The following is a 72,089-nucleotide window of genomic DNA, read 5'->3' on the forward strand; positions in this document are numbered from 1 at the left end:
TATTTTCTGCCCCAGGGCAGGGAACAGTGCAGGAAAATATTATGAAGCAAGCAGTAGAAATTTGATTTCAAGTCCTAGTAATATCACAGACCAGTAGCGATATAATCCGGAGCCTTTACATTGGTGTGTCTCTTTGTTAACGGAGACCATCAACCCATAATCTTGGCACTGTATCTTTTCTCATTTTTGCTTTATATAACTTGATTGTGTTGAAATGGAGGGAAGTCAAACTCACAGATTAGAAATGGAATTAACCTTCAAACGAGGAATGAATATCATACTTGTGTTACAGTAAAAAAAGCACCATCTTTATTTACACAAATAGTCCTTGGTTCTTAGAAGTTACACAATGGTGGAGATTGGCCTAGAAATTGAATGACACCATACCCATTTTTTGGGTGCGATGCCTCCAATATGGTAGACAAGAAGTGCACGCTTATTACGAGCTGGAGGTGCGCCATAGTTGCACAGTCAAATAAGAAGCCGAATGCCTGTTGAGACCCACTCTGCAATATTGGGTCGCCCTGAATGCAGCCAGCGCTGGAAAACCAGGTCTACACAGTCCTTAAAGGGACTGCTGCAGGCCACAACCAACAAGGCATGTGTTTAAAACCTACTTACCTGAATGTGGAGTAGGGAGTAGCAGGAGTGCTCCTCCCAGCTTCATATTCAAACTACGTGAGCCACTGCCGGCCGCTGCTCTCCCCAATCACCACCACCACTCTCCCCGATCACAACCACCACTCTCCCCGATCACTGTCATCACTCTCCCCGATCACCACCACCACTCTCCCCGATCACAACCACCACTCTCCCCGATCACTGTCATCACTCTCCCCGATCACCACCACCACTCTCCCCGATCACAACCACCATTCTCCCCGATCACTGTCATCACTCTCCCCGATCACCACCACCACTCTCCACGATCACCACCACCACTCTCCCCGATCACAACCACCACTCTCCCCGATCACAATCACCACTCTCCACGATCACCACCACCACTCTCCCCGATCACAACCACCACTCTCCCCGATCACAATCACCACTCTCCCCGAGCACAACCACCACTCTCCCCGATCACAATCACCACTCTCCCCGATCACAATCACCACTCTCCCCGATCACAATCACCACTCTCCCCGATCACAATCACCACTCTCCCCGATCACAATCACCACTCTCCCCGAGCACAACCACCACTCTCCCCGATCACAATCACCACTCTCCCCGATCACAATCACCACTCTCCCCGATCACAACCACCACTCTCCCCGATCACAATCACCACTCTCCCCGATCACAACCACCACTCTCCCCGATCACAACCACCACTCTCCCCGATCACAATCACCAATCTCCCCGATCACAACCACCACTCCCCTCCCACCCCCCCCCACCCCCCGATCACCACCACCACTCCCCCCCACCCCCCCAATCACCACCACCACTCCCTCCCCACCCCCCCTGATCACCACCACCACTCCCACCCCACCCCCCCAATCACCACCACCACTCCCTCCCCACCCCCCCCGATCACCACCACCACTCCCACCCCACCCCCCCAATCACCACCACCACTCCCTCCCCACCCCCCCCGATCACCACCACCACTCCCACCCCACCCCCCCAATCACCACCACCACTCCCTCCCCACCCCCCCCGATCACCACCACCACTCCCACCCCACCCCCCCGATCACCACCACCACCCCCCCACCCCGATCACCGCCACTACTCTCCCCAATCACCGCCACCACTCTCCCCGATCACCACCACCACTCCCCCCCCATCCCCCAATCACCACCACCACTCCCCCCCAGCCCCCCGATCACCACCACCACTACCCCCCCACCCCCCCCGATTACCACCACCACTCCCCCCCCCACTCCCCCGATCACCGCCACCACTCTCCCCAATCACCGCCATCACTGTCCCCGATCACCACCACCACTCTCCCCGATCACCGCCACCACTCTCCCCGATCACCACCACCACTCTCCCCGATCACCACCACCACTCCCCCCCACCCCCCCCGATTACCACCAGCACTCCCCCCCCAACCCCCTGATCACCGCCATCACTGTCCCCGATCACCACCACCACTCTCCCCGATCACCGCCACCACTCTCCCCAATCACCACCACCACTCTCCCCTATCACCACCACCACTCTCCCCGATCACCACCACCACTCTCCCCGATCACCAACACCACTCTCCCCAATCACCACCACCACTCCCCCGATCACTGCCATCACTCTCCCCGATCACCACCACCACTCTCCCCGATCACTGTCATCACTCTCCCCGATCACCACCACCACTCTCCCCGATCACAACCACCATTCTCCCCGATCACTGTCATCACTCTCCCCGATCACCACCACCACTCTCCACGATCACCACCACCACTCTCCCCGATCACAACCACCACTCTCCCCGATCACAATCACCACTCTCCACGATCACCACCACCACTCTCCCCGATCACAACCACCACTCTCCCCGATCACAATCACCACTCTCCCCGAGCACAACCACCACTCTCCCCGATCACAATCACCACTCTCCCCGATCACAATCACCACTCTCCCCGATCACAATCACCACTCTCCCCGATCACAATCACCACTCTCCCCGATCACAATCACCACTCTCCCCGAGCACAACCACCACTCTCCCCGATCACAATCACCACTCTCCCCGATCACAATCACCACTCTCCCCGATCACAACCACCACTCTCCCCGATCACAATCACCACTCTCCCCGATCACAACCACCACTCTCCCCGATCACAACCACCACTCTCCCCGATCACAATCACCAATCTCCCCGATCACAACCACCACTCCCCTCCCACCCCCCCCCACCCCCCGATCACCACCACCACTCCCCCCCACCCCCCCAATCACCACCACCACTCCCTCCCCACCCCCCCTGATCACCACCACCACTCCCACCCCACCCCCCCAATCACCACCACCACTCCCTCCCCACCCCCCCCGATCACCACCACCACTCCCACCCCACCCCCCCAATCACCACCACCACTCCCTCCCCACCCCCCCCGATCACCACCACCACTCCCACCCCACCCCCCCAATCACCACCACCACTCCCTCCCCACCCCCCCCGATCACCACCACCACTCCCACCCCACCCCCCCGATCACCACCACCACCCCCCCACCCCGATCACCGCCACTACTCTCCCCAATCACCGCCACCACTCTCCCCGATCACCACCACCACTCCCCCCCCATCCCCCAATCACCACCACCACTCCCCCCCAGCCCCCCGATCACCACCACCACTACCCCCCCACCCCCCCCGATTACCACCACCACTCCCCCCCCCACTCCCCCGATCACCGCCACCACTCTCCCCAATCACCGCCATCACTGTCCCCGATCACCACCACCACTCTCCCCGATCACCGCCACCACTCTCCCCGATCACCACCACCACTCTCCCCGATCACCACCACCACTCCCCCCCACCCCCCCCGATTACCACCAGCACTCCCCCCCCAACCCCCTGATCACCGCCATCACTGTCCCCGATCACCACCACCACTCTCCCCGATCACCGCCACCACTCTCCCCAATCACCACCACCACTCTCCCCTATCACCACCACCACTCTCCCCGATCACCACCACCACTCTCCCCGATCACCAACACCACTCTCCCCAATCACCACCACCACTCCCCCGATCACTGCCATCACTCTCCCCGATCACCACCACCACTCTCCCCGATCACCACCACCACTCTCCCCGATCACCACCACCACTCTCCCCAATCACCACCACCACTCTCCCCAATCACCGCCATCACTGTCCCCGATCACCGCTACCACTCCCCCGATCACCACCACCACTCTCCCCAATCACCACCACCACTCTCCCCAATCACCGCCATCACTGTCCCCGATCACCGCCACCACTCCCCCGATCACCACCACCACTCTCCCCAATCACCGCCATCACTGTCCCCGATCACCACCACCACTCTCCCCAATCACCACCACCACTCTCCCCCATCACCACCACCACTCTCCCCGATCACCGCCACCACTCTCCCCAATCACTGCCATCACTCTCCCCGATCACTGCCACCACTCTCCCCGATCACTGCCATCACTCTCCCCGATCACCACCACCACTCTCCCCGATCACCACCACCACTCTCCCCGATCACCACCACCACTCTCCCCGATCACCACCACCACTCTCCCCGATCACCACCACCACCACTCTCCCCGATCACCACCACCACTCTCCCCTATCACCACCACCACTCTCCCCGATCACCACCACCACTCTCCCCGATCACCACCACCACTCTCCCCCATCACCACCACCACTCCCCCCCAGACCCCCGATCACCACCACCACTCCCCCCCACCCCCCCCGATTACCACCAGCACTCCCCCCCCAACCCCCTGATCACTGCCACCACTCTCCCCGATCACCACCACCACTCTCCCCGATCACCACCACCACTCTCCCCAATCACCACCACCACTCCCCCGATCACTGCCATCACTCTCCCCGATCACCACCACCACTCTCCCCGATCACCACCACCACTCTTCCCGATCACCGCCACCACTCTCCCCAATCACCGCCATCACTGTCCCCGATCACCACCACCACTCTCCCCTATCACCACCACCACTCTCCCCGATCACCGCCACCACTCTCCCCGATCACCACCACCACTCTCCCCAATCACCGCCATCACTGTCCCCGATCACCGCTACCACTCCCCCCCATCACCACCACCACTCTCCCCGATCACCGCCACCACTCTCCCCGATCACCACCACCACTCTCCCCGATCACCACCACCACTCTCCCCCATCACCGCCACCACTCTCCCCGATCACCACCACCACTCTCCCCCATCACCACCACCACTCTCCCCGATCACCGCCACCACTCTCCCCGATCACCACCACCACTCTCCCCGATCACCACCACCACTCCCCCCCACCCCCCCCGATTACCACCAGCACTCCCCCACCAACCCCCTGATCACTGACACCACTCTCCCCGATCACCACCATCACTCTCCCCGATCACCGCCATCACTGTCCCCGATCACCGCCACCACTCTCCCCGATCACCACCACCACTCTCCCCGATCACCACCACCACTCTCCCCAATCACCGCCATCACTGTCCCCGATCACCGCCACCACTCTCCCCGATCACCACCACCACTCTCCCCGATCACCAACACCACTCTCCCCAATCACCACCACCACTCCCCCGATCACTGCCATCACTCTCCCCGATCACCACCACCAATCTCCCCGATCACCACCACCACTCTTCCCGATCACCGCCACCACTCTCCCCAATCACCGCCATCACTGTCCCCGATCACCACCACCATTCTCCCCTATCACCACCACCACTCTCCCCCATCACCACCACCACTCTCCCCGATCACCAACACCACTCTCCCCAATCACCACCACCACTCCCCCGATCACTGCCATCACTCTCCCCGATCACCACCACCACTCTCCCCGATCACCACCACCACTCTCCCCGATCACCGCCACCACTCTCCCCGATCACCACCACCACTCTCCCCAATCACCGCCATCACTGTCCCCGATCACCGCTACCACTCCCCCGATCACCGCCACCACTCTCCCCAATCACCGCCATCACTGTCCCCGATCACCACCACCACTCTCCCCGATCACCACCATCACTCTCCCCGATCACCACCACCACTCTCCCCCATCACCACCACCACTCTCCCCGATCACCGCCACCACTCTCCCCGATCACCACCACCACTCTCCCCGATCACCACCACCACTCTCCCCAATCACTGCCATCACTCTCCCCGATCACCACCATCACTCTCCCCGATCACCGCCACCACTCCCCCGATCACTGCCATCACTCTCCCCGATCACCACCATCACTCTCCCCGATCACCGCCACCACTCTCCCCGATCACCACCATCACTCTCCCCAATCACTGCCATCACTCTCCCCGATCACCACCATCACTCTCCCCAATCACTGCCATCACTCTCCCCGATCACCACCATCACTCTCCCCGATCACCGCCACCACTCTCCCCGATCACCACCACCACTCTCCCCGATCACCGCCACCACTCTCCCCGATCACCACCACCACTCTCCCCGATCACCACCACCACTCTCCCCGATCACCACCACCACTCTCCCCGATCACCACCACCACTCTCCCCGATCACCACCACCACTCCACCCCGATCACCACCACCACTCTCCCCGATCACCACCACCACTCTCCCCGATCACCACCACCACTCTCCCCGATCACCACCACCACTCTCCCCGATCACCACCACCACTCTCCCCGATCACCACCACCACTCTCCCCGATCACCGCCACCACTCTCCCCGATCACCACCACCACTCTCCCCGATCACCACCACCACTCTCCCCGATCACCACCACCACTCTCCCCGATCACCGCCATCACTCTCCCCCATCACCACCACCACTCTCCCCGATCACCACCACCACTCTCCCCGATCACCACCACCACTCTCCCCGATCACCACCACCACTCCACCCCGATCACCACCACCACTCTCCCCGATCACCACCACCACTCTCCCCGATCACCACCACCACTCTCCCCGATCACCACCACCACTCTCCCCGATCACCACCACCACTCTCCCCGATCACCACCACCACTCTCCCCGATCACCGCCACCACTCTCCCCGATCACCACCACCACTCTCCCCGATCACCACCACCACTCTCCCCGATCACCACCACCACTCTCCCCGATCACCGCCATCACTCTCCCCCATCACCACCACCACTCTCCCCGATCACCACCACCACTCTCCCCGATCACCACCACCACTCCACCCCGATCACCGCCACCACTCTCCCCGATCACTGCCATCAGCTCGTAGGATTTTATAGCACGGTAGGTCATTTTGCCTACCGCACCTGTGCCAACTCTCTCAAAGAACCATTCCCCTGTCCTGCGCCAATAACTTTAAAAAATTTTATTTTCCATATATTTACCCACTTCCCTTTTAAAAGCTATTGTGGCTTTTGCTTCCATCATTGTTTTTATGTCCTAATAACCATCTGCAAAAAACAATTTTTCCCTAACCACACCCTTCATTCTTTTGATGATAATCTTAATTTATGCCTTCTATTTATTGACTCACTGACCAATGGAAATATTGTTTTCTCTATTTATCTTATCTAAACCTGCATAATTTTGAATGCCTCAATCAGATCTCCTGTTAACTTTCTCTGCTCTAATGAAAAGAATCCCAGTATCTCCAGCCTCTCCTCATGATTAAAGCCTTTCTTCCCTGATATCACTCTCGTGAAAGGATTAGATCATGAAGAAAGAGCACAATGCTAAGTTGAAAATCATGCAGTATGTTGTTTGAAAAGGCCATCCTCCATGAGTTGGTGACCATGTCCTAGTGAGAACGAGAGAACAATGAGAATGAATAGCCCGATAAAAACCCACCTATCTACACCGAGATTCGCAAACACTGCTCAGAGCGGTTCTCATTAAATGACCATATCTCTTCAAGAAAGTAAAGGTATCACCACAATCGCAGCTCAACACAATGTTGATTCAAGTGGTTCTGAACCAGATGAAACTGCTGTCAATTACAGGCCCTGTCTTCACAATCTCTCCTTTCCTTTCATACCTGAAGGACTACTTTATTTAAAAGCTGGTACGCTGGCATCATGTAACTTGTAAGAGCCAAGGACTACATACACTGATGTCACACAGTCTCCTCTTGCTGCTCTTTTTCATGCTTAAAGCCTATGATTGGAGACAAGACAACTTTAGCATGGAACTTCTGCCATGTGACATGAAGTTCTACCCACTCACATAATGAATAGGGATTGTAGATTATGAGTAGCTTCCCCATTCAAAATGTCAGTTGGTCGGAATTCATGGGGCCGGCGGGAAGAGTCCGGGGTGGGGGGTGATTTACAGGTGCCAAACCTGAAAGGGAAGTAGGCGGTTGCGATTGCCACCCCTAATGAGGTCAATTATAGCCTCTTCCAGGTTTCGCGCCCGGCAGCCGGCCTGATTGACAGGCTAGCAACACACAGGAGCTGCACATCCGAGGGGGGTGGGGGGGGGTGGAGAAAGAGAGAGAGAGAGACCTCATCGGCTGTTGGGAGAGAGATTGGGGGGGAGACAAAGATCAGAGGGGGTCGGCGCAAGTGACATCAGACATCGGGGGGGGGTTGCAGGTGACATCATTTGTAAGGTATGTTTTTTTTTTACAATGTGAAATGTAATTTTAATTAATTTATTTAGTCTATTTTTCATCGATCTGGCCCTTCACACCTGGTTTCACCAGACATGAATTGGAAGCTGTGGGAAAGCCGCCCAGGCAAGGTCAAAATCTTTTTAATTGACCAAAAGGCAAAAAATAAACTACCTTAGGTACCTCAGGTACATTTGCTGCTTTAAATATCGTCCCGCTGACTTTAATTTGTTTGGCCCCCCACCACCAACGCACTCGGACTTCGGATTTAAAATTGAGCCCATGATACCAAAAGAGGAGACTGCCTACACAAAGAGCCTGTTACCAGGAGCAACAAGAAGTGACTGAGAGAAACCAATGTCAGCCTTGGCTCTGTGGGAGCACAATCATCTCTGAGTCAGAAGGTTGTGGGCTCAAGCTCCACTCCTGAGACTTGAGCACATAATCTAGGCTGGCACTTCTGTGCAGCACTGAGGGGGTGTTGCACGCATGGTGGTGCCGTCTTTCAGAGGTTTTATCCCTTAAGTAACAACTAAAACAGATGAGCTGATCATTTATTTCATTGCTTTTTGTGGGACCTTTCTTCTATTTGTCTTTTAAAGCACTTAAAAATTTAGAATTATGGCACAATTCAGTAAAACATATTTTTACTTACTTTTTACATCATTTTGATTATAAATTGGACATAAGGTCATTGCATGAAACTCCATGCCAGATTCTTGAACTGGTGTGGTTTCGAGCTGTTTATTGATTATGGAGAAGATTTTATGAATTAGCACTCCCTGTGCATAGCTTCGCATTAATTTGTGAAATCTACTCTAATATTTTGGTATGATGACAAGCACCAACATGGATTGTTAATCTCCCCCCAACCCTCCCCAGTTCAAAATTAATCCTCTCCCCTGAATTTAACAGTAGTTTGCCTTTTTTTGCCCCTTTAAAAAATTGTAGAAATGTTCTTTCTGGATCTTCACTTAACAGTCCTTTCTTACAAAAACAAAATCTAGAAATAACGAAAGATCTACAGGGAAAATAACAAACAGGAACATTTTGTACAATATGTGAGCTAGACTGTAGCTCTTTCACCCCCTGAGATTTTATACAAAATATGCCTTCAAGTTCAGGAGGTTTATCCATACTGCACGCATCATTGTAAAATGTTGGGTTCAGTAGGCTTAATTTCTGACAGGCCTAAAAAAATCATTTTTAACCCTTTATTACCAAATTGAAAACGTTACAGATTGCAATTTATTCCCCACCAGTTTGCTGCTGTGTCCCTGATGGTTTGGTCACATGGAAAAGACAAAGACTCCGAGATTCGGGCACACCCATCCTGGCACGAGCAGGGTGCATTCCTTGTCCCAGAATGGTGAGGCCCGAGGTTCCTCTGGTACTGGGCCTCGGCCTCATTATAATGGAGCCGATGAGCATCGAAGCAAAGAGTTGTGCATTACCGGGCCGCATCACAGCAGCCCTCAAGTAAATGTGTCTGGGATCAGGCTGAGCTGGGCCGGGGAAGGAGGCTGGGGAGCTGGTCAGGGGTCGGAGAGCAGGCTGGGGGGCTGGTCAGGGGTCGGAGAGCAGGCTGGGGGGCTGGTCAGGGATCGGAGAGCAGGCTGGGGGGCTGGTCAGGAGTCGGAGAGTAGGCTGGGGGGCTGGTCAGGGGTCAGAGAACAGGCTGGGGAATTGATCAGGAGTCGTAGAGCAGGCTGGGGGGCTGGTCAGGGGTCGAAGAGCAGGCTGGGGAATTGATCAGGAGTCGTAGAGCAGGCTGGGGGCCTGGTCAGGAGTCGGAGAGCAAGCTGGGGGGCTGGTCAGGGGTTGGAGAGCAGGCTGGGGGGCTGGTCAGGGGTTGGAGAGCAGGCTGGGGGGCTGGTCAGGAGTCGGAGAGTAGGCTGGGGGGCTGGTCAGGGGTCGGAGAACAGGCTGGGGCTGGTCAGGAGTCGGAGAGTAGGCTGGGGGGCTGGTCAGGGGTCGGAGAACAGGCTGGGGGGCTGGTCAGGGGTCGGAGAGCAGGCTGGGGGGCTGGTCAGGAGTCGGAGAGTAGGCTGGGGGGCTGGTCAGGGGTCGGAGAGCAGGCTGGGGGCCTGGTCAGGAGTCGGAGAGCAAGCTGGGGGGCTAGTCAGGGGTTGGAGAGCAGGCTGGGGGGCTGGTCAGGGGTTGGAGAGCAGGCTGGGGGGCTGGTCAGGAGTCGGAGAGTAGGCTGGGGGGCTGGTCAGGGGTCGGAGAACAGGCTGGGGGGCTGGTCAGGGGTCAGAGAGCAGGCTGGGGGGCTGGTCAGGAGTCGGAGAGTAGGCTGGGGGGCTGGTCAGGGGTCAGAGAACAGGCTGGGGAATTGATCAGGAGTCGTAGAGCAGGCTGGGGGGCTGGTCAGGGGTCGGAGAGCAGGCTGGGGGTGCTGGTCAGGAGTCGGAGAGTAGGCTGGGGGGCTGGTCAGGGGTCGGAGAGCAGGCTGGGGGGCTGGTCAGGAGTCGGAGAGCAGGCTGGGGGGGCTGGTCAGGAGTCGGAGAGTAGGCTGGGGGGCTGGTCAGGGGTCGGAGAGCAGGCTGGGGGGCTGGTCAGGGGCCGGGAGAGTTTTTTATTAATCTGTTCATGGGATGTGGGTGTCACTGGCAAGGCCAGCTTTTATTGCCCATCCCTAATTGCCCTTGAGAAGGTGGTGGTGAGCTGCCACCTTGAACCGCTGCAGTCCGTGTGGTGAAGGTTCTCCCACAGTGCTGTTAGGTAGGGAGTTCCAGGATTTTGACCCAGCGACGATGAAGGAACGGCGATATATTTCCAAGTCGGGATGGTGTGTGACTTGGAGGGGAACGTGCAGGTGGTGTTGTTCCCATGTGCCTGCTGCCCTTGTCCTTCTAGGTGGTAGAGGTCGCAGGTTTGGGAGGTGCTGTCGAAGAAGCCTTGGAGAGTTGCTGCAGTGCATCCTGTGGATGGTACACACTGCAGCCACAGTGCGTCAGTGGTGAAGGGAGTGAATGTTTAGGGTGGTGGATAGGGTGCCAATCAAGCGGGCTGCTTTGTCCTGGATGGTGTCGTGCTTCTTGAGTGTTGTTGGAGCTGCACTCATCCAGGCAAGTGGAGAGTATTCCATCACACTCCTGACTTGTGCCTTGTAGATGGTGGAAAGGCTTTGGGGAGTCAGGAGGTGAGTCACTCGCTGCAGAATACCCAGCCTCTGAACTGCTCTTGTAGCCACAGTATTTATGTGGCTGGTCCAGTTCAGTTTCTGGTCAATGGTGACCCCCAGAATGTTGATAGTGGGGGATTCGGCGATGGTAATGCCGTTGAATGTCAAGGGGAGGTGATTAGACTCTGTCTTCTTGGAGATGGTCATTGCCTGGCAGTTGTCTGGCGCGAATGTTACTTGCCACTTATGAGCCCAAGCCTGGATGTTGTCCAGGTCTTGCCGCATGCGGGCTCAGACTGCTTCATTATTTGAAGGGTTGCGAATGGAACTGAACACTGTGCAATCATCAGCGAACATCCCCATTTCTGACCTTATGATGGAGGGAATGTCATTGATGAAGCAGCTGAAGATGGTTGGGCCTCGGACACTGCCCTGAGGAACTTCTGCAGCAATGTCCTGGGGCTGAGATGATTGGCCTCCAACAACCACTACCATCTTCCTTTGTGCTCGGTATGACTGCAGCCAATGGAAAGTTTTCCCCCTGATTCCCATTGACTTTAATTTTACTAGGGCTCCTTGGTGCCACACTCGGTCAAATGCTGCCTTGATGTTAAGGGCAGTCACTCTCACCTCTGGAATTCAGCTCTTTTGTCCATGTTTGGATAAAGGCTGCAATGAGGTCTGGAGCAGAGTGGTCCTGGCGGAACCCAAACTGAGCATCAGTAAGCAGGTTATTGGTGAGTAAGTGCCGCTTGATAGCACTGTCGACGACACTTTCCATCACTTTGCTGATGATTGAGAGTAGACTGATGGGGCGGTAATTGGCCGGATTGGATTTGTCCTGCTTTTTGTGGACAGGACATACCTGGGCAATTTTCCACATTGTCGGGTGGATGCCAGTGTTGGAGCTGCACTGGAACAGTTTGGCTAGAGGCTAGAGGTGCAGCTAGTTCTGGAGCACAAGTCTTCAGCACTACAGCCGGGATGTTGTCGGGGCCCATAGCCTTTGCTGTATCCAGTGCACTCAGCCATTTCTTGATATCATGTGGAGTGAATCAAATTGGCTGAAGACTGGCTTCCGTGATGATGGGGATATCGGGAGGAGGCCGAGATGGATCATCCACTCGGCACTTCTGGCTATAGATGGTTGCAAACGCCTCAGCCTTATCTTTTGCACTCACATGCTGGACTCTGCCATCATTGAGGATGGGGATGTTCACAGAGCCTCCTCCTCCCGTTAGTTGTTTAATTGTGCACCACCATTCTCAACTGGATGTCGAGCTTTTATCTGATCCGTTGGTTGTGGAATCGCTTAGCTCTGTCTATAGCATGTTGCTTCCGCTGTTTAGCATGCACGTAGTCCTGTGTTGTAGCTTCACCAGGTTTGCACCTAATTTTTAGGTACGCCTGGTGCTGCTCCTGGCATGCTCTTCTACACTTCTCATTGAACCAGGGTTGATCCCCTGGCTTGTTGGTAATGGTAGAGTGGGGAATATGCCAGTCCATGAGGTTACAGATTGTGCTGGAATATAAATCTGCTGCTGCTGATGGCCCACAGCGCCTCATAAATGCCCAGTTTTGAGCTGCTAGGTCTGTTCCGAATCTATCCCATTTAGCACAGTGGTAGTGCCACACAACACATTGGATGGTGTCCTCAGTGCGAAGACGGGACTTCGTCTCCACAAGGACTATGCAGTGGTCACGTCTACCAATACTGTCATGGACATATGCATCTGTGACAGGTAGATTGGTGAGGACGAGCTGGCCTGGGGTCAGGAGAGCAGGCTGGGGGGGCTCGTCTGGGGTCGGGAGAGTAGGACGGTGGGGCTGATCAGGGGTCGGAAGAGTAGGCTGGGTGGGGGGGCTGATCAGGGGTTGGGAGAGTAGGCTGGGGGGGCTGATCAGGGGTTGGGAGAGTAGGACGGTGGGGCTGATCAGGGGTCGGAAGAGTAGGCTGGGTGGGGGGGCTGATCAGGGGTTGGGAGAGTAGGCTGGAGGGGGCTGGTCAGAGTTCAGGAGAGTAGGCTGGAGAAGCTGGTCAGGGTTCGGGGGAGTAGGCTGGAGAGGCTGGTCAGGGTTCGGGGGAGTAGGCTGGAGAGGCTGGTCAGGGTTCGGGGGAGTAGGCTGGAGGTGCTGATCAGGGGTTGGGAGAGTAGGCTGGGGGGGCTGGTCAGGGTTCGGGGGAGTAGGCTGGGGGAGCTGGTCAGGGTTCGGGGGAGTAGGCTGGAGGTGCTGATCAGGGGTTGGGAGAGTAGGCTGGAGGTGCTGATCAGGGGTTGGGAGAGTAGGCTGGAGGGGGCTGGTCAGGGTTCGGGGGAGTAGGCTTGGGGGGCTGGTCAGAGTTCAGGAGAGTAGGCTGGAGAGGCTGGTCAGGGTTCGGGGGAGTAGGCTGGGGGAGCTGGTCAGGGTTCGGGGGAGTAGGCTGGGGGGGCTGGTCAGGGTTCGGGGGAGTAGGCTGGGGGAGCTGGTCAGGGTTCGGGGGAGTAGGCTGGAGGGAGCTGGTCAGGGTTCGGGGGAGTAGGCTGGGGGAGCTGGTCAGGGTTCGGGGGAGTAGGCTGGAGGGGGCTGGTCAGGGTTCGGGGGAGTAGGCTGGAGGGGGCTGGTCAGGGTTCGGGGGAGTAGGCTGGGGGAGCTGGTCAGGGTTCAGGGGAGTAGGCTGGAGGGGGCTGGTCAGGGTTCAGGGGAGTAGGCTGGAGGGGGCTGGTCAGGGTTCGGGGGAGTAGGCTGGGGGGGCTGGTCAGGGTTCGGGGGAGTAGGCTGGAGGAGCTGGTCAGGGTTCGGGGGAGTAGGCTGGGGGAGCTGGTCAGGGTTCGGGGGAGTAGGCTGGAGGGGGCTGGTCAGGGTTCAGGGGAGTAGGCTGGAGGGGGCTGGTCAGGGTTCGGGGGAGTAGGCTTGGGGGGCTGGTCAGGGTTCAGGGGAGTAGGCTGGAGGGGGCTGGTCAGGGTTCGGGGGAGTAGGCTGGAGGTGCTGATCAGGGTTCGGGGGAGTAGGCTGGAGGGGGCTGGTCAGGGTTCGGGGGAGTAGGCTGGGGGAGCTGGTCAGGGTTCGGGGGAGTTGGCTGGGGGGGCTGGTCAGGGTTCGGGGGAGTAGGCTGGGGGAGCTGGTCAGGGTTCGGGGGAGTAGGCTGGGGGGGCTGGTCAGGGTTCGGGGGAGTAGGCTGGGGGAGCTGGTCAGGGTTCGGGGGAGTTGGCTGGGGGAGCTGGTCAGGGTTCGGGGGAGTAGGCTGTGGGAAAGGATTGGGGGTTAGGAGTGACGGCGACCGGGAGTGGAGTAATATGTGTGGTCGGGAGGAGCAGGAGTGCTTGCATTCAGGTAATTTACTTACCTTCTTTGTTGCAGGCGATCCTTAGGGCTGGTTTCCCTGAGTGCAGCCTGCGATATCGTAGACTACCTCAGGGCAAAGCAGTCTTGGAGAAGGGACCTCAAACAGGCGTTAGACCCCTTATTTGCATATGCAAAAGACCTAATGCCTGTTTAAGGCATGGGTAAAGGATGCTTGTTTGTCCTTACCCAATAGGGCAAGTAGTGGATTTTCAGCCAGAAATGTACATGTGTTTCCTGCCCTCCATATTTGGGCCTTAGTAGTCTGAGTAATGCCCTTAAAAATGGGTGCTGCACAGAACAATTTCTATGCCAATGTAATTAAGCTTTAAAGAAATGAAAAATATTTTGGCCCTGAAATTCCACATTGATTTCAACAGGTGTGCGTTGTTATACTGGGCCAAGAAGTTTTTGTTGCCAGCAAATTGGAGCCAAAGCTGTTTCTGAAGGTTTTCTACCCCAAAATTGACCCCTCTCAAATTTCCTTGCACAGTTTGGTCCTTCCTGCCAACTGTTCGCCAATGACCCCATGCCCCTAATTACTATACAATATAATGACAGTCAGTGGCATCGCAGCCCCAAGTTTTTTGTATTTACACTCGCAGCGCAGTTAGAATGAGATATATAGGGCTTGAAATTGCTGAGAATTTGTGCCACTGCAATGGTGCATCTTTGCCGTAAGTCATTATAACGATGCAGAAATTCCAGGAAATTATGGCCATTACAATAGGAGACACCTTAATTTATGGAAACTTTGGGCTGCTCCACAGGGACCCTCTCTGAAAAAGTTGAACAGCTAATTATCATAGCTCCACCCCCATTAAAATCAATGGCGAGATGGAGTTTGTTGAATTAAGGCCACTGTGATCGTCTCAGCCACTTAGACTGTTACAGAATAGCGCTGGAGGGCTCAGAATTCGTAAGGTATTGAATCCCTCAGCAGGTTGCCTGTGGGTAACATTTTTACTGACTTGTTCTCGGATCTTCATTGAAATCTTAAACCTCAGTTAAATAATAAAATAACTGTTTTGACAGCCAGGCATGTACTGATTTCCCACCAACTGATACTATTTTAATATTAATATTTATTGAGCTCACACACTGAGACCGGTAATGAAATATGGCTAGGGATTGCATGCAGTTCGTGAGACAACCCTATGTTTGTGTCCCTTCTTAACACTGATTTATATCTTTATACTGTTTCAGTACAAGCTTATCAATCCAATTAAACCCAACCTGGACATTCTGTCCGTACATATTGTGACCCATTCCCATGCTATCAGATCATGTCCCTGTTCAATAACCCGTTGTTCTGTGTTGGGCCCCGGTACCTAGGATGGCCGAACCTCTCCCGATCCACCGCTATGCTTGCTGTCGCGGATTTTAATTATTTTTCCAGCAAATTGTGGCGTGAATCCTCCACTGGAGTGCAACGGTGCAATTTATGACGTTCGCAAGAATTTCAACTGTCGCAGCTTCCAATTTTACAAGTGGTAAGCAAAGTTATTACTCTGACTGTAGAAATGTGAGAGAAAGGGCCTTTCTTCATGCAATCCAATCTGACTATTGGTGCATGCACCAAAAACACTGGGCTCCAAATTGGTCACTGTGTCTAGCAAACGTACCTGTAAAGGATGTTATGTGCCTGGATCCAATTTGGAGTCAGTTTTAAATGTCCAGCTCGTACTCTGTGCCCTTTCTGCTCTGCTCACTACAAAAATCGAAAGGAAAGAAAATGGTCGTGAGACAAACAAAAGTTACCTCCATGGAGTTGCCCTAACTGGAGAGATCATTACAAATGGTGCAGCTCCTCTCAATCAGCCGACCTTGATTCATTTGCTGAGCCTGGATTAAGGTGCTTTCTCTCACATTTTTATATTCCAGAATTAGTTTATTTCATAACACATGACATAATTGTAAATCAGCCAGTTACAACAAAGTAGCTGTCTGTGAGCTGTGGAAAGTTGCTGATTTATATGGATAGTTTGCCAGAGATATTGTCCTTGGCCACTCCAATTCTGGCACTCGTAATAAATGTAAACTTAACATTACTTTCCAAGTTGCAAATCTAGTTTAAAAAAAATCTTGTGTACTTTGACATAATTATCTTACATTATCTTAGGAATGCCAGAGTACTGAGGCAATCGATTGAGGTAAATGCAATAACATTTACAAACAGTGGGCAAATTGACCAAACATCACATGATCAAATGTCACGTGATCAAATCTCCTGGAATACATCCAACCAGAGTTGCTAATGTATTAATGATCCAAGCTTCAGGAGAGGATTTCTCTGCAAAGACTACCTGAGGTCTGTCCCACACTGCAGGAGGCAGGCAGATCATATGAGTTGCTGGCAGTGAGCTCAGTCAATTTTAGTTCTACAAATGAAATTGTGTATGTATTTATTCTACTCTATTGCAGAACTGAAATTGCTTCCCTATATCTGAGTCTCCAGTGGTTCTGTACACGTATTGTGTTGTGTTTTGGGTGAGCAGTATGATTTTTCAAATCAGATTCTTTTTGCCACAAATTATTTCTACCATTGTTTTCCTGTTCCTTAATTGGTATCTATAAGTCATGAAAATTTCCTAAATTTAAGCAATGTGGCATTTCTTATTTTCTAAACAATCTGATTTGTACTGTTATGATTGTAGGTAAGTCTAACATGGGTTCAAGACACACTCCAGAGACTTGAGCATCTTGACTGAAAATACAATGCAGCAATGAGGGAGTGCTGCAATTTCAGAGGTGTCACCTTTTGTATGAGATATTAAACTGAGGCCCCATCTGCCTGCCACAGGTGGACGCATTCCAAGACGTGCAGGGAAGTTCTCCCCGGTGTCCTGGCCAGCTTATATGCCTCAACCAACATCACTAAAATAAATTATTTAATCATTTATCTCATTGCTGTTTGTGGGAACTTGCTGTGTGCAATTGACTGTTGCCTTACCATATATTACAGCAGTGGCTACATTTCAAAAGTACTTTTTTAAAATTCATTCATGGGATGAGGGCGTTGCTGGCAAGGACAACATTTATTGCCCATCCCTGTTTGCCCTTGAGAAGGTGGTGATGAGCCGCCTTCTTGAACTGCTGCAGTCTGCGTGGTGAAGGTTCTCCCACAGTGCTGTTAGGTAGGGAGTTCCAGTGGCTGTAAAGCACTTTGGTATGTCCTGAGTTCATGAATGGCTCGATATATAGGTCTTTCATTCTTTCTTTCTGAATCAATTGATTTAAATAAACATGCTTAGAATGGAATAGGTATCACAAACTTGGAATTTGCTGTACATTTCAATTCCTGATGATATTCATAGTAGTTACAGCACAGGAGGAGGCCATTCGGCTCATCGTGCCTGTGCCAGCTCTTTGAAAGAGCTATCCAATTAGTCCCATTTCTCTGCTCTTTCCCCATAGCCCTGTAAATTTTTTCCCTTCAAGTATTTATCCAATTCTCTTTTGAAAGTTATTATTGAATCTGCTTCCACCAACCTTTCAGGCAGTGCATTCCAGATCATTACAACTCGCTGCATAAAAAAATGTTTCCTCATGTCGCCTCTGGCTCTTTTGCCGATCACCTCAAATCTGTGTCCTCTGGTTACTGACCCTTCTGCCACTGGAAACAGTTTCTCCTTATTTACTCTATCAAAACCGATCATGATTTTGAACACCTCTATCAAATCTCCACTTAACCTTTTCTGCTGTAAGGAGAACAACCCCAGCTTCTCCAGTCTCTCCACATAACTGAAGTCCCTCATCCCTGGTACCAGTCTAGTAACTCTTTTGCACTTTCTCTAAGGCCTTGACATCTTTCCTAAAGTGTGGCGTCCAGAATTGAACACAATACTCTGGCTGAGGCCTAACAGTATTTTATAAAGGTTCAGCATAACTTCTGTGCTTTTGTATTCTATGCCTCTATAATAAAGCCCAGGATCACATATTCTTTTTTAACAGCCTCCTCAATTTGTGCCACCTTCAAAGATTTGTGTACATACATCCCCAGGTCTCTCTGTTCCTACAGCCCCTTTAAAATTGTACCATTTAGTTTGTATTGCCTCTCCTCATTCTTCCTACCAAAGTTCATCATTTCACACTTCTCTGTGTTAAATTTCATCTGCCATGTGTCTGCCCATTTCACCAGTCTGTCTATGTCATCCTGAAGTCTGTTACTATCCTCCACATTATTTACTACATTTCTGAGTTTCGTGACATCTGCAAACTTTGAAATTATACCCTCTATGCCTAAGTCCAGGTCATTAATATATATCAAAAAGAACAGTGGTTGTATTACTGACCCCTGGAGAACACCACTTGATTACTTGGTAAGTTACATTGGAGGAGCTACTTAGCTTGGCAGGAGAGCTAAATTAACATCAGTAGCATTATATAGCCATTAGCTGAGGTTGCTTCATTGATTGTCTCTTGCAGTTAGGCTCAGGAGCTTTTACAGACTCATTTCCCTGATGATGTCTTCAGCAATCATGTTTAACAAAGATATTCAGAATATATACAGAAAAACATGTTAAATTAAATCTGAATTCTTTGCAACTTTGATTTTTAAAAAGGATTTGATGGTGAGACTTCCTCCTTAAGCCTTCATCCCTTGTCAAAGGGGAACTGTGTGCATCTGAACTGTCACAACATCCTAATGTCATAAATGTGGCTGTGTAGACTCCATGAAGTCAGGGAGACCCCTTTTTAAATTGATTGTCCTGAGTCAGAACATCGTTGCTGCAAGTCCCATTCCAGGACATGAGCACACAATCTAGGCCGACACTTTAGTGCAGCACTGAAAGAGTGCTGCATTGTTGGAGGTGCCGTCTTTCAGATGAGATGTTAAACTAAGGCCCAGTATGCCTACTCAATTGGATCCTGCAGTACTTCTCCTGGCTAACATTCCTCCTTCAACTAACACCACCAGAAATGGTTTAATTGGTCACCCATTTCATTGTGGGAACTGCCTTTGTCTGCACAACAACTTCAAAAAGTAATTCATTGGATGTGAAACACTTTGAGATGTCCTGAGAATGTGATAAGGCACTTTTTGAATGCAATTTCTTTCTTCATTCCTCTCCATCTGCTATGTTCTACAGTATCCTTCTCTCATGGCTTGTGTATCTTACCCCTAAGCACTAATACATTTGTGCAACAGAGATTTGTGAATCTATGTGTGGATCTCAGACCTATACCTTGACAAAGGTTTTTGAACTCGCTCTGCGTAGAAATGAATTGTGGCAGAGCTAGTTGGACCTCAAGGAGTAGTTTAAGGTTAAGCTGGATAAAGACATGATGAAGAAAGGAGCAGAATGATATGGAGGTAGGGTTAGATGAAGTCGGGTGTAAGGAGACTCGTGTGGAGCATAAACACTGGCATGGACCAGTTGGGCTGAATGGCCTGTTTCTGTGCTGTAAGCTCTACTTAATTCTATGTAGTTGGGATTCAGCTGACGATGAGTTCATAGTGAAAGAGAGCAGCATTAATTAAGCAGTTTTACTTTTAAACACCCGAGAACCAATATTTGGTGTCGTCGGAGCTTTGTGTTCTGTCTAACCTCCACTTATTCAGCGCAAACAATTGCTGGGTGTAATGGGGGAGGAGGTCCATGCCATCACTCAACTTAGTAAGCAGTCACACAGTAATAGTTCTGATTTGTGTCCAATCACAACAGATGATGTCAACGTGTGTGTATCATGCAGTGAAAATTTGTCATTTTTGAACAAGTCAGTGGACAACGATCTGTTTATAAAGAATGTGCTTCTGATTTTGTCACACAGAGCACACGGAGGATATCTGCCCTCAAAAATGTTCACAAAGTCATTGAAAGTGTTGAAAAACAGGCCAGCATTCCTGATGGTCTTTTATTGTTAGTATTGCTCTGCCTCTTGTAAGGCTTCATTAGGATTGCAGAAATGTTCTCGACCACAACAGGTTTCACCTTGACCGAGCCCATTGGGCTAGCGCAGAACAACAACTTAAGATGTTCTTTAATCATTTTGCCACTGCTCACCTTCTCTGTCCAGAATCTGCAGCGGGTTTGTCCCTCTCCACTTTTTTCACCACACAGCTTTTTGCAAACAAAGTTGTGCCTCACTTTTCAGCGCTACATGAATCCATTTGATGCATCAAAGATTTCCACACCGAGTTCTTTGGCAAACTTGTTAGCTTTAGCTTTAAAAAGGCAGCCATCAAGCTGGATTTTCTGAGCTGTTTTGTGATTAAACCACCTAAGCAGCACTTCATCAATATCGCCCTTCTTACTTTCACTCTTCCATTCCCAATCCCGTTTCTCATTTATTTCCCAGACCTTCAAGACGTCCACTTTTCTTTTCAGAATTCTCGAATCCTGAGATTCAGAAATGCCATGCTTCTGTGCAACTAGCTTTTGAAACCTGAATTCCTTCAAACTGTTCAAAACATCCACTTCATCGCATGGCAAGGAGGACCCCCATCTGGTGTTAATGGAAGAGTCCTTCTCACATTGTCATAGATGCATCAATGGATGTCTTAGCCATTTTACCAAGTCCTTGCCATACTTCACGATTATATTTTTGAGATGGATCTTGAATAGAATAATTTGGTAGTCATAACTTCTCTATGCACTCTGCAAAACAGAGACAATTGGTTTTTAACCTGAATCATGGCTTGCACTGATTTCTATCCATTATTTAAGTGACGCTTTGCGCCGAGAGAACTAAATCGTAAAATTTACCCCAACATTTGAAAAGCTTTCTCATAGCGTCCTTTCATGTAATATCTACTTGGTACAGTTATTGTCACACATCTGACATCAATGTAGCTATCTACCACTTTGGTCTTTTTATGCAACAAGAGAAGGAATCATTCGGCAGAGGACGTTTTATCTAGCTCAGTGCAACATGCCACACTAGATGGATTGATATTGCTGATATCATCAATTGATAACTTAGCGTGAGCTATCTAGCTGCTGACTAGACATTTACTGAATGCATTTATTCTCTTCATTTCTTATATATTGTCGCACTGGAAATGTTTACTTCACTTGGTCAACAAATAAACAGAGAAGTGTAATCGGTTAAGGGAAATTTCTGTATCCCTGGGCTGACCAGTTTTGGCTTGTTTACAGTTGACATACTTTGACACTGAAGATAGCATTCCTACAGTAATACATTCCAACAGCTGGAGCACTTTTCTCTGGAAAAGAGAAAGCTGAGAGGTGACCTGATAGATGTCATTAAAATTATGAAGGGGTTCGATAGGTTAGATGTAGAGAAGATGTTTTCACTTGTGGGGAATCCAAAACTAATATAGGATAGTCACCAATAAATCCAATAAGGAATTCAGGAGAAATTTATTTATTCAGAGTGCTTAGAATGTGGAACTTGCTACCGCATGGAATAATTGAGGCGAATAGATAGATGCATTTGAGGGGAAGCTAGATAAGTACACGAGGGCGAAAGGAATAGAAGGATACATTGGTCGGGTTAGAAAAAGTTGGTGGGAGGAGGCTCGAATGGAGCATAAACACCAGCATAGAACAGCTAGGCCGAATGGCCTGTTTCTGTGCTGTAAATACTATGTAATACTATGTAATACTGAAACATCTGGAATACCAATGTTAACCCTTTGGAACTAAATATATACATTTAAATATAATTTTAACAAAGTCATCACAAATTATATAATTCCATATTGTTAACCCTAATATTTTTTCATTCACTCTCATCCATTTTCTATTTTTATTTTTTTAACTTTACTTTTTTGACTATTTAGTCTATATTTCTAATTTTTTCCTTTTAAAAAAAATGAGGTTATAAAATTTTGACTTTATTTTCCTGCTGGCTCCTACAGTCCATGTTGGAGGTGAGAGTGAGCTTTTTAATGATGAATCATCATTTGCTGAAACTGGCCCTTAAGTTATGTTCAATCCAAAGACAGCCTTGGAAGATTGACATGATATATTGTAACAGTGACTAGATCAAACCTAGAAGAAGGTTCCTCAATGAATAAACATGTTGGCAGCCTCAGTAGCAGAACAGTGCCGAATAAGTGCATTCACAGAACACAATGGGTTAAATGAGTTATTTTTCTGAAAATAGGCTGCAATGCATCAGTTATAGATACTCGTGCTATTAGGGATATTGACTGAACACTGATGGTGTAGGCAGAGGTTAATCCTTAACATCTTCATTAAAAAGACGCTGGGTTTTTTAATTTAGAAAATCCAATTCTTATACTTTTTCATTGAATTAGCGACCCATTAACAATCAACCTTTGTGTTTGGTTCATCCTGTCAATCAATACATGTATTGCGAAACCAAGACCTTGTGACCTTTGTGTTCAATGACCTAGATGTAATTGCATTTCGATAAGACCCTTGAGCTGATTCTTGAATTTGTGACGTCAAAGCATTATTATTATTGTGGTTAAACTAATTTTCAGTGTGCACCTTCATATGAATGAAAAAGAATTTTCACTAGTTCTGTATCACAACTTGGGTGCCTTGGAAGCACTGAGTCTCACCAGCCACCATTCTTTTATACTCTTATTCAAGTTCGAGGAATGCCCCATATGCCTTGGACTGTATTTGATGCCTGCTTGTGATCTGCACCCAGACTTAAACTTTTTAAATTTAATTTTCCTTCTGCTGTAAATTAACCTGCCTTCCCAACACCACTACCTGACCACCCAAACCTCAACCCACCAACCACCCTCACCCTATGTCTTTGCACTGTCCTCTGCCTTCCAACTGCCCTCAGAGCTATGTCAGACACACAGCCTGATCTCCTCTTCAGGCCACAAGGAAGGCCTTGGGAGATCCATTAGTAAGTTGATAGACATGTTTAAAACATTATAGTCACAACCTCGGACAAGGGACAAAATTATTGCAAGGAATTTATTATTCACAAAAATGAAAATCACCTTTAATTTTCTTGAATCCCATGTCCACAAGTCTTCCTCTTTTCTGTCATGTGCTGGAAATATTTTATCAGCATTGGACTTTGATAAAGGTAAATCAGCTGTGATAAATAAATAAAATTCCCTTCACTTACACCTCAAATTATTTATGTAATAGAACTATTGATGAGATCCATTTTCTGAAGCAGCAGTATTACAGAATCATAGAATCATAGAAGTTTACAACATGGAAACAGGCCCTTCGGCCCAACATGTCCATGTCGCCCAGTTTATACCACTAAGCCAGTCCCAATTGCCTGCACTTGGCCCATATCCCTCTATACCCATCTTACCCATGTAACTGTCCAAATGCTTTTTAAAAGACAAAATTGTACCTGCCTCTACTACTGCCTCTGGCAGCTCGTTCCAGACACTCACCACCCTTTGAATGAAAAAATTGCCCCTCTGGACACTTTTGTATCTCTCCCCTCTCACCTTAAATCTATGTCCCCTCGTTATAGACTACCCTACCTTTGGGAAAAGATTTTGACTATCTACCTTATCTATGCCCCTCATTATTTTATAGACTTCTATAAGATCACCCCTAAACCTCCTACTCTCCAGGGAAAAAAGTCTCAGTCTATCCAACCTCTCCCTATAAGTCAAACCATCAAGTCCCGGTAGCATCCTAGTAAATCTTTTCTGCACTCTTTCTAGTTTAATAATATCCTTTCTATAATAGGTTGACCAGAACTGTACACAGTATTCCAAGTGTGGCCTTACTAATGTCTTGTACAACTTCAACAAGACATCCCAACTCCTGTATTCAATGTTCTGACCAATGAAACCAAGCATGCTGAATGCCTTCTTCACCACCCTATCCACCTGTGACTCCACTTTCAAGGAGCTATGAACCTGTACTCCTAGATCTCTTTGTTCTATAACTCTCCCCAATGCCCTACCATTAACGGAGTAGGTCCTGGCCCGATTCGATCTACCAAAATGCATCACCTCACATATATCTAAATTAAACTCCATCTGCCATTCATCGGCCCACTGGCCCAATTTATCAAGATCCCGTTGCAATCCTAGACAACCTTCTTCACTGTCCACAATTCCACCAATCTTGGTGTCATCTGCAAACTTACTAACGATGCCTCCTAAATTCTCATCCAAATCATTAATATAAATAACAAATAACAGCGGACCCAGCACCGATCCCTGAGGCACACCGCTGGTCACGGGCCTCCAGTTTGAAAAACAACCTTCTACAACCACCCACTGTCTTCTGTCGTCAATCCAATTTTGTATTCAATTGGCTACCTCACCTTGGATCCCGTGAGATTTAACCTTATGTAACAACCCACCATGCGGTACCTTGTCAAAGGCTTTGCTAAAGTCCATGTAGACCACGTCTACTGCACAGCCCTCATCTATCTTCTTGGTTACCCCTTCAAAAAACTCAATCAAATTCGTGGGACATAATTTTCCTCTCACAAAACCATGCTGACTGTTCCTAATCAGTCCCTGCCTCTCCAAATGCCTGTAGATCCTGTCTCTCAGAATACCCGCGAACAACTTACCCACTACAGATGTCAGGCTCACCGGTCTGTAGTTCCCAGGCTTTTCCCTGCCGCCCTTCTTAAACAAAGGCACAACATTTGCTACCCTCCAGTCTTCAGGCACCTCACCTGTAGCTGTCGATGATTCAAATATCTCTGCTAGGGGACCCGCAATTTTCTCCCTAACCTCCCATAACGTCCTGGGATACATTTCATCAGGTCCCGGAGATTTATCTACCTTGATGCGTGTTAAGACTTCCAGCACCTCCCTCTCTGTAATATGTACACTCCTCAAGACATCACTATTTATTTCCCCAAGTTCCCTAACATCCATGCCTTTCTCAACCGTAAATACCGATGTGAAATATTCATTTAGGATCTCACTCATCTCGTGTGGTTCCGCACATAGATGACCTTGTTGATCCTTAAGAGGCCCTACTCTCTCCCTAGTTACTCTTTTGCCCTTTTTGTATTTGTAGAAGCTCTTTGGATTCTCCTCTGCCTTATCTGCCAAAGCAATCTCATTATAATTGGTTAGGAATGATGCATATGCAGTAAGGCTAAGTAATATGACATCTAATAGACCTATATCCAACACACATGAACACAACGCAAATATAAATGAAAGATACAAAAATAGAATATTTAGAAGCAGCAGGTCACAACATTTTAGTTGCCTGAATCTTCAGTTGTAGAAAGCTGAGAGGAGATGGGAGAGTTTTACATTTCCTTTCTATTCTAGGCTTCAAACCTCACCTTGTGAACTTCTGGAGAGTAGCACACCCATCTATTTAAACCATGTGCAAGGCCTGCTATTATCTCTTTCCAGTCTCATGATGGTGACTGTGACTAAACTAAGCTCTGTTAAGCCTCCCACAGCAAAAGTTCTGTACTTTTTTATAGGACTCGAAGATTTAGAAATGTGTTTTAGAATTGTTTGCGGATTTGCATGTCTGTAGTCTTTGTGATAATGTAAAGGTGCTGTCCCCTGTGATTAAGTTTGTAGTGCTGTGCCATGGCTGGGTTGGAAGTAGGACCACATGCACCAGTCAACCCACCCCGCAGTCTGCCTTGCACATATCTGGTAAGAGGGCTTGATCATTGTGCCAAGCAGTAGGTGGAGGAACAAGGGAAAAAAGTTTGGGTATGAAGAATGATAATGCACGAATAGAAGGAGGGGCATGGTTTGACTGTGAGGATTCTTGTTTTATTCCAGATGGTGTGGAGCGGGTGGAAGGTTAGAAACAACAAGGTTTCCTGCACTGTGGTAGAGAAACAGTAGCTCAGGAGAGGTCCATGTGAATGATTTCAGCAGTTGTCAAATGGCTTGTGGTTGTTTTGCTCCAAGTAAGCCATCTCACAAAAGGGGAGAGGGTTGGCACAGTGCTGAACACAGCTGCCATCACTAACTATAAAGGACTAACAGAATTCTGCAACAAGTACAGAAGTAACAAACCCATTTTCATCCAAAAAGCGAAAAAAGGCCTTCTTGACAATAGCAGCCTGTCCCTTAAGACAGGTAGCGCTGAAACAGCAGCTCTGGAAGCTGTAGCACTAAAAGTCTGGGAGCTTGAGCAGGAAGTCTCAGTGCACATGGCTTGAGCATTGATTTGCTTGCAATTTGCCCTCTTCAGGTGCAATTAAGTTCAACTGCCTAAAGAACCATACAGGAAATTCTGCTGCGGACTTATTACCCATTTTTCCCATGCATAACCTCCATTTAGGGAAATCACCTCTATAAAGTTTAAATCTATGTTTTCATTACTTTGCATATGTCTCAAGTTCTTTATGTTAACAGTTTTGGCATTCTGGTTAGGATTTATCCACCAGAGTCCTTTTCAAAATCTCCAAGCCCACAAAATTCAAGTAGGACAATCAGAAACATAGCTGTAAATTGGATTGAGTTATCCAGACATTGAGGATTAGATCATCAGGGCTCAGGGCCTGCACTTGGCCTTAGCTCCACAGGGTGAACACCACTGTTTGAGGAGGTGATACATGACAGGGCATAAACTTGGCACAGATAAAGGAAAAGCCTCACTAAGAGAAGCACTTCATCCTTAGAGGATCCATAGAGCAAATAAGGAATCTTAAGTGTAGACAAATGGGAAACTTGCATTAAAAAAGAAAAGAAAGAAAGAACTTGCATTTATCTAGTGCCTTTAATGACCTCAGGACATCCCAAAGCTCTTTACAACCAACAAAGTACTTCTAACATGCAGTCACTGTTGTAATGTAGGAAATACATCAGCCAATTTGCGCACAGCAAGGTCCCACAAACAGCAATGTAATAATGACCAGATAATCTGTTTTAATGTTGTTGGTTGAGGGAGAGGGATTGGCCAGAACAGCAGGGAGAATTCCCCTGGCTTTCCTTCGAAATAGGACCATGGGATCTTTTACATCCACCTGAGAAGGCAGACGGGGCCTCGGTTTAACGTCTCATCCAAAAGATAGCACCTCCGAAAATGCAGCACTCCCTCAGTACTGCACTGGAATGTAAGCCTAGATTTTGTGCTCAAGTCTCTGGAGTGGAAGTTGAACCCACAACCTTCTGACACCAACTGATTCACAGCTGACACAAGCCTGAGAAGTCACGTAATAATCACTCCAGGAATAAAAAAAGGCAAGGAAACAAAAAGATTGCCCGAGACCAAGTCAGACTGTTAATGTTGTGGAACAGTTCAGGCAATAAACCGTATATGGAAAGAAATGCAACAAATGTGATAAGAAGAGTCATTTTGCTGCTGTATATAGAGTGCATAACGTTACACATGAAGTTGAGAAGCATGACATCTAGGCAAAGATTTAGCTTTTCTAAAGGATGAAGATAAGCCAAATGAGATATCTGTATCTCCATGAACAATAGACACACAATCAAGGTAAAATTAGATATGGGAGCCCCAGTGAATATCATAGAATCATAGAATCATAGAAAATTTACGGCACAGAAGGAGGCCATTCAGCCCAAGTTGTTCGCGCTGGCCGAAAATGAGCCATCCAGCCTAATCCTGCTTCCCAGCACTTGGCCCATAGCCTTATAGGTTACGGCACTTCAGGTGCACATCCGGGTATTTTTTAAATGAGTTGAGGGTTTCTGCCTCTACCACCCTTTCAGGCGGTGAGTTCCAGACCCCCACCACCCTCTGGGTGAAAAGTTTTTCCTCAGCTCCCCTCTAATCCTTCTACCAATCACTTTAAATCTATGCCCCCTGGTTATTGACCCCTCTGCTAAGAGAAAAAGGTCCTTCCTATCCACTCTATCTAGGCCCCTCATAATTTTGTGCACCACAATTAAATCTCCCCTCAGCTTCCTCTGTTCCAAAGAAAACAACCCCAGCCTATCCAATTTTTCCCCATAGCTAGAATTCTCCACTCCTGGCAACATCCTCGAAAATCTCCTCTGTACCCTCTCCAGTGTAATTACATCCTTCCTGTAATGTGGTGACCAGAACTGTACGCAATACTCTAGCTGTGGCCTAACTAGTGTTTTATATAATTCAAGCATAACCTCCCTGCTCTTATATTCTATGCCTCGGCTAATAAAGGAAAGTATCCCTTATGCCTTCTTAACCACATTATCTACCTGTCCTGCTACCCTCAGGGATCTGTGGACATGCACTCCAAGGTCTCTCAGTTCCTCTACACCTCTCAGTATCCTGCCATTTATTGTATATTCCCTTGCCTTGTTTGCCCTCCCCAAATGCATTACCTCACACTTCTCCGGATTGAATTCCATTTGCCACTTTTTTGCCCACCTGACCAGTCCATTGATATCTTCCTGCAGTCTACAGCTTTCCTTATCGCTTTCAACCACACAGCCAACTTTTGTATCATCTGCAAACTTCTTAATCATGCCCCCTACATTTAAGTCCAAATCATTAATATATAGCACAAAAAGCAAGGGACCTAGTACTGAGCCCTGCGGAACCCCACTGGAAACAGCCTTCCAGTCACAAAAACACCCGTCGACAATTACCCTTTGGCTTCTGCTACTGAGCCAATTTTGGATCCAACTTGCCACTTTCCCCTGGATCCCGTGGGCTTGTACTTTTTTGATCAGTCTGCCATGTGGGACCTTGTCAAAAGCCTTGCTAAAATCCATGTAGACTACATCAATCTCACTGCCCTCATTGACCCTCCCTGTTACCTCCTCAAAAAATTCAATCAAGTTAGTCAGACTCAACCTTCCCTTAACAAATCCATGCTGACTGTCCTTGATTACTCTGCCTTTCTAAGTGACAGTTTATCCTGTCCCTCAGAATTGATTCCAATAATTTGCCAACCACTGAGGTTAGACTGATTTGCCTGTAATTACTCTGTCTATCCCTCACTCCCTTTTTAAACAACGGGACAATGTTATCATTCCTCCAATCCTTCGACACCATGCCTGTATCCAAGGGAGAATTGGAAAATGATGGTCAGAGCCTCCGCTATTTCCGCCTTTGCTTCTTTTAACAGCCTGGGATACATTTCATCCGGGCCTGGTGATTTATCTACTTTCAAAGATGCTAATCCCCTTAATACTTCCTCTGTCACTATGTTTATCCCATCCAGTATTTCACACTCCTCCTCCTTAACTACAATGTCTGCATCGTCCCTCTCTTATAAAGACAGACGCAAAGTATTCATTAAAAACCATACCAACGTCTTCTGCTTCCACACATAGGTTACCTTTTTGGTCTCTAATAGGCCCTACTCTTTCCTTAGTTATCCTTTTGCTCTTAATGTATTTATAAAACATCTTTGGGTTTTCCATGATTTTAATTGCCAATATTTTTTCATGCCCTCTCTTGGCTTTCCATATTTCCTTTTCAATTTCATCCCTGAACTTTTTATACTCCTCTGGGCTTTCTGTAGTAATTGAGCTCTCAGTGTCTGACATAAACTTTCCTTTTTTGCCTTATCTTACCCTGTATGCTCCTTGACATCCAGGGGCTCTAGAATTGACAGTCCCACCCTTTTTCTTTGTGGGAACATGTTTACTCTGAACCCCTTGAATCTCCCCCTTGAATGCCTCCCACTGCTCTGACATTAATTTACCTTCAAGTAGCTGTTTCCAGTCCATATTTGCTAAATCACTTCTCAGCTTAGTAAAATTGGCCTTTCCCCAATTGAGAACTTTAACTCCTGTTCTCTCTTTGTCCTTTTCCATAACTATACTAAATCTAATGGAATTATGATCACTACCACCGAAATGCTCTCCCACTGATACTTCTTCCACCCACCCAGCTTCATTTCCTAAATCTAAATCCAGAACTTCCCCGCTCTTGTTGGGCTTACTACATATTGGCTAAAAAAATTCTTCTGAATGCTATTTAAGAATTCTGCGCCCTCTATACCATTCACACTGTTTGTATCCCAGTTAATATTAGGGTAGTTGAAATCCCCTACTATTACTGCCCTATTGCTTTTGCACTTCTCAGAAATTTGCCTCTATTTGCTCCTCTATCTCATTCTGACTGTTTGGGGGTGTATAGTACATTCCCAGTAGTATGACTGCCCCTTTTTTGTTCCTTAGCCCTATCCATATAACCTCATTTGATGATCCTTCTAACATTTCATCCCTTCTCACAGATGTAATTGTTTCTTTTACCAATATTGCCACCCCCCTCCTTTTTTATCCCCCTCTCTCTATCGCGTCTGTAACCAGGAACGTCGAACTGTCAATCCTGCCCCTTTTTAAGCCATGTTTCTGTAATAGTTAAGATATCATACTGCCACGTGTCTATCTGTGCCCTCAGCTCATCTGCCTTATTCACTATACTCCTTGAATTGAGGTATATACCATTAAGCACTGCCAAACTCCCTTGTTGTTTATTTTCTAACCTCTGTTACCTCTGTCTTCCAAACTCACTTACTAATTTTCTGCCTTCCATCTCCAGTTCTGCTTCTCTCCCATCTGAATCTACACTCAGGTTCCCATTCCCCTGCCAAGCCAGTTTAAATCCTCTCCAACGGCACTCGCAAACCTTCCCGCAAGGATATTGGTTCTGGCCCTGTTGAGGTGCAACCCATCCTGCTTGTACAGGTCCCACCTCCCCCAGAACCGGTCCCAATGCCCCAGGAATCTAAAGCCCTCCCTCCTGCACCAACTCTCCAGTCACACATTCATCTGTTCTATCTTCATATTTGTATACTCACTAGTGTGTGGTGCTGGAAGTAATCTGGAGGTTACAACCCTTGAGGTATATCATATCCACAGCAGTGTGCAACCAATTAGGGATGTATCATCTGGTGGTGAAATCAAGTGCTACGTGGCTACATTACAGAGGTAAGATAAGTGACAACTTCTGTAAACACAAACATCAGGAATTGGACTTCTATGCAGTGGATGCAAAAGACCTTAGTCTGAAAACTTACAAAGACATAAGCCTCATTAAGATTGTGATGACTGTCAGTGCATCAGAATCAGAGAATGCAAAACAACTCCTAGATGAGCTGAAACGTTTCTGTGGCATTTATCAAGCGGAAACCATATAATGCTTCAACCAGACAAGGTACTAGTAAGAAACGTAGCAAAAGAAGTTCCCTGGAGACTTGGGGATAAGGTCAAGGCTGAGTTTCACTGCATAGAGCTTTGAAAGTAATTGTGTCTTTAAAATGGACTGTTGTGTTTTAGAAGTTGTTCCCAATTAAGAAATTGGTTGATAAGCATGCATGAGAAGTCAGATAATGATCACTCTTTATACAAATTTCAGAATCTGTCAGTAATAGGTGCAAAAGCAAATTACTTAGTAGAGCAGTTAAAAGATTTTTATTTGATATTATTGAGTGTATTCTCCCTCTACTATTATTGCCCTTAAGATATATTGATCGTACTGATTATATTGTACTATTCCTTAATTTGCCGAACAAAACAATACTTCCATTTGTGAAAACAAAAACAGAAGATGTCAGAAACACTCAGCAGGTCAGGCAGTATCTGTGGAGAGGACAGACAAGACACTTTGAACATGGACACTTCATCACACTGAGAAAGAATCCATACCCAAAACCTCTTGTCTGTTCTCTCCACAGATCTGATCTGCTGAGTGTTTCTGCCAGTTTTGATTTTTGTTTCAGATTTCCAGCATCTGCAGTATTTTGCTTTTTGTTTACTTCCAGTTGCTAGCTTGGCAGTGATATGGTGAACATTATACGAAAAATTAAGGATTGTCTATTTTTTTCAAAGTGAGCTGGTTTTATTGATTTATTAGCTCTTTGGAGCAACCCAAGATTGGGAGTCGGGTGTAATGCTAACTAATGTTGGGGAGCAGGGTCTGCAGAGGTCGAATATTAGGAAGTGGGTACTGGAATAGCCTGAGGCCAGAAAGTGACTGCCCTGAGCCTACAAAATGGCTTCTGCAGCGACCAAAACCAGCAATCAGGGTCTACAGTGATGTTGGGAACATGGCCAGGAGTGGTCCAAAGGTGGTGAGTGGGATTCATTTTGACAGCTCCATCTGGATTTGATGGCAATTAAATATTTACGGGCCCATTTCTACTGAGAAAGTTAGCAGGTGTCGGGGCAGTTGTCAGTCACCGTTGCGTTCAGCTGATGTGGCTTCAGTGTTTGTTGCAGCTTATGGAGCAATCAGATCTCAGGAAGATGACTGGACGGTCTTTTTAATAATGTATAGAATGTTTTAATTTGGCTAGCACTCTGAAAAGCAGACTTGGAGCCATGATTCCGTCCTGGGTTGAGGCTGAGATTCAGGCCCTTGAACTGGGAGATCCTCAGTTGGAGCAAGAATGAGGGACAAGCATGAGGACAATGGTGAGAAAGAGAGAATGGTGATGAACAGGAGCGTGGGTGACAGAAAGAGGGCACAAAGAGGGACACATGAAAGAAATAGAAGAAGGTGATTCACTGAAAGGGGACTCCATTTTCTTTCAAAAAAAGTTAGCATTTCTAATTTTTTAATTCTACCTTCCAGTACCATAAATAATTAAGAATGTATCATATCTGCTCCCCTCCCGCACTAATGTGACCCCGTCAACAGAAAACGACCAAGGCCCTGGATGTAGTAATTAGTGTTATATGGAAGCAGTGTTAGCAGGAAAATACATCACTGTTTTACAGTACACAATTGTAATATAAGTTAATAAAACAAGTGAAATTTTCTACAGTATTTTTAAATTTAAAGATACACATATTCATATAAGAGAAGGCACAAATTCAATACAGAAGGAGATAACAGTAATTACATAGAATTACATAGAATGTACAGCACAGCAACAGGCCATTCGGCCCAACAGGTCCATGCCGCTATTTAGGCTCCACACGAGCCTCCTCCCACCCTTCTTCATCTAAACGCTTCAACATATCCTTCTATTCCTTTCTCCCCCATGTGTTTATCTAGCTTCCCCTTAAATGCATCTATGCTAGTCGCCTCAACTACTCCTTGTGGTAGAAAGTTCCGCATTCTAACCACTCTCTGGGTAAAGAACATTCTCCTGAATTCCCTATTGAATTTATTAGTGACTATGTTTTATCCCCTAGTTCTGGTCTCCCCCACAAGTGGAAACATCTTCTCTACATCTACCTATCAAACCCTTTCATAATCTTAAAGACCTCTATTAGGTCACCCTTCAATCTTATCATTTTTTTAGAGAAAAGAGCTCCAGCCTGTTCAATCTTTCCTGATAGGTATAATCTCTCAGTTCTGGTATCATCCTAGTAAATCATTTTTCCCCTTCTCCAGTGCCTCTGTATCCTTTCCGTAATATGGAGACCAGAACTGTTCACAGTATTCCAAGTGTGGTCTAACCAAGGTTCAATACAAGTTTAACATAACTTCCCTGCTTTTCAATTCTGTCCCTCTGCAAATGATCCCCAGTGCTTTGTTTGCTCTTTTTATGGCCTTATTAACCTGCGACCCTACTTTTAGTGATTTGTGTATCTGTACCCCCAGATCCCTCAGCTGCTCTACCCCATTTAGACTCTTTTTCCCTAAGGAATATTGTTCCTACCAAAATGTACCACCTCACACTTAACTATATTGAAATTCATTTGCCAATTACATGCCCACTCTGCAAGTTTATAATGTCTTCTTGTATTTTGTCACAGTCCTCCTCAGTATTAACTATACCCCCCAATTTGGTGTCGTCTACAAATTTTGAAATGGTATTTCCAATTCCTGAGTCCAAATCATTTATGTAAATTGTGAACAACAGTGGTCCCAGCACCGATCCTTGTGGAACACCGCTTCCCAACTTTTGCCAGTCTGAGTAACTACCTTTAACCCCTACTCTCTGTTTGCTGTTTTGTAGCCAGCTTGCTATCCATTCTGCTACTTGTCTCCTGACTCCACATGCTCTGACCTTAGTCATGAGTCTACTATGCGGTACCTTATTGAAGGCCTTTTGAAAGTCCAAATATATTACATATATTTCATTACCCTTGTCTATTCTTTCTGTTACTTCCTCAAAGAATTCAATAAGGTTGAAATCCGTGCTGACTATTCTTTGTTATATTTTAGTTTTCTAGATGTTTTTCTATTACATCTTTGAGTAAAGATTCAATTATCTTTCCTACCACCGACATTAAGCTAATTGTCTATATTTCCCTGGACTGGTTCTATCTCCCTTTTTAAATGTAGGAATCACATTAGCTGTCCGCCAGTCCTCTGGCACTATTCCCTTTTGAAATTATATTTTATATGTGTAATAGTGCCTCTGACATCTCTTCCCTAACTTTTTTATGCATGGATGCAATCCATCTGGACCAGGGGTCTTATCCTCTCTAAATTTGATTAGTTTATCAATTATCTCCCCTCTTTCTATCTTAAATATCTTTATATCTTTTTTGATCTCTTCTAATGCCATGCCCACCATGTTAGTCTCCCTGGTAAATACTGAGACAAAGTAATTATTTAATATTTCTGCCATTTTGATGTCAGTACCAGTGAGTTAATCGTGTTTATCCCTTAGTGGCCCTAACCCTATCCTGATTTTTCTTTTGCTATTTATGTGTCTAAAATACTTTACTATTTCTTTTTATATTCCTTGATAATTTAATTTTGTGGTTTCTCTTTGCCTTCCTAATTGTTTTTTTGATATCTCTTCTAACCTTTTCATATTCCCTTTTGTGTTGACTGTGTAAATAATGTATGCCTTTCATTTCAGTTTTAATTTTGCTCTTATTTCTTTATTCATCCATGGTGTGTCATTACTGACTAGTTTGTTCTTGCTTTTTAGTGGGATATATTTCTCCTGGACTCTATTGATCACCATTTTAAATGTTTCTCACTGCTGTTCTATTTCTTTGTTTGTCAGTAAATTTGTCCAGTTTATTTTCCCAAGTTCCATTCTCATCACCTTAAAGTCAGCATTTTTCCAATTTGTCACTTTAGTCTTTGTCCTACTTTTGTCTGTCTCAATCTTTTTCTTAAACCTTTTTAGGTTCTGTCATCGGGAAAAGGGAGCCGGTTTTTGGAAGTTCGAAGGTGGGGAGTTGATCCACAGATGTTGCACTTCAAGCCACAGAAGCACGAAATGTAAAAGTGCTTCGATTAGGTGAAGGTTTCCTTTCTCCGATCAGTGACAGGACTCTGATGAAAACAGATCTGGCACAGCTGCAAAGCTTTTCCTCGTGGGCAAATAGCCAAGGTACAAATCTATCCAATGTTCAGCATAAATTCGACAGCGCCTCCCAAACCCGCGACCTCTACCACCTAGAAGGACAAGGGCAGCAGGCACATGGGAACAACACCACCTGCACGTTCCCCTCCAAGTCACACACCATCCCCACGTGGAAATATATCGCCGTTTCTTCATCGTCGCTGGGTCAAAATCCTGGAACTCCCTTCCTAACAGCACTGTGGGAGAACCTTCACCACACGGACTGCAGCGGTTCAAGAAGGCGGCTCACCCACCACCTTCTCGAGGGCAATTAGGGATGGGCAATAAATGCTGGGCTTGCCAGTGAAGCCCACATCCCATGAACGAATAAAAAATAAATAAATAAATAAATTGGTACTAAATTGACAGCTTCATTGAGATCACAAGAGTGGCCAGTGTGAGAGTTAGAAATATAAGAGTGGGGCAGTTGAGGAGCAGGTTCTGTACTCTGGGAATGTTTGTACGCTGATACTTGCAGGCAGCTTCACACCCCTTACCCTGATGATCACAAAATTGGGATTTAAAAAAAAATGCGGTGAAGAAATTCAGAAAGGGAAGCGCTGTTGTCACCATGGAGACGCTGAGGGGAAGTCCTATTGGACATTTTCTATTGGAGGAACCTCTGTTCAATGGTTTTATTAAGTTATATAAAGACTTTGTGGATCTGAGCTCTTTAGACATGAGAATAATAGAATCTTTGGAGCAGGAAAGGCTGAAGGGGCCTAATAAACCCATCTCTTTTTAACAGATGGACCTTGTCTTCATACCTTCTCACCATTTCCATCAATCCCTTCTCTCCCCAGAATTGCAGACAGTTATCTCTTTGACCCATTTATATAGTCGCCATTGGATTTTATTGATATCTTATTCAATAACTCTATCACCCTTTGGATGAAAAAGGGCCTGACGTCCCTCTTTACTCCTAATTTCCTAATTTTTAACAGTCTCTGGTTTTTGAACCTTTTGCCACAGTGAACCATTTTTCTTGAAAATTTAAATTAGGTCACCTTACGGTATTCTCATATCCAATCAAAACATTTAACTTCCTTAACCTTTACAAAATAACTTACATTCATCACATCCAAGGCTGTAAAGAGGCTCTGTACTCTCTCAAGAGCAGTAACATCCTTCTGATGATTAGGTGACCAATATTGCACACAGCTTTATAGTTCGGAGTAGTTTGGGGGAATCTCTCACCCATTGTGATTGATAATTCACCCAGAATGATGCAATATAACTCTGGTATCTTTGTATCTTTTTCCCTTTACTTATGCACCAAGCTGGTTTCCTCTACGGCTTTTAAAACCCCACAATTTTCATATTGTAGACTGTTAGAGAACTTAGTGACTTTTGGCAATCTACTGCTACAGGGATCTCCATCTAAGATTTCAGAGGTCAACATTGTAAAGGAAGTGGGTCAGTAACCAGAGGTCACAGATTTAAAATAATTGGCAAAAGAACGAGAGGGGAAATGACGAGAATTTTTTTCACACAGAGGGTTGATAAGATCTGGAATGCACTACCTGAAAGAGTGGTGGAAGCAGATTCCATAGGATTATGGGGAACAAGCAGGGGTGCAGGACTAAATAGGACAGCTCTTTCAAAGAGCCGGCACAGGCACGACAGGCCGAATGGCCTCCTTCGATGCAGTAAAATTCTATGATTGAGTTAGATGGTTAGAAGTGTCATTTATTTATAGTTTGTAGAAAGCCCAGATCTTAAATGAATAGTTTGGTTTCTAATAGTAGATGTACCAAGTGATTGTATACATAAGAACATAAGAAGTAGGAGCAGGAGTAGGCCATATGGCCCTTCTACCCTGCTCCGTCATTCAATAAGATTATGGCTGATCTTCTACCTCAACTCCACTTTCCTGCCCTATCTCCATATCCCTTGGTTCCCTTAGTGTCCAAATATCCATCGATCTCAGTCTTGAAAATACCCCTCTGTGGTAGAGAATTCCAAAGGTTCTCAACCCTCTGAGTGAAGAAATTTTCCTCATCTCAGTCCTAAATGGCCGATCCGTTATCTTGTGACCATGACCCCCAGTTCTAGACTCTCCAGCCAGGGGAAACAGCCTTTTAGCATCTACCCAATCAAGCCCTCTAAGAATTTTATACGTTTCAATGAGATCACCTCTCATTCTTCTAAACTTCAGAGAATATAGACCCATTCTATTCAATCTCTCCTCACAGGACAACCTTCTTATCCCAGGAATCAATCTAGTGAGCCCCCTCTAAGGCAAATATATTCTTCTTTTGGTAAGAAGACCAAAACTGTACACAGTACTCCAGGTGTGGTCACACCAGAGCCCTGTATCATTGCAGCAAGACCTCCTTATTCTTATACTCCAACCCCCTTGCAATACCATTTGCTGTCCTAAACTGCCACCACCATGGGGTGGTGGAGGCAGATTCAATCATGGCTTTCAAAAGGGAACTCTTGTAGCGAGCTAGCACAGATTCAATGGGATGAATGGCCTCCTTCCATGCTGCAACCATTCTATGATTCTAATTGCTTGCTGTACCTGCATGTTAACTTTCTGTGACTCATATACAAGGACACCCAAATCCCTCTGACTACCAACATTTCTTAAGTCTCTCACCTTTTAAAAAGACCCTGACCCTTTTAAAACTCTTTTAAAAGCACCCTAACTTTTTAGTGGTGTATGGGTTTTCGAGAAAGTTTCAGTTGAATTTGTTTCAATGTTTTAACTAAAATCACTAGCAAAAGATTATTTTGAAATATCTATGACATTTAGCTGCAGTTGCTTTAATGGTATTTGTCTTCAACTTTACTGCAATTTAAATGTTTCCTTTGCAAATGACCGCTGCATAGGAAACATTTAAATTGCAGTAAAGTTACCAAAAAGAGTTTTGCCACTTAGTGACTTGTGTTATGAAGAAGCAGATTTATAATATTAACTCATATGATGCTAAGTTCACAGGTGTCCAAAGAAAATACAACAAATTTGATAGACTTTTTACAGTGTAATTCGAGTAACCAGTGAAAGGCTGCCAGTTTGTTAATTTATCATGTTGTCTCACCTTTGTTCCTTTAGCTGCCCCTCTTCACTCAGTTACTAGTGCCACATTTGTTCTGTGATCTATTTTGTGCTCAACCTTACATTCCAACCCATTTGCCCCTTTTACGGTTCTCACTTCTTTTCCGATTGCTCTCTTACTCTTGTAGTACTGAAAGAATGTTTTACTGTTACGTTTTATCTCTGCAGTTATACTTTTTTCCCAGTCTGTCTTTGGCTCTCTCATCACCTTTTTGCCGGGACTGAAGTTGGAAAGGAAAGTAGTCACAGTGCAATAGGAATTGATTTGGTGCCGAGTGTGCACACATGAATTTTGAGTATGAAACGGTCCTCATAGACCAGGATTAAAACCAACAATGTCTGTTTTCACATAGGTAGTTAGAGTGAGCCAGGTCAGGGGAGGTCCTCCGGAAAGAAAGCATGGGAGCCAGCAGCATTTGCTACCAACTGACCTCTTCAGAAGCAAAAGAACTGAGCGACCTTTTGAAATAAGTCCTTTGCCTGTCCCTTTAATGTTTTGTGACATTCTTGTCTTCGGTTCTTCACAAAAAGTCAAATGTTCACTTTGCATTCCATCAAAGTTATTTAGCTCTGACCTCAAACAGGAAGCCTTGCTATTCCTGTGGAAAACATTGATAAATGATGACAGAGTATTTAGTGGCCTTGATACGATTTTGGCCAAATAGTCTGTATATTTAGTACAATCTAGCTTCTGAATACCACTCCCCTTGAGGAGTTATTCAATTCTTCTGCTCCTGAGGCTCCATTTTCCATAAGTTTAACTTTTAAACTCCAACGATGTGCAGTAACTAAAAATGCTCCACCTGATCATCAGCCATTTCCAATTTGTAAATTTGCAAATAGAATGATTTGCTTCTTCATATGGTTGAGCTGAATCAAAATGCAAAGTAGTCTCAAGACTTTTTCATAAAAATTCAATTTCAAGTCGATTCCCATTCGGATTCAACTGCTGTATTTTGGTTTTAGTGCAATTAGTCTTTCTCTCACATAAGATCTATGATGATACTGATATTTTTCCATCTTCACCTTTCATGTCTTTCCATCATAGGTTTATAGCACTGTGGAATGATTTCTTTAGTGCACTAGGGAGGTGGGGAGGCACACCATATGGAGGTGGGGGGACACACCGCGGGGAGGTGGGGGGACACACCGCGGGGAGGTGGGGGGACACACCGCGGGGAGGTGGGGGGACACACCGCGGGGAGGTGGGGGGACACACCGCGGGGAGGTGGGGAGGCACACCATATGGAGGTGGGGGGACACACCGCGGGGAGGTGGGGGGACACACCGCGGGGAGGTGGGGGGACACACCGCGGGGAGGTGGGGGGACACACCGCGGGGAGGTGGGGAGACACACCATAGGGAGGTGGGGAGACACACCGCGGGGAGGTGGGGAGACACACCGCGGGGAGGTGGGGGGACACACCGCGGGGAGGTGGGGGGACACACCGCGGGGAGGTGGGGGGACATACCGCGGGGAGGTGGGGGGACACACAATAGGGAGGTGGGGAGACACACCGCGGGGAGGTGGGGAGACACACGTAGGGAGGTGGGGGGACACACCGCGGGGAGGTGGGGAGACACACGTAGGGAGGTGGGGGGACACACCGAGGGGAGGTGGGGGGACACACCGCGGGGAGGTGGGGGGACACACCGCGGGGAGGTGGGGGGACACACCGCGGGGAGGTGGGGGGACACACCGCGGGGAGGTGGGGGGACACACCGCGGGGAGGTGGGGGGACACACCGCGGGGAGGTGGGGGGACACACCGCAGGGAGGTGGAGGGACACACCATAGGGAGGTGGAGGGACACACCGCGGGGAGGTGGGGGGACACACCGCGGGGAGGTGGGGGGACACACCGCGGGGAGGTGGGGGGACACACCGCGGGGAGGTGGGGGGACACACCGCGGGGAGGTGGGGGGACACACCGCGGGGAGGTGGGGAGACACACCGCGGGGAGGTGGGGGGACACACCGCGGGGAGGTGGGGGGACACACCGCGGGGAGGTGGGGGGACACACCGCGGGGAGGTGGGGGGACACACCGCGGGAAGGTGGGGGGACACACCGCGGGGAGGTGGGGAGACACACCGCGGGGAGGTGGGGGGACACACCGCGGGGAGGTGGGGAGACACACCGCGGGGAGGTGGGGGGACACACCGCGGGGAGGTGGGGGGACACACCGCGGGGAGGTAGGGAGACACACCACAGGGAGGTGGGGGGGGACACCGCGGGGAGGTGGGGAGACACACCGCAGGGAGGTGGGGAGACACACCGTAGGGAGGTGGGGGTCACATCGCGGGGAGGTGGGGGGACACACCGCGGGGAGGTGGGGGGACACACCATAGGGAGGTGGGGGTCACACCGCGGGGAGGTGGGGGGACACACCGCGGGGAGGTGGGGGGACACACCGCGGGGAGGTGGGGGGACACACCGTAGGGAGGTGGGGGTCACACCGCGGGGAGGTGGGGGGACACACCGCGGGGAGGTGGGGGGACACACCATAGGGAGGTGGGGAGACACACCGCAGGGAGGTGGGGAGACACACCGCGGGGAGGTGGGGGGACACACCGCGGGGAGGTGGGGGGACACACCGCGGGGAGGTGGGGGGACACACCGCGGGGAGGTGGGGGGACACACCGCGGGGAGGTGGGGGGACACACCGCGGGGAGGTGGGGGGACACACCGCGGGGAGGTGGGGGGGGACACCGCGGGGAGGTGGGGGGACACACCGCGGGGAGGTGGGGGGACACACCGCGGGGAGGTGGGGGGACACACCGTGGGGAGGTGGGGAGACACACCGCAGGGAGGTGGGGGGACACACCGTGGGGAGGTGGAGGGACACACCGTGGGGAGGTGGGGGGACACACCGTGGGGAGGTGGGGGGACACACCGCGGGGAGGTGGGGAGACACACCACAGGGAGGTGGGGAGACACACCGCGGGGAGGTGGAGGGACACACCGTGGTGAGGTGGGGGGACACACCGTGGGGAGGTGGGGAGACACACCATAGGGAGGTGGGGGGACACACTGCAGGGAGGTGGGGAGACACACCATAGAGAGGTGGGGAGACACACCGCAGGGAGGTGGGGAGACACACCGTAGGGAGGTGGGGGGACACACCGCGGGGAGGTGGGGAGACACACCGTAGGGAGGTGGGGGGACACACTGCGGGGAGGTGGGGGTCACACCGCAGGGAGGTGGGGAGACATACCATAGAGAGGTGGGGAGACACACCGCAGGGAGATGGGGAGACACACCGTGGGGAGGTGGGGAGACACACTGCGGGGAGGTGGGGGTCACACCGTAGGGAGGTGGGGGGGGACACCGTAGGGAGGTGGGGGTCACACCGCGGGGAGGTGGGGGGACACACCGTGGGGAGGTGGGGAGACACACCATAGGGAGGTGGGGGGACACACCGCAGGGAGGTGGGGAGACACACCGCGGGGAGGTGGGGGGACACACCGCGGGGAGGTGGGGGGACACACCGCGGGGAGGTGGGGGGACACACCGCGGGGAGGTGGGGGGACACACCGCGGGGAGGTGGGGGGACACACCGCGGGGAGGTGGGGGGACACACCGCGGGGAGGTGGGGAGACACACGTAGGGAGGTGGGGAGACACACGTAGGGAGGTGGGGAGACACACCGCAGGGAGGTGGGGGGACACACCGCGGGGAGGTGGGGGGACACACCGCGGGGAGGTGGAGGGACACACCGTGGGGAGGTGGGGGGACACACCGCGGGGAGGTGGATGGACACACCGTGGGGAGGTGGGGAGACACACCGCGGGGAGGTGGGGGGACACACCGCGGGGAGGTGGGGGACACACCGCGGGGAGGTGGGGGGACACACCGCGGGGAGGTGGGGGGACACACCGCGGGGAGGTGGGGGGACACACCGCGGGGAGGTGGGGGGACACACCGCGGGGAGGTGGGGGGACACACCGTGGTGAGGTTGGAAGACACACCATAGGGAGGTGGGGAGACACACCGCAGGGAGATCGGCGATAAAAGGAGGAGCGAGAGAGAAGGGAGAGAGAGAGAGTGGAGTGTGGGATTGGTGATAAAAGGAGGAGAGAGGAGAGAGACTGGAGTTGGGATTGGTGATAAAAGGGGGAGAGAGGAGAGAGAGAGAGTGAAGAGTGGGATTGGTGATAAAAGGAGGAGAGAGGAGAGAGAGAGAGAGAGTGGAGCGTGGGATTGGTGATAAAAGGAGGGGAGAGGAGAGAGACTGGAGTTGGGATTGGTGATAAAAGGGGGAGAGAGGAGAGAGAGAGAGTGGAGCATGGGATTGGTGATAAAAAGAGGAGAGAGGAGAGAGAGTGGAGCGTGGGATTGGTGATAAAAAGAGGAGAGAGGAGAGAGAGAGAGTGGGATTGGTGATAAAAGGAGGAGAGAGGAGAGAGAGAGAGAGAGTGGAGCGTGGGATTGTTGATAAAAAGAGGAGAGAGGAGAGAGAGAGAGAGAGTGGAGCGTGGGATTGGTGATAAAAGGAGGGGAGAGGAGAGAGACTGGAATTGGGATTGGTGATAAAAGGGGGAGAGAGGAGAGAGAGAGAGTGAAGAGTGGGATTGGTGATAAAAGGAGGAGAGAAGAGAGAGAGAGAGAGTGGAGCGTGGGATTGTTGATAAAAAGAGGAGAGAGGAGAGAGAGAGAGAGAGTGGAGCGTGGGATTGTTGATAAAAAGAGGAGAGAGGAGAGAGAGAGAGAGAGTGGAGCGTGGGATTGGTGATAAAAGGAGGGGAGAGGAGAGAGAGAGAGTGAAGAGTGGGATTGATGATAGAAGGAGGAGAGAGAGAGAGTGGAGTGTGGGATTGGTGATAAAAGGAGGAGAGAGGAGAGAGAGAGAGTGAAGAGTGGGATTGATGATAGAAGGAGGAGAGAGAGAGAGTGGAGTGTGGGATTGGTGATAAAAGGAGGGGAGAGGAGAGAGAGAGAGAGTGGAGCGTGGGATTGTTGATAAAAAGAGGAGAGAGGAGAGAGAGAGAGAGAGTGGAGCGTGGGATTGGTGATAAAAGGAGGGGAGAGGAGAGAGAGAGAGAGTGGAGCGTGGGATTGTTGATAAAAAGAGGAGAGAGGAGAGAGAGAGAGAGTGGAGCGTGGGATTGGTGATAAAAGGAGGGGAGAGGAGAGAGAGAGAGTGAAGAGTGGGATTGATGATAGAAGGAGGAGAGAGAGAGAGTGGAGTGTGGGATTGGTGATAAAAGGAGGAGAGAGGAGAGAGAGAGAGTGAAGAGTGGGATTGATGATAGAAGGAGGAGAGAGAGAGAGTGGAGTGTGGGATTGGTGATAAAAGGAGGAGAGAGGAGAGAGAGAGAGTGGAGTGTGGGATTGGTGATAAAAGGAGTTGTATAAAGAGTTTGTGGCTTCAAGGAGCAAGGTAAGAAAATCAAGAGTGACGTCAGCGCAAGGGAAGGAGCTGATTGGGTGCTAGCTGGTGAGGTTTTGTTTTTTTTAATCTTTAGTTTACTTTTGTTAAGTTTAGTTAATCTAATAAATCAAGCCATGGCAGTGCAGCTCACACCCATGGAATGCACATCCTGTGCCATGTGGGAACTCCATGTTCTGGACATCCACAGGTGCAGGAAGTGTCGTCAGCTGGAGGAGCTCGAGCTCCGGGTTTCAGAGCTTGAGCAGCAGCTGGACTCACACTGTGCATCCGCGAGACTGAGAGCCACGTGGATAGCACATTTCAGGAGGTGGTCACCCCGCAGCTTAAGAGAGTGCAGGCAGAGAGATACTGGGTGACCGCCAGACAGACAAGGATGAGTAGGCAGGTAGTGCAGGAGTCCCCTGAGGGCATCTCACTCTCTAACCAGAATACTGGTGAGGGAGAGGGTTCCTCTGCGGAGTGCAGCCAGTGCCAAGACCATAGAACCATGGGTGGCCCAGCTATACGGGGGGGGGGGAGGAGAAAGGTCAGGAGAGCAATAGTGATAGGGGATTCCATAGTTAGGGGAGCAGAAAGGTGTTTCTGCGGCTGCAGATGTGATTCCAGGATGGTATGTTGCCTCCCTGGTGCTAGGGTCAAGGATGTCACTGAGCGGCTGCAGAACATTCTGGGGGGGGAGGGTGAACAATCGGAGGTCGTGGTCCATATCGGTACCAACGACATAGGTAGAAAGAGGGATGAGGTCCTGCAGGCAGAGTTTAAGGAGTCAGGAAAGAGATTAACAAGCAGGACGTCAAGGGCAGTAATCTCCAGATAACTCCCAGTGCAACGCACTAGTGAGTATAGAAATAGGAGGATAGAGCAGATGAATGCGTGGCTGGAGAGATGGTGCAGGGGGGAGGACTTTAGATTCCTGGGGCATTGGGACCAGTTCTGGGGGAGGTGGGTCCTGTACAAGCCAGACGGGTTGCACCTCAACAGGGCCGGGACTAATATCCTTGTGGGAAGGTTTGCTAGTGCAGTTGGGGAGGGTTTAAATTAACTTGGCAGGGGGATGGGAACCTGAGAGGAGATTCAGAAGGGAGAGTAACAAAGCTGGAAGTGGAAGGCAGAAAAGTAATAAGTGAAATTGGAAGACAGCAGAAACAATGGCCAGCAGCAAATAAGGTCAAAATAGGAAAAAATGTTAAAAAGGTAAAATTAAAGGCACTTTATCTGAATGCACCCAGCATTCGCAACAAGGTAGATGAGTTGATGGCACAAATAGAAGTAAATGGGTATGATCTAATTGCCATTACGGAGACGTGGCTGCAGGGTGACCAAGGCTGGGAACTGAATATTCAAGGATATTCGACATTTAGGAAGGACAGGCAAAAAGGAAAAGGAGGTGGGGTAGCGTTGTTAATAAAGGATGAGATCAGTACAGTAGTGAGAAAGGATCTTGGCTCAGAAGATCAAGATGTATAATCAGTTTGGGTGGAGCTAAAAAACAGCAAGGGGCAGAAAACATTGGTGCGAGTTGTTTATAGGCCACGAAACATTAGTGGTAATGTAGGGCATGGTATAAAGCAGGAAGTTAGAAGTGTGTGTAACAAGGGTAATACAGTAATCATGGGGGAATTTAATCTACAAATAGATTGGGCAAACCAAATTAACACTAATACTGTGGAGGATGAACTCCTGCATTGTATACGAGATGGTTTACTAGATCAGTTTGTTGAGGAACCAACTGGGGAACAGGCTATTTTAGATTTAGTATTGCGCAATGAGAAAGAGTTAATTAATAATCTTGTTGTAAAGGAGCCCTTAGGGAAGAGTGACCATAATATGATAGAATTCTTCATTAAGTTTGAAAGTGATGTAGTTCAATCCGAAACTAGGGTCTTAAATCTAAACAAAGGAAACTACGAAGGTATGAGGCACAATTTGGCTGTGGTTGATTGGGGAACTACATTGGAAAGTATGACGGTAGACAGGCAATGGCTAGCATTAAAAGAATTAATATATAATTTGCAACAAAAATATATTCCTTTAAGGCACAAAAACCCAACAGGAAAAGTGGTCCAACCTTGGCTATCAAGAGAATTAAAGATAGTACTAAATTAAAGGAAGAGGCATATAAAGTTGCCAGAAAAAGCAGTAAGCCTGAGGATTGGGAGCATTTTAGAATTCAGCAAAGGAGGACCAAGAAATTGATAAAGAAATGGAAAATAGAATGTGAGAGTAAACTAGCGAGGAATATAAAAACGGACTGTTACAGCTTCTATAGGTATGTAAAAAGATTAAGTAGAGGTCTGTATGTCCCTTACATACAGAGACAGGAGAATTTATAATGGGGAATAAGGAAATGGCAAGTACTTTGTGTCTGTTTTCATGGAAGAAGACACGAAAAACCTCCCAGAAATACCAGAGAACCAAGGGTCTGGTGAGAATGAGGAACTGAAAGAAATTAGTATTAGTAAAAAAATAGCATTAGAGAAATGAATGGGACTGAAAGTCGATAAATCCCAAGGACCTGATGATCTACATTTCAAGGTTTAGAAAGAGATGGCAATAGAGATAGTGGATGTATTGGTTGACATTTTCCAAAATTCTATAGATTCTGGAACGGTTCCTGCAGATTGGACGGTAGCAAATGTAACCCCACTATTTAAGAAAGGAGGGAGAGAGAAAATAGGGAACCACAGACCTGTTAGCCTGACATCAGTAGTAGGAAAAATAATAGAATCTATTATAAACAATGTGATAACAGGACACTTAGAAAATAATAAAAGGATTTGGCAGAGTCAACATGGATTTATGAAAGGGAAATCATGTTTGACAAACCTATTGGAGTTCCTTGAGGATGTAACTAGTAGAATAGATAAGGGGAAACCAGTGGATGTGGTGTATTTGGATTTTCAGAAGGCTTTTGATAAGGTCCCACACAGGAGGTTGGTGAACAAAGTTAGAGCACATGGAATTGGGGGTAATATACTGGCATGGATTGAGAATTGGTTAACAGACAGAAAACAGAGTAGGAATAAACGGGTCTTTTTCAGTTTGGCAGACTGTGACTAGTGGGGTACCGCAGGGATCGGTGCTTGGGCCCAAACTATTCACAATCTATATCAATGATTTGGATGAGGGGACCAAATGTAATATTTCCAGGTTTGTTGATGACACAAAACGAGGCAGGAATGTGAGTTGTGAGGAGGATGTAAAGAGGCTTCAAGGGGATATAGACAGTCTAAGTGAGTGGGCAGATGGAATATAATGTGGAAAAGTGTGAAGTTATCTACTTTGGTAGGAAATACAGAAATGCAGAGTATTTTTTAAATGGTAAGAGATTGGGAAATGTTCAAAAGGGACATTCAAAGGGACCTGGGTATTCTTGTACATGAGTCACTGAAAGCTAACATGCAGATGCAGCAAGCAATTAGGAAGGCAAATGGTATGTTGGCCTTTATTACAAGAGGATTTGACAGGAATAAGGATGTCTTACTGCAATTATATAGGGACTTGGTAAGACCGCACCTGGAGTATTGTGTATAATTTTGGTCTCCTTACCTAAGAAAGGATATACTTGCCATAGAGGGAGTGCAACGAAGGTTCATCAGACTGATTCCTGGGATGGCGGGATTGTCGTATGAGGAGAGATTGAGTAGACTAGGCGTGTACTCTCTAGAGTTTAGAAGAATGAGAGGTGATCTCATTGAAACATACAAACTTCTTACAGGGCTCGACGGGGTAGATGCAGGGAGGACGTTTCCCCTGGCTGGGGAGTCTAGAACCAGGGGTTACAGACTCAGAATAAGGAGTCGGCCATTTAGGACTGAGATGAGGAGAAATTTCTTCACTCAGAGGGTGGTAAATCTTTGGAATTCTCTACTCCAGAGGGCTGTGGAGGCTCAGTCATTGAGTACATTCAAAACAGAGATTGATAGATTTCTAGATATTAAAGGCATCAAGGGATATGGGGATGGTGCAGGAAAATGGTGTTGAGGTAGAAGATCAGCCATGATCTTGATGAATGGTGGAGCAGGCTCGAGGGGCCAGATGGCCTACTCCTGCTCCTATTTCTTATGTTCTTATGTCCTTAAATAGCGAGATGGGGAGACACATCGTATTGAACTCCCTGCAGTAGCTAATTTGTGTAGTGATGGTTGAATTTTAGCACACAATGTACCATGCTTTGTTTCCATTCGCTGGGGCAGGCACATCTGGCCAGCCACCCGCCCATGCCGGGAGTGAAGAGGCCCGAGTCCTCATTTGAATAGAACCGTTGAGCTGCCCTCCCCAAATGGATGCAGCTCACCGGATTCAGGCCTGGACAATATCAGGCAGCCCAGAAGACGCCCAAGCTGGCAGCAAGATAAGTCCTGGGGTGGGGGTCACGATCACGGGGGAGGGGGAAGCCCTAAAAGAGACAATAGCCACGCAACAAAGACAAAAAAGAGTGCGGTTGGCCCTAAGTTGTCCATATGGGAAAGTAGTCCACATGCTGCAACCTGCTGCCCCTCCACCAGGTGGAGGCCTAAAGCATGTCTTACCATTGACTTGAAGGCCATTAGTTATGTTGCTATGACACAGCAGCATTGTCATAGCTGCATTCTGACTGGCTGCTCAGTTGGGTGCTTGACCTCCAAGAAGGCACGCTGAGAGAAATCACTCATTGTTGTGGAGAGTGCTAAAAAGAGAAATGATTAACTCTAATTAAATGCATAATCAGTGCACTAAGACTGTATCAAACCCCTTCAGGAACTGTAGTGGCACTTATACGAATCAAAAACAGAGCATAGGCTTTTTCAAAGTAAATTTATCACAGCACAAATGCTGTTTTAAAAAATAAAACAACCACAACTGTCATTTATATAGTGTCATTAAAGTACAAAACGTCCCCATGTGCTTCACAGATAGCGTAAGGGTAATATGCCCCGGATGTTGAAGAGAGGGTTTAGGAGACCTGGCTCTCCACAAAACAAAAACTCAGGCCTTGAGTTTGCTCATGGGGTACTAGTGTGCACAGCATAATATGTTCATCTGAAATTCCTCTCTCTGCTGTTTTAGCGGAGATGATAACCCATTTATTTTAAACAGGTGAATGCCTCTGCTAAAATAGTGGGAGAGGAATTTCAGATGAACGCATTAAGCATTCATATGTTGGCATCTCACAGCATAATATTGAGGCCTCCATGGCACTAGTTGCATAAAGACAGGAACCTGGGATGAAACTTTGGCCAACGTTTTTGGTAGCTCTTTTCTGCAGTTAGATGTACAGACTTCCTGCCAATTTAATCTTTGGGTTGGCAGAACCCAATCCGTGAGTGCAAAAGTTGAGCAAAGTAGCAGTAATGGGCATTAACAGGCCGCACAAAATGTCACAGTGATTTTCCCATTCTTACTGCTCTTTGTTTTTTTCTCACCAGTTTCTTCAAATTCTACATGGGCACAACCCGACTTTAGTGCTCTCATTAATCAAATGGTAACCATAGGAAAGACTTTCTGCTTCTGCGCCATTAGTGGAAAATCTCTTACTTGGGGGTGCAATTTCCGAATATGCATTGCTGGCACAATCTCCCCTTGTATTCCAATGAGTTGTCATATAATCCACAGTGTCACCTACTGCCCTTCATTATTAGTGTCAGCCTTGGCTCAGTGATAACTCTCTCACCTCTAATATTAGAAGCTTGTGTGTTCAGGTCCCACTCCAGGAACTTGAGCACAAAATCTAGGCTGATGCTTCAGTGGAGTGATGCATGCCGGAGGTGTTGTCTTTCAGATGAGATGTTAAACTGAGGCCCTATCTGCCCTCTCAGGTGGACATAAAAGATCCCATGGCACAATTTCAAAGAAGAGCAGGGGAATTCTCCCCAGTGTCCTGGCCAATATTTATCCCTCAACCAACACCTAAAAAACAATTATTTGTTCATTATCACATTGCTGTTTTTGGGGCCTTGCTGTGCGCAAATTGGCTGTTACGTTTCCTGCATTACAACAGTGACTACACTTCAAGAGTATTTCATTGGCTGTAAAGCAGTTTGGGACGTTCTGAGGTCATGAAAGCTGCTTTATAAATGCAAGTCTTTCTTCTTTTCAGTATTAACTTATATGCTTTAAGTCTGCTTGGCATTGGCAGACATTTTCAACCCCTGTTGTGATATCATGAAGGTCTATTTGACTTGCATCATGAATAGGAGTGCTGGCCACAGCCCATTGGCCTCCAACCATTCCTGATATCAGTGGAGCAGAACTTTATGATGCAGCTGTCGGAGGGGACAGTTTTACACAAAACATTACAAAACTGCCTCCAACCAACTTTTTTTTAAGAGTAAAACATTGTAACAGGAACAAGATGAGAAATACCAGTGGGTGTGCCTGAATATCATTTGCGATTATGGGGCAGTTCAGCTAAATATGTATCCCTTTATCAATCCTTACAGTTTATCACTATTTTCTCTCATGTAGCGTATATATGACTTTTCAATGGTGATTAAAAGCACGTTATTACTGGACAGACACATTCAAACTAATGCTGGTGCTCACTTTGCATTTAGAAATTATAAGAGAAAATATAAATTTTCAGGCAATGGAAAGTATTGTGTGATGCAGCTTAGTGACTTATGCCATGAGTTCATTTTTTGGCCCTGAATTTCCTTGGACTTTCTGCCGTTACACTGCCGTAACTTTGTCGGAAGTGTGGAGGAAATCCCATTTATGCACATAAACGGTGTTTCTGCCACACTTCCAAGGAAGTTATGGCAGCACCGCAGCAGAAAGTCCACTCGGTAGCTCCTCCATGGATGAATATTACATCAGCATTTCTTGCTTTAACAAAAAAAATCACCAATAATAAGAAAGATCTGATGCCAAAACACAACAGATATTCCCTGGCCTTGACATTGTCTTTCAGCAATATTGTAAACTCTCCCTTGTCGGGGTAATTGTCAGCGATCTCTTCGTTACGTTTCCCTCGTGTCATAGCTGACTCAGGAATGCTCTGTTTCTGAGCATTGCTGTTCCTTTATACTGAAAAAACTGAATGCCAACAATGCAGAGGACTTTTATTCACCACCTCACACATTTCTTTAAACTTTACCATAGGGTATGGCAGCTACCCAGAAGTGACTCAGGCCAATCTACTTTTCTCTGCCTCTTAGAGATTCAATTTAGATTGTATCTTCACATATGGGAAAGTAGCAATCAAAGGCCCCATGGGAAAAAAGTATAGGAAACGGTGATTAAAGTGCTTCGATAACCAAAGATTTTTTGGGAAATTCTTTTCTTATCACATTTACGTGCCTTTTACTTCTGATAAAATGACTCACCAGTTAGACTGTATTGATAAAGCAGAAAAGATGAGAATAACTCTGTCATCAGTGGATGCACTCAGCTATCATACCTGGTGTCACTACATTAAAACAGGATGATGTTCAGAATCCTCTTCTGAAACAGAAAACTTTAACTCTTAATAAGGCATTTCAGTGCCTTAAAAACAATGGCTGTAAACAAGTATTTATCTTCAAACACTAATCGGTGATACTGTACATTATGATGAAAGTAATCATTTGCTGCACAGTGCAAAGTCATAATCATTTGTTTCTGTTTAATCCTTCAATTCGGTCCTCAAAACAGCTTGTTTTTATTTTCTGGATGCGATTTTATGATCTGCTGCTAACCGAACAAAGGGCAGTAGTCTCCATCTGCTGCAGGACCCATCCTACTGCCACACTTCACTCTATGGACGCAGTGATGTGAAATCCATGACTTGGGCAGCTCTCCTACTGTGTTAATATGCTGCACTTTGCTGGGTACTAAAACTTATGACATTCGTCTCTATTCATGATAAGGTAAACAAGCTACAAACAGCAGAGGAAACCTTTTAGAAAGCTTAGGTTTCAGCCTTGACTCAGCTGGTGACACTCTAGCCTCTGAGTCAGAAGGTCATGGGTTCAAGTCTCACTCCAGAGACTTGAGCACATACTCTATAGACTGGTAATTCAGTGCTGCACTGTCAGAGGTGCCGTCTTTCAGATGCAACGTTAAACCAGAGGCGTCATTTGCCCTCTCAGGTAGATATAAAAGATCCCACGGCACTATTTGAAGGAGAGCAGGGGAGTTCTCCTGGCCAATATCTATCCCTCAACCAATATCATTAAAACAGATTATCTGTTCATTATCTCATTGCTGTTTGTGGGACCTTGCTGTACGCAAATTGGCTGCTGTGTTTCCTACATTACAAGAGTGACTACGCTTCAAAAAGTACATAATTGGCTGTAAAGTGCTTCATGAAAGGCGTTATGTAAATGCAAGTTCTTTCTTTCTTTATATTTTTATTGATCAACTTTATCTTTAGTGTTTTAATAATAATTTTCCTAATACAGTCACAGTGACGTTTATTGTATGTTTACCGATTCTTGGAGTAGGTCAGTCTCATGTGCATTACAACCAAGAATACACAGAAAGAATTGTCTACGTCAAAGCAAATCGTCACTACAGGATAAACTTCTCACAGGAATCTGAACATCGCACCAATCCCTTCATTTCAACAATTTGTGCTTATGAAGTGCTTTCCACATATTAAAACACCCCAAGATGTTTCAACAAATCCCGAGCAATGGAGGGACAAGAGTATGGGAAATGAATGAAGGCATGGTCAATTAACTAAGTTTTGAGATCTATTTGAAAGAGGGCAGAGAGGAAGCAGGGCAAAGAGGAACTAGGGGGGGTTTTAGAGAATGTGGACCCATGATGGCTGAAGACACTGCTGCTAAGAAAAAGTGGATGAAGCAGTTGATGCAAAGAAGGCCAGAGTCAGAAATGCTGGTACATGGGCTGTAGAACGTTGCAGAGGGAGGGAGAGGTGAGACCAAGGAGACATTTGTAAATTAGGACAAAGATTTTGATTTTAAGACTTCAATTAAATATACAAAGCTTAAATATCTAGGCAGCCATAAGTTGACTTTAAAAGAAATATTGTGTTACACCACAAATGGGGTTTGAAAAGCAATAGTATACTTGACATGGATTATTTCTACTTTCATTGTCCTGTTATAAGTTCTCCACTGCTATGGCACGATCTCACTTCTTTTGCTTTGTGGACCACACTACCTTGACCATAATACCTTTTCCACTTCTGATTCAAGTTTCAGCCTGCCTTTGGTTATCATTTTCTCTCCATCTCATCAGTGAGTGTTGACATGAACTCTACTCTGCACCACCCCTCTTCTACTCTGGTTCAACCCTGCATTTTGTCTCTCTCCGTCTCACCACTTGCTTTTTATTTCTTACTCTTTTCCCTCTCTTTAATGATCCTTTATGCCCCAGGTTTTCAAGGTCAACTAATGGGCCTTCTACTATTTCCTTCAGTGAGCTTTCTGATGCAGTGTTACATAGGAAATTACATAGTTAGTCCATAGGTAAGAAAAGCACAGTTATTGAAGTGGATTGGAAACTGGTCAGTGAAACCAAAGTTTCTTTTTCTACTCTAATTTGAATGTTCTTCACATTCTAAATCGCAAGGATTTTTTTAAGGAAAGAGAATAATTCATGGGGGGAGTGTGTTTCAAGAAGTGTGCATTTTTCAAATTTATGGTAGAATTTTCAACCAAGTTCTTTTTTGCTGGCAGGGAGAATTGTGGTGGAAAGCAACAGACTACAGGCTGCAGTAATCAAATTGCCTGATTTTAACTGAGGCGCTATCAGATTTTATTTCACTTCATGTTACACAGGGCTAGCATACTCTAGACAGTGAACAAATTTACATTATAAGGCTATAATATGCGCAAAGGGATTGGATAGTTTGCCTGGCTCTCTGAACCCTGGGAATGGAAGCTTAAAGTGCATGTTGCTTTTGTTTATATAATATATGCAATATTATTGTCCTTTAAAAGAATATTTGGAGAGCTACAGTTAAAGTTGGTTCCTGCCATTGCAGGCAGCTGCCAAGTTCTTGCTTAGCCCAGTTGGTGGTACCTCCGAGATAGACGATTGTAGGTTCAAACTCCATTCTAGTCGTGAGCACCTGATCCAGGCTTATTCTCCGGTGAAGTATCGAGAGAATGTTGCATTGTCGGAGATACCATATTTTGGAGGGGATGTTTAACTCTTGGTCAGTTCAGGGCAGATTTTCTTTGACAAATGTCCATGTGTTTCCGTCACCATTGACTTGCCTGCCTCAGGTAGTGGGAAAGAAGGAAATGGCATTGGCATCTGCCACAGCATAACATAGCCGGCGGTCCCAATAGAAGGCCAAAAAATGTTGAGCCGAAACCTGTTCAGAGCAGCGCGGCAGCGTTCGCAGCAGCTCCTGCAAATTAAATGTACGAATTTACTCACTGCGTGCTCCGTGGTAGACTTGCGTGATCTGGATGTTTACAAAAAATGTGCGACTCAGCCTCTGAACGCATGGGTTGATTCGCATGGGAAATGCCTGTGAGAAAGGAAGACACAGCCACAAAATCTGTCAGGAAGAGAAGTCACGCCCACAAACAGGCAAGCAAAGTTCATTGTAGATAAAAAATTTATTTTTTTTATAAAAAGCCAAGGAAGTAATTTAATTAAATTAAAGAGACAGAAGCGAAAGTGAAAAAAAATGTTAACTTTTTAAAAAATTTTTTAAAACTTTTTTAAGGACCAAAGAAATTACAATGAGGAGTAATATGAGACTCCACATTTTTAAAACTTAATTTTTAGTTGTGTGCCAGTCATTAAGAATCATCGAGCTTTTAAAAAGTAGTGTGTACACCTGGTATTTTTCAGCGTACCTTTTGGTGGCGTAAGTAGTTACGTTCCAGCTTGGCAGATGGGCAAGTTTATGATTTTTCTGTGATTTCAATGATTATGGCTTGCGATTCCCTTTCAATTTGCAGCTGTCAAATCGCCGACGAACCAATAACATCCTCTGTCTCTGCCAGCGAATCGAAGGAGCAAGTTCACAATTTCCGGGTTTTAGTGCGCGTGTGCAAATGCATGAACTTGCTCCTTCAATTCGCCAGCAGAGACAGAGGACGCCATCACCGTTCCCTCTAAGCTGCGCGCGTGCACGGCTGTGCGGCAGTTTGTTGTGTACCGCACACGTCATTATTCTGTCCGCCACCAAACCAGTACTCTCTGGTGGAGATGCTGCTGAGGTGACGTCAGCTACCAATCACTTTGCAGCAAGGGCGGGAGTTAAAGTTAGGTTGGACGGGAGCATTGTACTGCGGATGTTGGAATCCAGTACAGGTCAGTGGTACAGCTGCTCAGAGACTAGTCTCCACAAATAGTAGACTGTCCGATGGTCGGATATATATATATATATATATATCATTGGACAAATAGTGTAAATGTGTGTGTATATATATAATATATTAAAGAAATAGTGTAAAGGTTACATATCTATATTGAAGAAATAGTGTGAAAGTTTATATATATTACATAAAAATATATACTAATTTGACAAAAAGTGTAAAAGTTTAAATATACTTATTTATATATATATAGGATAAATAACGTAAGCATTTATATATTTATATATATTCATTCATTGGACAAATAGTGTAAAAGTTTATATATATACATATACATTTCCATCCCTTCATGACATAACTGATTTGAGTTTCTAATCAGAAAATTTCAGCACACGAAGATTCAGTAGAGATTCAGTGAGGAGATACGTTCGATTAAATGAAAGCTTCTCACCTCTAGCTCAAATTGTGGAGAACTGTTACTTTAGCCTAAAGACAAACATATTTAAGGCATTGGTAGCAAATAACATTGGAGGGAGTCTACGATTAGTGCAATTAACAGTTTTTGTCACCATCCTATTCGATGTTAGCTTCTGAAGTAAACTACAAATGAACCCAAATTAGCTGGCATATTGTAATAATTGTTTATCAATTTCCATATTTCATATTTACAATTTAAGTAATCCTGACAGATCATGTGTAATACTGTTATTAAAGATCCTTCTACAATTGTGCTAAAATATACTTTCCAATCACATTGGTACATTGTAGTCAAAATGATGAAGTTGATTTAAATTGTTTTATACAACTGCTATCCAAAAGCCCCCAGTTGCCCCAAGGATTGTCTCTTTTTATCTTTGTCCGTTGCCTCCCTCAGTTCAGGTTTTTCATGAGCAAACTGCTCCCTGCCTTACATAGAGGCAGCCAAAATTAATGAGACCTGCAAGATGTACAATTGTAATGCAATAATTCTTTAAACCCTGCTGAGGATTCAATGAGGCGGGGGGAGCTTTAATTAAATTGTTCACTTTCCCCAAATTCACACTGACTGATTTGACAGCTGTTTTGTATTTCTGACTCAATTTAAAAATTCTGATTGCACACAATTTATTTCTGTTTGAATCCTTCGCGTCATTAAGTTGATTCAAAATAAAGCTGATTGGAATCGTTCCCATCGGATACTTTTTAATAAAATATAACGAGACTGGTCTGCTCAATCCTAGTGCAACTTAAGAAACCCATTTCATAAATTATATCAATTTATCAGCTAATATAACAGTAAATTGTTGCAATTATCCATTATTTTGTATATTTGTTCTGTTTGTTATGTACCCTGAATATTGTTTTCTAAAAAGATGTTCTATTCAAAGTTGGGATTTTTTTTTACGATGGTGCACACAGCCTTTATATCGATGCACAAACCCAAATTCATTCCGCACATGGCCAAAAAAAATTAGAGGGAACATTGGATGCCATTGAGGAACAGTGTTCACATGTGAGTAATTTCTGCCCCGTTAAATCTTCCGCCTTGCTTAAAGCAATTGTTCACTTTGCAATCAAATGATTGTACTTGGTGAAGTGACCCTTTAAAGTTTAAATCTGTTACCTCAGTAACCCTGGATTCAAGGAACGTATCTATGCTCCTAACACCCAGCATTGCTCTTCCACAAATGACAGGAAATATGTTGTATGGCATTTTCCCATCATTTCCAGTCATATTTGGGTGGATGTATTGCATACATAGCGTTGCTTCCAGAAGGGAATGACAGAATTGGTGTCAGGATTAGGGACCTAAGCGGAAAGGTTCCACACCCAATTTTCTTCCTCTGCCCACTGCAAATATACTGGAGTGACAGTTATTATGCGCATATTATTCAAATAAACAGACCCTCTTCACCCAGAAAACTGGAGTCAGTCATTTCAGAGCTTTACGTGCCAACTTGGGCCAGGCAACCAGCCATTCACAGCACAGATCTTGAAAGGATTGCAAAATCGGGACTGTTATGTTTTATAATATTAATCCTCCATGCACTTACACACAAAATAATAGAAAGAAATGAGAACAGCTCCAACTGAGGTAAAGCTTTATGATTTTGGTGCCCTTAGTGATTGTAAACTGACCAATGTTTTATAAAAACATGAGGTAGAGTTTCCAGAGGTAATCGAAGGGACTGTGTTATAACTGCTCTGCTGTGGTGCTGATAATGATTTTGTTTTTCTTTTCTCAGGGTTAGCAGCCTAGTATTGAGTTGCTACATTTCTGCACTGTCTCTGTTGTTCATTGCCCTTCCAGATCTTTACTGATTTGTTAAATCGAGCACTAAGTAGATTGACTGAGGTCAATGTGTGCCAATCTTCCAGCCCCAACTTCAATTTGGCACCGCTGTATTCATGATATTATTAAGTTGTCACACCTTGAAGATTTCTGTACTTTTTAATTAAATTATGATATTATTTCATGCAGCTGTACATTGCAGGACTAACATGGGAGGAGAAAGCTCTAGAATGATTTAATTCTGTAACTGCTAGTTCAGAGGAACACAACAGGAAATTCTTCACAAACAACTACATCCAGGAGACAATTTGTTTTTCTACCTAGACTATGTAAGAACCGATTTTACAAAATCATGCTCCCAGTGGGGAGCCGTTCCCACATGGAGCACTAATCAGGAAATCCATGGGCTTGGTCCTCACTAATTCCCATTCATTAAAATTAATGAATAGATGGAATATCATCTGATATGTGCTGCTGGTTGGTGAGGCTCTGTTCTGGGAGCATGACGTTGTAAAATTGGGCCTGTAATGTTCGAAAAGGTGACTGGGCATTTTCAGATGGAGAATGCAAAATGTTTGGGAAGCAAAAAAGGCCCTATTATCATTCTAATAAGTGGTACAGCAGACCTTTAAAATATGGGTTCGTGAAAAAACAAGCTATTTTTAAAAATTCCTTCGGGGGATATGGACTTTGCTAGAAAGGCCGGCATTTATTGCCCATCTCTAGTAACCCTTGAGAGGGTGGGGGTGAGCCTTCTTCTTGAACTGCTGCAGGGCAAAAGGGTAACAAGGGAGAGAGTAGGGCCTCTTAAGGATCAACAAGGTCATCTATGTGCGGAACCACAAGAGATGGGTGAGATCCTGAATGAATATTTCACATCGGTATTTACGGTTGAGAAAGGCATGGATGTTAGGGAACTTGGGGAAATAAATAGTGATGTCTTGAGGAGTGTACATATTACAGAGAGGGAGGTGCTGGAAGTCTTAACGCGCATCAAGGTAGATAAATCTCCGGGACCTGATGAAATGTATCCCAGGACGTTATGGGAGGTTAGGGAGGAAATTGCGGGTCCCCTAGCAGAGATATTTGAATCATCCACCGCTACAGGTGAGGTGCCTGAAGATTGGAGGGTAGCAAATGTTGTGCCTTTGTTTAAGAAGGGCGGCAGGGAAAAGCCTGGGAACTACAGACCAGTGAGCCTGACATCTGTAGTGGGTAAGTTGTTAGAGGGTATTCTGAGGGACAGAATCTACAGGTATTTGGAGAGGCAGGGACTAATTAGGAACAGTCAGCATGGTTTTGTGAGAGGAAAATCATGTCTCACGAATTTGATTGAGTTTTTTGAAGGGGTAACCAAGAAGATAGATGAGGGCTGTGCAGTAGACGTGGTCTACATGGACTTCAGCAAAGCATTTGACAAGGTACCGCATGGTAGGTTGTTACATAAGGTTAAATCTCATGGGATCCAAGGTGAGGTAGCCAATTGGATACAAAATTGGCTTGACGACAGAAGACAGAGGGTGGTTGTCGAGGGTTGTTTTTCAAACTGGATGCCTGTGTCCAGCGGTGTGCCTCAGGGATCGGTGCTGGGTCCGCTGTTATTTGTTATTTATATTAATGATTTGGATGAGAATTTAGGAGGCATGGTTAGTAAGTTTGCAGATGACACCAAGATTGGTGGCATTGTGGACAGTGAAGAAGGTTATCTAGGATTGCAACGGGATCTTGATAAATTGGGCCAGTGGGCCGATGAATGGCAGATGGAGTTTAATTTAGATAAATGTGAGGTGATGCATTTTGGTAGATCGAATCGGGCCAGGACCTACTCCGTTAATGGTAGGGCGTTGGGGAGAGTTATAGAACAAAGAGATCTAGGAGTACAGATTCATAGCTCCTTGAAAGTGGAGTCACAGGTGGATAGGGTGGTGAAGAAGGCATTCAGCATGCTTGGTTTCATTGGTCAGAACATTGAATGCAGGAGTTGGGATGTCTTGTTGAAGTTGTACAGGGCATTGGTGAGGCCACACTTGGAGTACTGTGTACAGTTCTGGTCACCCTATTATAGAAAGGATATTATTAAACTAGAAAGAGTGCAGAAAAGATTTACTAGGATGCTACCGGGACTTGATGGTTTGACTTACAGGGAGAGGTTAGACAGACTGGGACTTTATTCCCTGGAGAGTAGGAGGTTAAGGGGTGATCTTATAGAAGTCTATAAAATAATGAGGGGCATAGATAAGGTCGATAGTCAAAATCTTTTCCCAAAGGTAGGGGAGTCTATAACGAGGGGGCACAGATTTAAGGTGAGAGGGGAGAGATACAAAAGGATCCAGAGGGGCAATTTTTTCACTCAAAGGGTGGTGAGTGTCTGGAACGAGCTGCCAGAGGCAGTAGTAGAGGCGGGTACAATTTTGTCTTTTAAAAAGCATTTGGACAGTTACATGGGGAAGATGGGTATCGAGGGATATGGGCCAAGTGCAGGCAATTGGGACTAGCTTAATGGTATAAACTGGGCGACATGGACATGTTGGGCCGAAGGGCCTGTTTCCATGTTGTAACTTCTATGATTCTATGAGTCCATGTGACGAAGGAACGGGGGGATAAAAGCTCACAAGGTAAGCTGCATAAATTATTTTTGATTGACAAACCTTTAGTGTGTATCTTTGGAAATGAACCAAACTCTGACCTAGATTTTCTGGCCAACCTCCTGTTGCTTTTTCAGTGGATCTGGGTTGACGGGGTCAGAAAACCCTTTTTTTGAAGTGTAGTTGTAATGTGGCGAAACATGGCATCCAATTTGTGGACAGCAAGTTCCCACAAACAGCAAGGAAATAAATGACCAGATAATCTATTTTAGTGATGTTGGTTGAGGGATAAATGTTGGCCAGGACACCGGGAGAACTAAAGGATTGATTAAGAAAGGGAAGTTAGATTATGAAAAGAAATTAGCAAAAAATATAAAAACAGATAGCAAGAGTTTCTATAGTTATATAAAAAGAAAAAGGGTGGCTAAGGCAAACATAGGTCCCTTAGAGGATGAGACCGGGAAATTAATGGTGGGAAACATGGAGATGGCAAAAATGCTGAACAAATATTTTGTTTCAGTCTTTACAGTAGAGGACACTAAGAATATCCCAACACTGGACAAACAGGGGACTCTCGGGGGGGAGGAGCTAAATACGATTAAAATCACTCAAGAGATGGTACTCAGTAAAATAATGGGACTCAAGGCGGATAAATCCCCTGGACCTGATGGCTTCCATCCTAGGGTCTTGAGGGAAGTGGCAGTAGGGATTGTGGATGCTTTGGTGATAGTTTTCCAAAATTCCCTGGACTCAGGAGAGGTCCCGGCAGATTGGAAAACTGCTAATGTAACACCGTTATTTAAAAAGGGTAGTAGGCAGAAGGCTGGAAATTATAGGCCAGTTAGCTTAACATCTGTGGTGGGTAAAATTTTGGAGTCTATTATTAAGGAGACAGTAACGGAACATTTAGATAAGCATAATTTAATAGGACAAAGTCAGCATGGCTTTATGAAGGGGAAGTCATGTCTGACAAATTTGCTTGCGTTCTTCGAGGATATAACGTATAGGGTGGATAAAGGGGAACCAGTGGACGTAGTGTATTTAGACTTCCAGAAGGCATTCGACAAGGTGCCACATAAAAGATTATTACTTAAGATAAAAAATCACGGGATTGGGGGTAATATTCTGGCATGGGTGGAGGATTGGTTATCGAACAGGAAGCAGAGAGTTGGGATAAATCGTTCATTTTCGGACTGGCAACCAGTAACCAGTGGTGTTCCACAGGGGTCGGTGCTGGGTCCCCAACTCTTTACAATCTATATTAACGATTTGGAGGAGGGGACCGAGTGCAACATATCAAAATTTGCAGATGATACAAAGATGGGAGGGAAAGTAGAGAGTGAGGAGGACATAAAAAACCTGCAAGGGGATATAGACAGGCTGGGTGAGTGGGCGGAGATTTGGCAGATGCAATATAATATTGGAAAATGTGAGGTTATGCACTTTGGCAGGAAAAATCAGAGAGCAAGTTATTTTCTTAATGGCGAGAGACTGGAAAGTACTGCAGTACAAAGGGATCTGGGGGTCCTAGTGCAAGAAAATCAAAAAGTTGGTATGCAGGTGCAGCAGGTGATCAAGAAAGCCAACGGAATGTTGGCTTTTATTGCTAGGGGGATAGAATATAAAAACAAGGAGGTATTGCTGCAGTTATATAAGGTATTGGTGAGACCGCACCTGGAATACTGCATACAGTTTTGGTCTCCATACTTAAGAAAAGACATACTTGCTTTCGAGGCAGTACAAAGAAGGTTCACTCGGTTAATCCCGGGGATGAGGGGGCGGACATATGAGGAGAGGTTGAGTAGATTGGGACTCTACTCATTGGAGTTCAGAAGAATGAGAGGCGATCTTATTGAAACATATAAGATTGTGAAGGGTCTTGATCGGGTGGATGCAGTAAGGATGTTCCCAAAGATGGGTGAAACTAGAACTAGGGGGCATAATCTTAGAATAAGGGGCTGCTCTTTCAAAACTGAGATGAGGAGAAACTTCTTCACTCAGAGGGTGGTAGGTCTGTGGAATTTGCTGCCCCAGGAAGCTGTGGAAGCTACATCATTAGATAAATTTAAAACAGAATTAGACAGTTTCCTAGAAGTAAAGGGAATTAGGGGTTATGGGGAGCGGGCAGGAAATTGGACATGAAGCTGAGTTCGGATCGGTCAATGCCCTGTGGGTGGCGGAGAGGGCCCAGGGGCTATGTGGCCGGGTCCTGCTCCGACTTCTTGTGTTCTTTAGATTTGTGGTTGGGATCAGATCAGCCATGATCTTATTGAATGGCGGAGCAGGCTCGAGGGGCCGATTGGCCTACTCCTGCTCCAATTTCTTATGTTCTTATGTTCTTATGTAACTCCCCTGCCCTTTTTCGAATAGTGCCATGGGATCTCTTACATCCACCTGAGAGGGCAAGTGGGGCCTCAGTTTAATACCTCATCTGAAAGACAGCGGGGTTGATATTGGAAGGAAGTAGCGGGTGTGTTTGGGGTGGGGGGTTTCGAAAATCGCAGAAATTCACAGGCCATGCACACTGGCAGCTATTCAACCATGACAGGCACATCACCCAGGCACACGTCCCGCTTTCTTTCAGGAGAAGATGGTGCATAGCAGGAGGCAACAAGTGCCAGTGGCATTTAACCCCTCAAGCCTGTTCCGCCATTCAATGAGATCACGGTGGACCTGTGACCTAAACCCATATACCCGCCTTAAAACCATATCCCTTAATACCCTTGGTTCACAGAAATCTATCAATCTCAGATTTAAAATTAACAATTGAGCTAGCATCAACTGCCGTCTGCAGAAGAGCGTTCCAAACTCCTCCCACCCTTTGCGTGTAGAAGCGCTTCCTAACTTCACTCCTGCAAGTCCTGGCTCCAAATGTTAGGCTATGTCCCCTTGTCCTAGTATTCAAGTCCAGGAGACCTCCAAAAACAGTTATAAATGCATCAGCAGCCAGAAGCAATAATCCAGCAGCTAACCTTTAATCCTGCATAGTCCCTTTAAATAGCACTGGTGGGGGGTCTTCCAGGCACTCTAAGACATGTTTAAATGATTGTGGTTTTGACAGTGCATTGAGTGGAGTGTTAAATCCCAAAATGGTAACTTTTACTTTAAATCAGCGTTGCACACTGATCAAACACATTTTCTCTCCACTTTACATGCTGCTGCTGTTCGTTATTTGTGCATGTACTAAACCCTTTACCAAGATGGCGTCCGGCGCTCGTCACGCTAGAGGCATGCGCGTGCATTCAAGATGCCACCTTGGATATTCGGGAGGCTATGAAGCGCCGAAATAATGGTCACTAGAAGGCTCAATTTCTAGCCCATGGGGTTTTGCCAGCATCATACACAAAGATACAAATTACAAGCTGTCATTTGTGGTGGGGCCAAAATTTAAGGCCCAGTTGTTGAAGGTAGTTTAAACTGAGGTGGAAAAGGATGAGGCTATTAGGATTCTCAAAGAAACAATAATAAAGAGATGGTTATATGTAAAACAAGCTTCTTTTCTAGACATACAATACTCAAACCATGGAGAGGAGCTAATAATGAATGTAATAGTGTACAAAGGGAGTTAGATTGTAATACAAAAATCTTATGTTAAGTAAAATGCTGTAGAAGATTGAAGAGGGACATATGTGCTTGGAGAAACTTTAAACCCTACATGTGATGTCATGTATTGGCCCCAGAAAAAATAGGAAATTATTTACAAAAGCAAAATACTGCAGATGCTGGAAATCTGAAATAAAGACAGAAAATGCTGCCAACACTCAGCAGGTCAGGCAACATAAGTGAAGAGAGAAATAGAGTCAATGTTTCAGGTCGGTAACCTGAAATTGTTTATGCAGCTCAAAGTCTAGATGAAAACCAATAGGCAGAGCCCAGTATCACATTGACTGTATTTGAAAGTTGGCACTGATTGGTTAATGTGGTGGGAGACCGACTGATAACTTCTGACTACTTCTGAACTTAGCAAGAGGTGAGTACAAGACACACTGTTAGCAGACATGGAGAATGTACTTCAAGGATTTTTGTCTCTGTTTTGCCTTGTAGATTTGAGTACGCAGGGGTAACAGAGTGGAAAATTTGGTGGGAATCTGCAATGCCTGATCTCTGCCTATTTGCACGCATTTCTGCTGGGCAAATTGTTCCTGCCGGAAACAGGTGGAAGCTTCATTATAATAAAATTAGGAAAGATGATGCTTCATCATGCATGCTATTTTCTGACGTTCATACGTACAGAATACTGAGAGCAATTCACACCCTTATTGAATGGGCGTCCAAGATTGCAAGCAGACCAGCTGGATTTGGAAGCTCATTTAAATGGCATGATAAGAAGATTCAGTGATTGGCTTAAAGGTGTTTTTACACCGATCCCTGCATTTTATTTTCTGTTGTTGCCGAGGTTTCCATGAGCCTTTGTGGCAATTATTCAGGTGCTATTTCCCCCGACAACTCCATTACAACAACCAATAGGTTTCCCACAGGAAATCTCCCCTCTATCTGAACTTTTTGGATGAAGCAGGACCAGAGTAGGTCTGTGCCCACCCAAAAGTACTTTTGCATAGAGATGCACATACCTTGTCTTGTTAGAGGATTAATATATGTGGAGGCTTCAATTCCCATGATAGTTGACCTGATGGCATGAATACATGTGTGACGATCTGTCTAAGAGAATGTTGATGGATTCTTTGGAAGCACCTCAATCGCAGTATGCCGTGCTTTGAGAGGTGCTGCATAAAGGAAGGCATGCAGCACCACCTCCACTGTACCAGCCATAAACAGGGGGTCAATGCTGGGCTGCTCTGTCACTTGTCTTCAGACTCATGCCTCCACATTGGAGGGTAGATTTTGAACTTGCTGCCTGGGTATTAAACTGGCATTGTGGATCGGTTGCTGATTATACAAATCCCCCAATTTTCATTTCCATTGAAGTCATGGTTTCCATAAAGGGCGGCCAATCTGCAATGCCACTTTTACACCCAAATGGCACATTGAAAATCTACCCAGGGATTCCTTTCACTTCCTTTTTGGCTGTCGCATCTGTTTCCCTCTCCCTTGCCTAAGGCAGCTATCAGGCCAAAATGCCCTTTGAACTTATCTAAAGGCAGTAAGAAACTCCCTCCCCCAACCAACCCATCTTGTGATTCCCTTTTATTGGTCCATGGGGGTGATTTTCATCTGTCAATGATCCCACTTCCGGTGAAAAACGGTGCAGAATGAGCGTGCACGCCGCCCTGCATATTGGACCTTATATATTGGATATTACACGCCTGTAAAACATGTGTTGCATGATTCAATTTCTACGCCTATATTTTTCAAATGTGTGATTTTTTTTAGGACATTACAAATATGTGGAGTTATGACAAATCACTGAGCAGCCTCCAACCATGTTCCCATGATATAAAAAGGGATGAAATGAATGGAATTGAGCAGGGCTGCCTGAGCATTTTGGAATGCACTGACAAGCTGAGTATCTTTAGACTGGACTCTTTTGGGGTTTTTAAGGTTGGCTGAGTAGCTCCTGTCAGACAGCAGTGTTATTAACTCAAATGTATGTTTATTGAAAAGATTATTAACTAAATATGGAGGGGCATCTTACTGAGATCAAATAGATCCTTTTCTGCTGACATTCATTTAAATCATTTCACATTATATTCGGACTGACATTACAGAGAAAAGCCTCACTCATAGTTGCAGTGGCTTGTCTGAGGAAAGTCCTACTCCAGTAATATTTAGGGGTTTTTGGTGCATGTAACTGTATCTCAAAGGCTATAATGCATAATACAATTAATAGGATAGAAATGTTTTTCTTCGCAGAAAGGAAGTGATTCAATTTAGTTCCTTTTGTAAGTATCTACCAGTGCTTTGAATTTACCATATTCTCAAGTGTTGCTTGATGACTACCTGCCTCTGGAAAAGAAGGCCTTGAGACAAGCTTCATCGTTTGCCTTTAAGCTACATATTTGCCAATAAGCTATGTGTTTTACTAAAAGATAGACAAATTCCTGGTGGTAGCACTCACGCCTTTGAGTCAGGAGGTTATCAGTTCAAGGCCCACTGCAGGTCGTCAGCACATAGTCAAACCTGACACTCTGGTGCAGTACTGAGGGAGCTCTATATTGGTGGAAGTGCTGTGCTTCAGATTAGACATCATATCTACTTGTTTCCATGGGTCAAGATGTTTAAAAATCCCATGGCACTATTCAAAGAAAATCATGCAGTTCTCCTGGTCCCTTGGCCAACATTCCTCCCTAAAACAACACCATCAAAAACAGATTAACTCATTCATCTCATTATTGTGTGTCAAATCTTGTCATGTACAAAATGTCATTTCAGATGTGCTGCTGATTACATACTAATATGTTTCAGAGCAAGGGGCGAAAAGAGAATCAACTTGAATGCAAAAGGTTGCAAATGTACCATTATATAAAAATTCCAAACACAACTTAGAAACTATCGATGACTTTAGCACAAAAAAGATCAAGATAACTTGGGATGGGGAAATCATTCAAAGGGTTTCTACTCATCCATCTAGAAGGGACCTAGCGTTGTTCCATCATGGAATGTTTCTTAAATGGATCCAGGGTTTTTGCTTCCTCTGCTCTACCCAAAAGTTCATTCGCCATGTTAATCATTTCTCCTCATCGTATTTTTACAATGAAAGATGACAATTAATAACAGGGACTGTAGAGCTATTGGACGGGATCCAACACATTGAAGTCCCTGATGGCCTTTGAAACCCAGATGCATCCATCAGTTTAATGGAGGATGTAACTTGCGCCCAAGCTGATTGAATTTTATTGTTTTCTTTATAAAGTAGAGGGGAGGGTTCATTCAACTGTGATAATTGCAGCTACGTGATGATTGGGTGTTTTAAATTACCACTGAGGGATGCAGTATTAATGGCTGGGAAGTATAAGAACATTACCTTGCGAAACTGTCTTAAGGGCTTTAACCCAGAGGCTGCTGACGGATCTTTTGCAATACAGCTGCAATACAGTTATTATACAGTGGTCTGGCCGACAAAGTCAGCAGAGAGAACCTAAAAGGAAGCAGTAGCACAAACGTTGAGTGCAATGGTAACTTCTTTTGCTACCGATCAAGGCACAGAAAAGTATTAGTGAGGATTTTAAATCTGTCTTCAATTCTTGACAAATATCTATAACGGTTTGCTTATTTACACTAAATCTAAAATGCACTTGGCTATAATGAAGAAACAGGCTAAGTGATAGACTTCTCAGTCTTCTTAGCAGAATAAAGGATTATGTCGAATGCCTGGCACTATGGGCTCGAATTTACCAGGCCTGCGGGTTCCCAGCGGGTGGTCCTCTGGGAGCGTGGTCAACACGCTCGGTGAAATTAGTGGGTTGCCCGCGCGATCGTAGCAGGCAATACACTAATTGGAATCAATTACCTGCTCCTCCGGGGTCCGCGGCGCTGGTCTGCGCGTCGGGCGGGCTGCGCATGCGCAGTACGATCTGTCAGCTGGAGGCTCTCTAGTTAAAGGGGTAGTCCTCCACTGACAGATGCTGCAACCAATGGGACAAATTGCAGCATGGAGCAGCCCAGGGGGAAGGCTGCTCCCAGTTTAATGATGCCTCACCCCAGGTATCATCAGCTGGGGTGAGGAGGAAGGGGAGGACACAGATCTTCCCCCCGGCGGGCGGGAGGAAGCGGCCTGCCTCTGCCACCAAGAAGGCCTGGCTCGAGGTGGCAGAGGGGGTCACCTGCGCCACCAACATATCGCCCACCTGCATACAGTGCAGGAGGCGCTGCAATGACCGCAGTAGGTCAGCCACAGTGAGAACACGACGTCTTTCCCCTACACTCCGTCTGCCACAACACTGCCCTCACCCCACATCTCCTTCGGCACCGCCAACACTACTCTGTCACATCACCCTTCATACCCACTCAAACCCCATCCTCATCTTACCTCCACCTACTCACCTCGCCAGTACTCATCCTGCCACTAACACGCGACCCAATCCTCATACAATCTCATTGCTCCATCCCATACTCAACCTCTCGTGCATCTCCCTCACGGCCAGCCTCACTCAACCTGTGCTGCAGCCACAGGGCATGCATCACATATGTGCAGTAGGCAGCGTAAGGCAAACGTGTCGTGAGCATGAAGGGGGTGCACAAGGGTGTCTGAGGGTTTGTCCTGGGTGTTACCTATATTGAATTTCAGAGCAACAAACAGCACACTTTATATTGACACCACCACTGCCATGTCTCCGCGAATCCTGTCCGTTGTGTCCAATAATGCCCGCTCCTGGGTATCACTATGAGGACCCACCACTGATGCCACCCATCGTGTTACTGCAGAGTAGGTGCAGGTGTATTTGCAGGGCTCTTCCGCGCAGACGACTGAGAGACATCGGCGGTGTAGCCGGCTGCACCCTGGAAGGATGCGGAGGAGAAGTTGTGGAGGGAAGTGGTGACTTTGACAGCGACAGGTAAGCAGTTGGTGCTGGGGCCAGCCAGGAGCAGCTCGGCATGAAAGAGCCTGCAGATCTCCACGACTACATGTCGAGCGAATCTGCGCCTCCCTGTGCACTGTTGCTCGAAGAGGTCCGGGGAGCTGCGCCTCGGTCTGTGGACCCTGCGGCGAGGGTAGTGGCCTCTGCGATGCGTCTCTCCCTGCGGTAGCCCTCCCTCCTGCTGTGCAGGTGGGCGTGCAACAACACCGTGTTGGGGGGCTCCACGTCTCTGCGGCGGACGGCGTGGACTGCGAGGCTGCTGGGGCTGGTCATGCTGTTCGTCCTCCGAGGGTGTCCACGCACCACCCATCTGGCAGGTGTTGGTCTGAGGGGTTGTGCAGGGTAGGTGGGTGGTTCCTCACACTAGGGCTGCGGTTTCGTGTCGGTCTGTCCTCTGGCTTGGCGGGGGGTGGTGGAGGGCAGGGGTTGCCCTATGTGACGCGGTGGCCTCCTGCGTGGGTGAGGGCTCTCCCCCGTGGAGTGCACCTTGGCACCTGCCATAGGCTGCTGGCTGCAACACGCCTGGTTGGAGAGAGACTGTTTCCCCCAGAGTGGGAAACTCACTGCCTTGAACCCAAAATCCCACACTTCCTCTTTTGACAGCTGCTTCAGCTCATTAACTGACCTCAACAAGCAAGGTAAGTACTCTCAAGTGGAACCCCGCTGGCTTTAATTGCCTGCGGGATTCCCACCAGCGGGGCTTGCGCGCGCAGCCCCGCACGTCAGCGCGGTACCCGGAAGTGGGCGGGATTTCGGCGCGATCCAGTCACGTGACCGGATATCGGGATTTTCGGGGCCCCCCCGCTGGAAACCCGCAGGTAACCCAACGCAAAAATCGAGCCCTATGTGTTCACTAACCACTGGTTGAAAGGTCAGGTGATCCTTGGTTTTATTTACATCAGATTTAGTGGTAGACAATGGAAGGGAACAATTTTACCTGGAGAGCAATTATTCTACTACACTTCCTACAATATTCATTGACTCAAACGAGGGGGTCAGGCGGGGTTCATTTTGACTTTGTGCGATAGTATAAAATGGGCAATATTCAGCCGCCAGTTAAGCATCTCTCCCGATTTTCATTTCCACAAATGATCCGATGTCGCCCGTTTTACACTTTTGCACAAGTCAAAACTGCCCCCAGGGTGTTAGGGTCATTGCAATCATGGACATCGACCATTATTAGAATTCAGGTGCTAACAAAAACCATGATAGAAATACTGAGCTGAGTTATCATATGGAGTGAACGGATACAAGAGGATTCTGTGATGTGGACTTTGTGCCTAGTCAAGTAGAATGCAAACACCTCTGTTGAATCTTTTGGGATTGGCCCTAATTATGTATTCATTGCATGCTCCTGGAAAACAACCTGCCAGTTGCTGGTAGCTCGCAGATCAGAGGGCGCCATTTTTGGCTCTGCAGGGGGCTTTTAAAGGGAAGGGACTTTTTGATTGGCAAAATACATTACAAAGTTGTTCATTTTATTCATCTAATGCAGCAATGTCAAGGGAGAAGCCCCTGATTTCCAGTTGCTACATTTGATTTATATATTTCCTCCCTCCCTCTTTGTGATTTGACACTCTTCTATGAAAACATAATTTAAGCCAATCAGATACAAGCTCGACACACAAATTCTGCCTGTATTCAGGTGTGAAACTCAAAGTGTGACAACACTGCTCGGCAGACAAAACATGGGCGTAAACCTGGCGGAAACAGGGTCCGCTCTAAATTCCTTCCCCTGCCCAGTTATGCCAATTCTGCGCCAAAAGTGGGCCTGAATTATTAGCCTGTTGACGGTAACCTAGGCCATTAGCATCAGCAACAGAAGAAGAATGGGACCAGTGGGAAAGATTTAATTGATTTAAAGTCTCCAACTGTTCAGTAGTTGACAAATTGTAACATGTAGGCACAGAATAGTTAATCTAATGCTTGTCAATAAATATTGCTATTCTGCTTGTTCTGAATGCTAATTTCCCTCACTGCCCACTTGCTGGTACGGTTGGAGAATAATGTCAAAAAAAAGTTCTCTGCCCCTAAGGCCATTGCTAGTAAACAGTCATGTCTCCCAATTAGATGCTACATGTATTCGATGCACTAAATGCCAGAAAATTGCAGACAAGCAGTGCCTGCTAAGTTACTGCTCTTTCAACTAACAATCATAAATTGATAAATGCTAAAGTGAATAACAATTTTTAGTTGATATGGACTATCTGTCAGGTTGATATGCTGACTCATAAAACCACTTTCCAAAGTTGAAAAGAACTGACATAAAATCATTTCAAAATTGACATTGTGCAGATTTGGTTTGATTAGTTATTGTTAGATGTAATGATCAATCTGTTTAGAATTTAAAGTATAATTGGATTATAAAGTTTAGCATTATGACACATTTGACGCAGTAATTATCTTCATGCAGCCTATGTCTGCTTTGTCATGAGGCAATGCAGTAGAGTGATTAAAAGGTGCGTTGCACGGACTAACCTTGTTCCATTTGAACGAAGATCAGAATATTATAGCAATATAAAAAATTCATGATGCAGGTTATTGATTGATCTTAACAAAAACATAATTGTCATTCAAATAATGGGGAAATGTCATTTTCAAGTCTCACTGTGCATCGTTGAATTTAAAAGTGAACTTAAATCCTCTGCCGACAGGAAAAAATGAAAGGCTTTGTGAAAAATACAGTTTGCCTTTTGAAGTCTATGGTCAGCACAGTTCTTAAAGAATATTTAACATTTTTAAAATTCATTCATGGGATGTGGGCGTCGCTGGCCAGGCTGGCATTTATTGCCCATCCCTAATTGCCCTGAGAAGGTGGTGGTGAGCCGCCTTCTTGAACCGCTGCAGTCCATGTGATGAAGGTTCTCTCACAGTGATGTTAGGAAGGGAATTCCAGGATTTTGACCCAGCGACGATTAAGGAACGGCGATATATTTCCAAGTCAGGATGGTATGTGACTTGGAGGGGAACGTGCAGGTGGTGTTGTTCCCATGTGCCTGCCGCCCTTGTCCTTCTAGGTGGTAGAGGTCGTGGGTTTGGGAGGTGCTGTCGAAGAATTCTTGGCGAGTTGCTGCAGTGCATCTTGTAGATGGTACAAACTGCAGCCACAGTGCACCGGTGGTGGAGAGAGTGAATGTTTAGGGTGGTGGATGAGGTGCTAGAAACAAAACATGATCATACTCCTTCACTTCTTCATTAAACGTAGATTATGATGAAAGCCTGTTGAAAGTAAACTTGTCACTTCTATAGGTTAAAGGAATGACAAAGCTGTAATTGATGTTATTTTCTTTGTCTTACTTTA

The sequence above is a fragment of the Heptranchias perlo genome, chromosome 11 (genome assembly GCF_035084215.1).
Source record: "Heptranchias perlo isolate sHepPer1 chromosome 11, sHepPer1.hap1, whole genome shotgun sequence".
In the NCBI taxonomy this organism is placed as follows: Eukaryota; Metazoa; Chordata; class Chondrichthyes; order Hexanchiformes; family Hexanchidae; genus Heptranchias; species Heptranchias perlo.